Here is a 56,760-nt window from a genome sequence, read left to right on the forward strand (position 1 = left end):
CAATCTCTTCCAGCTTGTTTTACTTCTCCGATTCTCATGTCCAGACTGATAGATTGTGGTCATTCTGGCAACAGAAAGCATATCATCTTCAGTCATGATCAGCAATCTTAAGCTGTTCACTTTGGCTCCTGGTTCACTAAATACGCCTTAAGTATTGTAATTGGTAAGGAACAAAGCATGACAAATCATTCAGTCTGCTACTTCATTTATAAGTCACAGAAGCTCTGACTCCTCAATTCTCATTTCCATACTCACTTAATAATCTTAGTTCCCGGGTACGTAATTGTCTCTTTTGATCAACTCTGCAACTATGGATTTCTGGGGCAGTTCTACTGCTCTGGCTTCCCCTATTAAAATCTTTTATCTGTATTGAAAATGTCCCTAAACACCTTAAGCAGATCACCCTATAATCTTCTTATCTTTAGAGAATGCAACCCAAGTTGTTACTATAGCTACATTCCTTACTTCATCCAAGGCATTATTCTAGTGAATCATTACTGCACACCTTACAGGCGCAATAAAACCTACCCAAGATATATATATTATTGATGAGGATTTGGGTATGTGGAGCGTATTACAACCCAGATGGGAGGAGTGCACTATCTGTCTCTAGTCCCACTACTCCACAAGTCACAACATATACTTAAATGGTGTTTCCAGCTAGCTATATGGCCAAATATGTGCTTTATCTATTAATCTCAGAATGACCACTCAATGACCAGGTTTCTTAAATAAACAAAATTATTTGTTCATTACAAAAGTAGTCTAGTCAAGTAAAAAGGCAAAGCTTATTAACATATATTATCAAATATGAAACTATAATAATTACTCTCTCAATACCCTAACATACACACACAATAAAATAAAAATAAAAAGAGGAATTCTGCCAAAAGGTTAAAAGTCAAAGGTTCAAGGGAAAAGGATAGATGGTGGAATCTTTGAAACGGCGTTTGGGTTACATGGTTGGTGTCTCGGCACCGATCTGTGAAACAAGCAATGATTCTTGCACTGCTTCTCAGGTCCAGCATGTAGAGCAATTTAGGAGCAGCTTCTATTCACTTCCAGCTGTGGACTGGCTCTGGACTGTAAAGAGCTGTGGTGTTCTTTACACAGGAGTTAACCCTTTTCCTCCTCCAAAGCAAAACCAAAATCAACCATTAAACACAATTTTCCAGGCATAGTTTTTTTTCAAAGCATAAACCACCAAGTCACCCCTTTTGTGAATGGTCCACTAGGGTCAAGAAGTTTCAAGCTTCTTTAAAACTGCTTAATTACCTTTTCTTGTAAAATGCTGTCTTTTCTGGGAATAACAATCAGAGTCCTTGCGTTAACTCTTTAAGGCACAGTGTCTTTTAAAAACACAATTTCTTCCAGGATATTCTTAGTCCTTGAAGATGAACCATTTTCTGTGATTAAAGTGTTTATGACAAGCATAATTTCAAGGTCTGCAGATGGCGCAAAACACAAACGTACTAAACAATGAGGATAGTAACAAACTTCAGGAACACAGACAGGTTGATGAAATGGGAGGACACATGGTAGACGAAATTTAATGACAAGAAATGTGAACTGTTTCATTTTGGGGGACGATGAAAGAATGATACAGATTCAATAATAATTTTCAAAAAAGAGAATGGGATAAACACTTGGGAGGGAAAATTTGCTGTGGGAAAACAGAGGAATGGGACTAAGTGGATAGCTCTTTCAAAGAGTTGGCAACATGCAAGATGAGCTGAATACCTTCTTTTGGTGCTGTATCATTCTATGTTTCTAGGGTGACGTGCCCAAAACTGAAAACAATGTTCCAAATGAATTCTAACTAGTGTTCTATATAACTGCAATGTTACATGCTAATATTTATATTTAATTTTGTACTCCTGTTGCTTTTTGTTTGCATTTTGCACCCATGAGCTAAATCCTGTGTACCAGAACAATAAATCCCTTTATCATTTTATTTACCCTCCTCCCATGCTTCCTTAATTTGATTATACACTACTACCATCTAATATTGTAAAGTGTACTTTCTCACTTTTGTTAGTCTTTCATTGTTCCATTCACTCACTCTACGCTATTTGAAATCTTCTGTTGTCATCTTCTTGCTTAATTATACCTTCTAACTTAGTAAAACATGCAAACTTGATAGACTGAAGAGTTCTAGAAGTGTACGATTTCTAGAATGCTACTGCTTGTTGTGGAGTATCTAAAAGACACTCGACACAGTAGACTGTAAATAGATTCAGCAGCAGTTCTTTATTTAGTACAAGTTACATGGGAAACACTATTTCAGAATGCTCTAAAAGGTAATTCAAAGTTACAGTTTCTGTCGGTTACATATACCATATTTGGGATAATTCACCATTAACTCACAATGTTCTTATCTTATATGTCTAATTATTACATCCTTAATTACAAATGAGTTTACAACACAAACACTGAATGACCTGTTCATCACCTCTGCAGTTCGAGAATTTGTAAAACAATCATCGGCTGACCTGACCTTTAGCACAAACAATGTTCAGTTTACTCCGAAACAAACTTTGCTCATCTATTCTGATATTTTGCTGCTGTGCCAATTCATCTAATTCAGCCAATTCAGCATATGTCAGCTGGACCCCGAGGTTAAGCTATCAGCTTATTACAGTATAATTCAAAGACCATTCATCAACTTATTTTATCCTGACCCAAAAGTCACATTCCTGTGGCTTTATCATGGACTGACCTGTGGGCTAGTCATTAGCTTTCGAGCCTGGCCAAATATTCATTTATTCTAGTTTCTTTTTTTAAACTGTAGACACTTAAAACTTATATCCGCAACTTGGCCAAGCCTGGGTAATCCCATCATGCATCCTGATATGCCTCTTTACACTTATGCAGTTTATATTGAAGATGCTGAATAATGAACAAATTTGTCCTAAATGGCCAAAGTTTGTCAGTTTCAATTTTATTAATCTGCAAACTTTACAGAAGTAAAAAAAATTAAATAGTTAAAATTTATTTTCGCACTTAGTAATTTATTTAAAATACAAATAGAGGCCCCATGTAAAAATGTGCTGCTTCTCAGATTCGTATTCATTCCAATTTTATGCTAGTCCTATGCTTCACATAACTTGAAGTGACAAGAAACATAAGATGACATTCAACATGGGTAACTTTACATCTTAAAGAATTAAACTGGTAGATTAACACGCGCTAAACAGCTAAAAGGACTTTGAACATATTAATGGAGCTACAAGAAACCCTATACTTAAGGAAGGTCCTTCAATAAGTCCAAGGTCAATACATATGTAGGATTTGTTCTACTGAATTAGATACATTGTCGATAGAAGTAAAAGTAGTAATCGGTAAAGAATATCCCAGCGAAGTTCTGATTTGTTCTGCAATCTGCCAGGCCCTGTACAATAAAGAATACTCAATGATTAAATAGATAAAGGTACAGCACAGATCCATACAATCTTTGCTTTTACAATTGACACAGTATAGAATATACTAATATGACAGTAAATTTTAAGGTAGTTGCAATTTGACTTACTGGTGCTGCAACACGAAAATGGAATGTACACTCATGTAGATGTGCTACAGGCAAGAACCAGAAATGCTGATATCCCTACAAGAATATTTAAAAATTCAGTGACAAGGGGTGCACTGCACGTTAAAAGGTATGAAATACATTTTAAGTCAGTCAGTAAAAATAATGCTAAATGACTTAAATATTTTGTAAATGAACCAATTACTTCAGTCAGTACATTGTTACTTCTAGCAGGTCAATTGCATCGTTTATATGTGCATACGTAAGAAATAGGAGCAGGAGTAGACCATATGGCCCCTTGAGCCTGCTCCACCATTCAATACGTTCAAGGCTAATCTTCTGCCTCAACTCCACTTTCCTGTCTGCTCCCATATCCTTTGAACCTGAGAACACAAAGCTCAGTCAATCTCAGCCTTGAATATGCTCAATGATGGAGTATCCCCAACCCTCAGTGAATTGCAAGGATTCACAACCCTCTGAGCGAAGAAATTTCTCCTCAACTCAATCTGAAAATGGTCAATCTGTTGTCCTGAGGCTGTGCCCTGATGTTCAAGATTCCCCAACCAGGGGGAACAGCTTCCCAATGTCTAACCCTGTCAAGCCCCTTCAGACTCTTGTCTGTTTCAATGGGATGACATCTCATTCTTCTAAACTCCAGACTCAATTTACTCAGCCGATCAAAGGACAACATTCTCATCCCAGTGACCAATTAACCTTCACTGTACTGCCTCCAAGGCAATACATATATCCTTCCTTAAATATGAGGACCAAAATTGTACTCCAGGTGTGGTCTTGTCAATGCCCAATACAATTGTAGCAAGACTTCCTTATTCTTGTAGCCCAATCCCCTTGCAATAAAGGCCAACATTATATTTGCCTTCATAATTATGTACTTAGCCTGCATGCTAACTTTTTGTGTTTCATGTTCGAGGACACCCAGATCCTTCTGTACCGTTGCATTCTGTAGTGTCTCTCCATTTAAATAATATTAGGCATATTTAACTTAAATGGTGCTGTACTAGTATAACATGTTTTGCTGTTATGTTTCAATTAATTTCAGTGTCAATGATAGGTCATCAATTGTAGTCATCAATTGTTGAAAAGCAAACATTTCCTAAATGAAGATTATCCTGAAATTTCATTAACTTGTGCTGAATGACAAATTACCTGCGACATTTCTTGTGAAATATCCCTTTTCATAACAATGCTTGCAGATTTTATACATGTCCTGCCGAGGTTCACCACACATTTGTAAACAATCAAGGGTGATGTGGTGCTGCAAAGTATAAAGTGGCTAACATTTTAGCATCAAATAATATGTAATGCTGAGGAATTATTTCTTATACACATTCCTTAAATCCAGGTTATCAACGTTTTAGACATTTTTCTCTGATGAAGGAAAGGCAAGGACCACAAAACTGAAGTATAACAAAAGGCATGAAGTCTGGGAATGGCTATTCCCTTCCCTATTAATTAAATGCTGTAGTCTGAACAAATCAGCTTCACAAAGGGATCCAATCTAATATTCATATCCAATCTAATATTCATGAACCCAAGGTATTTTGCTTGCAACTTTTGAAAAATTACAATTTTCTGATCTTCTATCAATGCACAAAACAGTCCAGTTTTGATCTGCAGATCATGCAAAACAATATGCAACTGGAAAATAAGGATTGCACCATAAGCATGGTAATTCCTCATTCATTTTAACTGAAAAACTACCTTTTAAAAGGAACCTAGACTATGTTATTACTAATGGTGCTTAGGCAGTGCTCCAACTGATTGTCTAATATTTGATATTTCAAATTATTAATGACAGCTCACTTGCATAGAATTAAGCAGATTATGTGACACCTTGTAACAAATGCTAGTTATGGTTCCAAAGCCAAAAAAGTTATTAGTCAACATGATTAAACAGCTTTTAAGTATCCTTAAATAAAATACAGTCCCTTAGAAATTAAGAAAACTCTTGCTAAATAATTCAAACCTGCTGTTTGAAATGAATTAAGTTTAATCTGTGGGAAACTACAGGTGGTCAGGTTAACTAATATTAGTGCATACAAGTTTATTAGAATTTGGTTTATGGAAAAAATAAATTATAAAGCTTTACAATTGTACTTACTTCATCTCCAAAGTAATTCTCATATTCACAGGAGTATATTTGTTGACTGGAATTATGTAGCTATAGTTGCCATTCCTGAATGGTGAGTGGAGAGAAACAAGACACTTTAATTTGAAAGCAAAGTACCCTTATTAGTAATGCAAAGCACAAAGAAAGCTACTAAACTTTGTATTCTATAGATGAACAATGTATAAATGGACAAAATATTCACAGTAAAAACTCTTAACAGGAAGTTGTACTTTTAAAAACAGTTTAAGTGAACTTATCCCAAAAGTTAGGTACTATCAAACTGAGAGATGAGGTCCTTTAGTGGAATATGACTACACAGTCCAGTACAGATGCAAAGTGATTGTAGATGAGGAAAAGTCTCATAACAATGCCATTTTGTAACAATGGAAAATGGTATTTAACAGAGTATAACAGGAAAAATAGTTGTGGCCAGCATGCTTCAGCAAAATCGTGTCACATGTTTTTATTACTTTATGTTCACATATAAAGATAAATAAGATATATAGAAAGAAAGGAACATAGAACAGGATTAAGTCAGTCATTCAGCCTTCCCATTCTGCTATTCAGTTAGATCGTGGTTGTTCTGCATTCAACTCTATTTAGGTGTCTTAGATCCATATTCCTCAATAGCTTTACCTAAAACCTACTGATCCCAATCTTGAGGGTTTCAGTTGACCCAGCATCCACAGCCTTTTGAAGTTCCAGAGCCATTCTGTCTAAATCCTTGTTTATTCTGCAGACTATGAGAACTTGCAATCATGATCTCTGTCCTTATGCTAAAATCTCTAAAAGGCAGTATCTAACCATATGCATATCATACAACTCCAGGGCTCTTTGAAGTTTCATTTCTTACTTCTGAAGTAATGTTGCAGATCTCCAGGATATCAGTCCAAAACATGAGCAATATTAATTTGTCTTAGCCAACTTCATTCCACAAATTTCCACAGTCTCAGCAGCACAGAAGCCATTGATTGAATTTGATTATCTACTTCCATCACTTTCAGTTTGATTCTAAATCAAATCTTTATACAAGACTTTTCTTTGAATTTGATAAATAAATATTAACAGTTTTGTTGGGAGTCTATCACATACCATAAAAGGAAAAATGCTAATCTCTATTGTTTATGGATGTTTACTTGGTACAGATCTTTGATTTAGTAATTATAGTCAAAGTTCAAAAAATAAACACTTGGGTCTCAAGCCATTTCCCCCAAAAAGTATCCCTCACTCACCACTTTGCCAGGTTAGCAAGTGCCACTGGCAATCTATGCTATAGGCAGACTAAGAATCAACATACTAAGCATGTTAAATGGGCTAGAGTAACAATGGTCCTATCACTTGAACTGCCAACCATAGAAGTGCGTATAAGCAAAAATGCTGCAAATTAAAACAAGAGTAGAGATTGTTGGAAATATGTATAAGATCAAAAAGAGAAATGGTTTCAAAACTGAAAAATGAAATGAAAGCTAAGAAACATAGGAATAGAATCATTAAAAAAAGGATTTGAACAGGAAAAATACACACTCCAATCAGAGGAAGTTAATGAATTGAATGATCTATAACCTACAACCTCCTGAGGTTGCCCAAGCTGTCAGAAAGAAAGCCATGTGCAGGTTAAATTCCATTAAGCATTGCTTTGAGGTTTTCCAGTTTGTAACGATGAATTAGGAAAGACTTGCGGTGTAACAATAAAGAAAATTAAAATATTAGAATATTGGTTGCCTTTTGTCAAATTACATTTAAAATAATATTAACAAAATTGTTAAAGTAACTAACCCACAATGAACTCCTTTAGCACAGTAACGGTGATCAATAAGTTGTTGGCTTTCCATAATCCTTATTGATCTAACAGACGTATCAAACCCTAGTGATATCAAAAACAAACCAAAGTCAGTGAAATTCTATTGAAAAAAAATTAATATTCCAACCAACCTTTGAACTCTGACTTCAGTGCAAAAATGTGTTCCACACTACCCAACAATTTTTGATAGTGACACAAATTTCTTTACAGACCTGAAATTAAAATACACTTTGTGGGGTAAAACCCAGAGAAATAAAAGTATTTACATGCGTACAACTGCACAATCAAAGATTGACATTACAAAGCAGTTTCAATTAATCTCTTTGAAGAAAGATCATACTACCCTTCAAGCCTTTTGTACCCAAAGGCCTAGTATTCTATCATAAGCTTCACTCCACTCGAGGGAAAAGTAAATTCCTATTGCCATCATCTTTAGTTTCAAACCCAATATTTTATCGTAATTTGTCGTGTAATTACCTTCACTTGACAAGCTTGAATTTATTGTGTTAATACTAAGAGAGATGAGGTTAAAGTATCAGCTTAGTTGTAGCGTTCTTGCCCAAATCAGTTGGTTGTGGGTTGAAGGCATATTTCAGACATAATTTATGCTAACACTTGAATACTGAGTGAGTGCTGTAAAGTTGCAGATGCTGTCTAAACCCAGGTCATATCTGCCTATTATTATCTTATAAAATATCCAGTGGCATTTCCTTATTGTATATTAGGGCATCATCTGTCTTTAATTAACGCTTACCACTCTTTATCTTAAAATATTTTGAAAAGCCTTTGCGGTTTAAAAAAGTGGTTGACTTCCTTGCTTGCATTTATAAGTAGTGATGACATTGTACATAAATTCCTGGTCTATGATTCACTGTATACTAAATTTCAATTCTGAGTATTAGGGAAAATCCCAGCATTCAACCACTCTGAAATGCATCACTTTGTTTAGGAAAAATGTAACTATTTGATAGTCAATACTTACTATATTTTATCATGTTACACAATTTTTATCTATCTTTCAAACAAAAATCAATATTTATCAGCTTGCTGAAGACAGAGAACTAAACTAAAATTTTCACTTACAATCACCATTTTTAATTTGCTTCATATTTATTACTTGGCTTGTTGTCAGTTCTGAAAGAAGAATTCAAAATCTTGTTACCTCTATAATTTATCAGTGCAATTCACATTACAAACATTGTTGTGATCTAATGAAATCCAAGCATTAAAAATGTGTCTGGGATTGAATGTAATAAGTAGGATTTGTCTTGGGGGAGAAAAATACATGTTGTGGGCACATCTAGTTTGTGGCTTTTAAACTCTACACTGCCAATAGTCAAAAAAGACTTAAAAAATCTAATGGATAAGATCAGTCACTCAAATACAAGTAGGTAGCTGAACAACAAAAACAACTTGTATTTATATAACATCTTTAGCACGTTTAAAATGATCCAAGGGGTTTCACAGGAGTATTAACAAAATTTCATATTGAGCCACATAAGGAGAGATTAGGGAAGATGACCAAATGCTTGGCCAAAGGAGGTGGGTTTTTAAGAGCATCTTAAAAGAGGAAAGAGAGGGAGATGCAGAATGTTTTAGGGAAGACTAGAAGCTTAGGGCCTAGGCAGCCAAAGGCATGGCTCCAATGAGAGCATTATTAAAATCAGGAAGCTCAAGAGCCCAGAATTGGAGGAATGCAGATACGTAGGAGGGTTGTAGGGCTGGAGGAGATTACAGAAATAAGTTGGGGTGAGAAAATGAAGTTAAGTTGAAAATAAAAATGAGAATTTAAAAATCAAGGCATGTTTTAACCAGGAGCCAATGTAGGTCAGTGAGCCAAGAGGTGATGAGCATACAAGACTTGATGCAAGTTAGGACATGGGCAACAGAGTTTTGGATGACCTCATGCTCACAGAGTGGTAAGTGGGAGGCTGGTCAGAGTGCATTAGAAAAGTCAAGCCTACAGGTAAGAAAGCAATGGGTGTGTGTTTCAGCAGCAGATGAACTGAGGCAAGATCAGAGTCAGGCAATATTGTGGAGATGAAAACAAGCACTCTTACTAACCGCACAGATATGTAGTTGCTCACTCATCTCAGTGTCAAATGTGATGCCGAGGTTGTGAACAATCTGTTTTGGCCTCATAAAGTTACCAGGAAGAGAGATGAATTCAGTGGCTAAGCAATGGAATCTGTGGCAGGGACCAAGGATAGTAATTTTGTTCATCCCAATATTTAGTTAGAGAAAATTTCAGCTCATCCAGCATTGGATGTTGCACAAGTGATCTGATAATTTAGCGATGGTAGTGGTGGTGAAGGGGGTACTGGTGAGGTGATATTTGGTTCTGAAGGAATCATTTGAGCAGTTTATCCCCTCTAAGGTGTGAAAAGATTATCTTTTCCACGCAGCACACCGTGTTGTCTGTTAGTGAAAGTATTGCATTCGATAAATTACATGAAAATGCTGAGAACATGCTCACATATGCTTTCTTCCAGGAAGGTCAAAATAATCTTAACTTTGCACAGAAACAGCAGAATGGTTCATTTTTACCCAAAAAATCAGAAATAAAAACAGAAAAGATTGGAAATATTCAGCAGTTCTGGCAGCGTCTTTCAGAGAGAAACAGTTAACATTTTAGGTCTGTGATCTTTCATCAAAACTGTGAAATGTTAGAAATGTAATAGGTTTTGAGCAAGTGAAAGGGTGGGGATGGGGAGGGGGAAAGTGGGGAGGAAAGAGGGTGGGAAGAACAATGAAAGGGTAGGTCTGTGATAGGGCGGAGGGCAGGAGAGATTAAATGATGCAAAGCCAAAGGAGTAATAATGGGACAAGAAAAGAAACAAAAGATGTGTCTAGAGGTGGTGTGAATGGCATGATAACTTTCAGAAAGCAGCTAAGGGAATAAGAGATAAAAGATAAACAATCAACCCAGAAAAGAAAACAAAAAGGAGGCAGAGGTCATGATCTAAAATTATTGAACTCAAAATTTGAGTCCAGAAGGTTGTAAAGTGCCCACAATATGAAGTGCTGTTCCTTGAAGTTGCATTGAGGTTCATTGGAACATTGTAGCAGGCCAAGGGCAGAAAAGTCAGAGTGGGAGCAAAGGTAGAATTAAAAAGACAGATGACTGGAAGCTTGGACTCATACCTGCGGACTGAATGGAGGTACCTGCAAAGGATCACCCCGTCTGCATTTGGTCTCCCCAGCATAGAGGAGATCACATTGTGAGCAGCGAATTCATATCCTAAATGAAAGTAGTATAAATTGCTGTTTCACTTGGAAGGAGTGTTTAGGATGTTGAACAATGAGGAGGAATGAAGTAAAAGGACAGTTGGTGCATCACCTGTGCCCACATGGAAAAGTGCACTAGAAAAGAGAATGGGTGTTCAATGGTGACTGAGGAGTGAATCAGGGTGTCAGGGAGGGAAAGGTCCCTTCAAAATGCTAAAGGGGAGGGGAGTGGCAGCTGTGTTTGGTGGTGGCATTGTGCTGGAGGTGGCGGAAAAGGCAGAGGGTGATCCGATCAACACGGGGGATAGTGGCACAGAAGGCGTTGGCAAGGATTCAGCTGGAAAAGACAGCTGCTGGGGAGAGGGGCGTTGAAGTGGTGAGAAGTAGAAACTGAAAAAGAATAGCTTCCATATATCTCTTAAATATCTCTTATTTCATTTAAAACTTGGTAAGATAAAAAAAATTACATGGCCACATTGGCCCATTTTATTTTGCTCCCTTCTTTCAGTATTTTCAATGGGAGTGGGAAAATTGCTGAGAGGATCCAATCTGAACCAAATTTCACCTATTTTTCTACAAACAAAAATCTAACTATTAAAGTTGAAACAAAAGCTTCAGCACATAGATTAGAATATATTTGAAATTTTCTAAACATGTGACACAATAGACAGCTTTCTTTCTCCCCAAGCTGCTTTTGTTACCAAGTTCTCCAATATTAAAAATTCAATATGGAGAAGAATCTTTTTTGGTTAGTGGCAACAATAATAAATAATTTACAGGGTCTATTATTTATACTTTTTTCTTAATTTGTATTATAGAACTTTGTCTTTGCATAGTGCTTTGCCATTTCCATTTTTCCTTCATGTTCCTAAATTACTTCCTGTATAAAGCATTGCAATGCTTTGTTGCTGGAGGGGAAAACAGGGCAGATATATTACAAATTTCTCTCTGGTGCTTACTAAGAGAGCAGAAAAAAAATCCAGTAGATTGGTGTGCCAGTCAGGCATCTCATTAAATCATTGTAGTGATATGTTCTTCAAATCTATTTTCTAAAAGTAAATATTTTAAAACAACATTTCTTAAGCATAATAAACTGTGGTCTTCATAGTTCATACCATCTCTATCACTCACTGTATTATGGAAGTTTAATGCGTTCCAAGTGTTGGGTTCTTATCATCTCAAGATCCAGGGTATGATGCTAGCGAAGGTCCTTTACAATAATTCTTAAACAAATAGGAAGGGCTAAGTGATGTAAGTGGCTCTTGTCTGTTCACCCATCCATATATGAAAGAGTGAAGGAGCCTTTATTGTGTACCAAAAGATATTATATTACAGTGTGCGCTTTGAAATTAATCAAGATACAGGCCTTTAAACTTTCATTCAGTGAAAATACAAATACCTACCTGCTGTCAATTATCAATGTACTGAGGGAAAAAAATAGCATTATACATTTTAAAATATTTATGCTAATTTCTTTTTTAAGAGTATTAGTAAGTCATAAAATCTTACGTGGTTGTAAAAGATTTTGCATGATTCTCCTCTTTTTACGATGATTAGAGATGCCTTTTCTTTGTGATTGAAGTGCACAACAGTGCACAGTGACACAAGGCAGGATATTACAGAAGCTTATTTCAGGCCAGGGAATTTCGATGTTTGATGTAGTATAAACTGAACTTGCATTCTCTGCTACAGAATAAAATGGGCAAACCATGCAAGTTACAATACAGTTGATAAAAACTTTTTTCTATGTAACAAATCAAACGCATTCAGTGAAACAATTTACCTGACAACATTGTATGCAGAGTAAAGGCAGTATATTCTTTTGTTGTAAAAGACTCTGAAATATAGCTGCAACAGTAAACAAAACCACAGATTTAACATATTTGCCAGAAATCTTTAATTTATTTTCTTCAAAGCAAGTATATCACAACTAAAGAGCTAAAGAGTCTTTTATTCTGTCAGAAGTAGCAGTACGGTCAATCACATGAGCATGTTTTACTGTAAAAAGCAGAAATTTAAAGGTAGATGTAGGGAACATTTTGCAAAGAATTTACCTTTCATTGAGATTGTTAGCAAGACTTCCTTCTTCATTCAAAGTTAGTACGTAAAGTGCAGATATCAAAATCACACTGTCACAAAAAGCATGTGTTATTTGGAACATAGCAAACCAATGAGAAACAATCTCTGTATATCTTTCCTTACATGTAGTCAGTTTGGCTCAAGAGTAAATAAAGGTTTCAACTGACTTAACTAACTCATGTTCAAAACTGTTCTAATTAGGGTTCTGTTTTCTGCCGTCACTAAGTGATGCCAAAGCTGGTATATTGTCTAAATGTATTAACTTATGAAAACGTAACAAACCAACTATAATCAGAGAGCTGGCATTATCCTATACCGGAGATATTTTGCTGTTAAACTCAGGTAGGTGAAGTCCAAGCTTGTTAGCACCTTATACTGTAGAAACAAACTTAACTTTTTAATGATATAAATGGATTGGATCATACAATTAAAAATCATACTCATTTAGTGAGATTTACCCAGCCATTACAATAGTAGCATGTATGTGTTCTGTCCACCTGTCAAGAAACATAAAAAGGTTCCACGGATATCAACTCTGCTTTAATCGAATTGGCAATTAACATAACCAGACTTTTTTTCATGCCACAATATAAAGAATGACTGGATAACCAGTGTCAGTATGGAACAAATTTTTCAGATTCATCCAGTAAACCTATTTTTCATTGGATTCAAGAAAAGGGAAAATATTATTTTCATTCAGAATAGGGCAGTGAAATTTTAACACACTTCTAAATCTTAGTTTATCAAAATAGGTGCTGGAGGTGCACATTGCAAACAGGAAAAGACAACCGCAACCTCTGCAATGTTTAATAGATAAAACAAAAATTAATTCTTCTTTTAGGCATAACTGTAATCATGCCCTCATGTAGAGAAATTTAAATTGTCAAATTAAGGTTCCTTAATCTTTTAGTAATTCTATAAACTATTATCTTTTGTTTTTGCCATGGATGTTAAATTGAAATGATCTCTGATAGTGGAAGATAAAACTGTGGCATTTTTTAAAAACTGGCTATACATTTAACTAGACATCCATTAAGTCGATAATAGTTCTACAAGCTCTTAAAAGAATTTAGAACCAGGCAATAAAATGGCACTGCACAATTATCCTTCAATAATATGGATTCTATGGCTCTGTCTAAACTTCAAATACACTGCCCTAAAAATACCCAACTCTAACTCATTTCTTTCCAGATTCTTAAAAGCATGGGACTCTCAGCTCCCTTAGACTTTGCTTTCTTCTGTAATCTACAGAATTTTAAAATTTAAGATTAGCATCACCTAAACACTTGGTTTATTTTGATCCATCTTGTATTTTCAATATTCTGCACTATGGGTGAATATTAAACACAACACTGCACACTATAGTAGCCTCCATAACAAGAAGTTCAAAGCAATCCAGGAAGGGTGAAACAGAGGATAGGTTCCTCTGCACAGACACACCTTTTTTTATAGCTGCAATTGATGGGTTAAAGAGCAGCCATTGACAGAAGAGTTAGAATGAATTGCTCATCTTCCTATCCAGGGAACAGTAAATGGGAGATTAGAAGCCAAGTAGCAAGTTAAAAATCTATTATTTTTCCCCTGGCTGAGCCCACAAAGGAGTAGAGTTGAACAGCAGACTGGGGTACAACCATTGGCCTGAACCTGGGAGCTAAAAATACTTTGATGACAAATTGACAAAATGCTTTGTAAAGTGTACTTAGTTTAGTTGCTTACCAAAAGGCCATGAGACCCAATAAAGCCATGATGACAACATGGAAAACCTTGTGTAAAGAACAGTCACCTTTCTTCTGGTTAAGGTAGGCCTAGATTACAAATAACAAAAGAAAATGGTAAAAATATTTTCGCATCTGGCTTAACCAATTTGCTATCAGAAGCCTTCACAGAATTTTTAAAATGGCCGAGCTCACAAGTAACTTAAAAGATGCAAATCCAATGAAATGTTCCCAATATGATGATTAATATTCTGTTGAGCAATGACACCATTAAATATGATTCCATATAGGGTATACCATTTTCCTGTGATAGGGAAAGAACTAAAAGTCTTGTCAAAATTGAAATAAAATACTTCCACTGTATTTTACCCTTGACAGAATTTTTTTTATTCATTCATGGGATATGGGCATCACTGGCTAGGCCAGCATTTATTGCCCATCCCTAATTGCCTTTGAGGTGGTGGTGGTGGTGAGCAGCCTTCTTGAATTGCTGCAGTCCATAAGGTGTAGGTATGCCCACAGTGCTGTTAGGGAGGGAGTTCCAGGATTTTGACCCAGTGTCAGGAAGATATAATAATTCTCATAATGTTATTGGAATTTATTGTAGAGTAATAGCGGGATGATGTGTCTATATATGTATGTGTGTGAGACTTAATTGAATTAGTCTGGGTGCTTTGATGTAAGAAAAGAAGTTAGGTTTGAAATGTTAATTAGGTAAACATGGGGAAGTTTAGAAACATAGGTGTCAAGGGAACATTTGCATTTTTAAATAAACCAGGCTAGATTGTTTTCAAAGGAGGGGTGAAATGTGTCACCTAGTCAGGTGAAGTTTAGAAATGGTATGTTTATTTTCCCCAAAGATTACTGGTAAAACTTAAGTGCTGTGAGAGGCTTTTATTATCAGGAAGATAAAGTCCAAAGACATAGCAAAACAATGGGTATTTGGATTCAAAGGGGAAAATACAAATAAAGGTGTGGAGACTGTGTGTAAGAGTTGGCATTTTAAGGTCTTACAAATGTTAAAAGCCTTCAGCATCTATGCCTCAAGCTGCTGTCTTCAAAGGATTGAAGTTAAGAAAACTAACTTTGAATTCGACTTGTTCAGGTATCATGTTTCTTTGCCTGGGTTTTTTAAATCGATGTGTGCTACTGTTGCCTTAACGAAATGGGAGTTTGGTTGATTAGGGGATTTAGAAGTTATCATAGTTGTAATTTGTAGATCTATGTACATATTTAAAAATCATTTCTCTTATTTATAAATGTTTAATCTAGTTTTGTAAAACCTATAAGACTTGGTCTTATTACTACTGAATTCAAGACATGCATCTTGAAATTTATACAAACTACAAAACAAGTTGTGGCAGTTGTTTCAAGTTTCCCTTTGGAATTTGAATAACTCAGCATTTACCATCGTTTGTGTCATAACACCCAGCAACAGCGAGTGAATGGCGATATATTTCCAAGTCAGGATAGTGAGTGGCTTGGAGGGGAACTTCCAGGTGGCGCTGTTCTCATGTGTCTGCTGCCCTTGGCCTTCTAGATGGTGGTGGTCTTGGGTTTGGATGGTGCTGTATTAGGAGCCTTGGCGAGCTTCTGCAGTGCATCTTGTAGACGGTACACACTGCTGCCACTGTGCATCAGTGATGGAAGGAATCAATGATTGTGGATGGAGTGCTGCTCCAAGCGGGCTGTTTTGTCCTGGATGTTGGAGCTGCACTCATCCAGTCAAGTGGAGAGTATTCCATCACACGCCTAACTTGTGCCTTGGAGATGGTGGACAGGCTTTGGTGAGTCAGGAAGTGAGTTACTCACTACAGGGTTCCTAGCCTCTGACCTGCTCTTGTAGCCACACTATTTATATGGCTAGTCCAGTTCAGTTTCTGGTCAATAGTAATCCCCAGATGTTGATACTGGGGGATTCTGCAATGGTAATGCCATTGAATGTCAAGGGGCAATGGTTAGATTTTCTCTTGTTGGAGATGGTCACTACCTGGCACTCATGCAGCATGAACATTATTTTCTACTTGTCAGCCCAACCCTGGATATTTTCCAGGTCTTGCTGCATTTGGACATGGACTGCTTCCTTATCCGGGGGTTGGGGGGGTCGCAAATGGTGCTGAAAATTGTGCAATCATCAGCGAACATCCCCACTTCTGACCCCATGATGGAAGGTCATTGATGAAGCAGCTGAAATGGTTGTGCCTAGGACACTAGGCTGAGGAATTCCTGCAGTGATATCCTGGAACTGGGATGATTGACCTCCAACAACCACAACCATCTTCCTTTGAGCTGGGTAACACATGAAGGAGTGTGTTTCAACATATGTTTCTCGAAGTTAAGAAGATTTTTCTAAAGCAATGATGAAATGACTTACAATATTATCAGAACCTAATCTGTGCAATGGTACCTTGTACCTTATAATATACTTCAGTCTATGTCCTTTTAAGGACACTTTTTGAATCCATTGTAAGTCACCGTCAAGATTTCAACTTGGTTATCAGAATTTACCTTATTTTCCTATGTCCAATTGAGACAAATAAATCAAAGGTGGAATTTAATGTGGCCTGCTTAAGAGGCCTCAAGGTGAGGGCAGGGGTACATAGAATCAGGAGAAGCCGCCCAATGGTTTGATGTCAGGTCCACATTTTACCAGCAGCAGGAAACCTTCAAGGTGGCACTGTCACTGTGATGCAGTGGGAAGCCAACTGTGGACAAGTCTCTAGTTGATGGGGCAAGAATCAGTGGGTAGTCTCTGAGGAGCATGAATCTATGGGGTGGCTCTGAGGAGCAAGAGCCAATGGATCCTCTCTGAGGAACAGAAATTTCGAATTGTGGTAGTGGCCTCTCAGCAGGGTAAGCAGAGGCAGAGTGCCACAGGGTCCAGGGGGATTGACAAGGCCTGGGAACCAGGGAACTTTTCTGCAAGGCCAATGCATGATCAAGAGGAATAAGCAGCAGGCTGCAACTCATCCAACCAGTCCTACTGAACACTCGTGTGGAATGCTGGCACAGAGGGAGGAGGGCAGCTGCTGCAAGAGGGCCAGCCTCCGGCTTGGCAAATCAAAGAAGGACACTGACTGCAGCAGCAGTATCATCTCACACCAAGAAAGGGCCAACCATGGCCCAGAGAGTTCAGGACTCTCTTGAACTACTTCCCAGATGTTGAAACACCAGTGCCAACAAAGACTGTGGCTGTCAAGGAAGACAGTCATTGACCTGTGTATAATGCTGCAGAACGAGCTGTGAATCATGGGAATTGGTGGACACCCAATACTAGTGGCACTATAGATTACCATAGCATTGAACCCAGCTCCTTCCAGGGATTCACCAGGGACATGTACAGGGTCTCCAAGGTAGCAGCTCATTGCTGCATTAAGGTGGTCACCATGCATCATTCAAGAGGACCACCCGTCCCTCCCAGTCCTCTGATTGTCAGTGACCTCCATTAACTGCTTAAGCATATCTGTGATCAAGCTTATGACGCTGAATCTCCTCCATTTCCACTGATGTGAGTCTATCTGCGCTGGTAGAAGCTTTGGGGGAATAATGTGATGGTACACCCTCTGTGGAATCCTTGTTCTCCTCAGAGGTGGACAGTAAGGCCCCCAATCCCTGGGGCTTCCCATCCTTCCAGAGAATGGAATCCTGCATGAGAGAACACAAACATTGAGGGGTGAGACCTTCAATTTTCCTCCCCCCATCCATGCCTGCTGTGAATATTTTGTCCAGCGACGGACGCACGAGCCTCCTCACTCCCAACTCCAGTTTCTCCATCCGTGACCACCCTACTAGTTCGATGACCTCCTCTTCAGACACCTGGTGTGCAATTGCCAACCACTCTACCAGTGGTCTTGACCCCCCCTCATTGGTTTTGTGGGCCTATTTCTCCTGCAGGCAGGAGTACGACATAGTCTCCAAACAAAGATCAGCTGATAACATATGTTGCTGTCATTCCTCTGGCCCATGATGGGGGTTTCTGGATGTCTCCTCTATGCCTCTACATTCAGGGGGCTTGGAAGACACTGCCAATAATAGCCTGTCACACAGATGCATTAATGCATCATCATCAGACAGCCTCTCCAAGTGGCGATCCATCCTGCTTTGCCATTTGCAAGCCTCAACAAGCTGAATAGTAAGTAGGGCTCACCCTGGTGGAGTTGGGGAGGTCATTGAGCCATTTGTTGTAACACAATCATGAACGTTGCTGGACCCATGAATGCTGACCTCCACTATTATTTCCATCAAGGCTTCCTTGGTCAAGTGGGAGAATCTCTTGTTGCTATCTCTAGGGAACAGTACCTTCTGCCTTTCCCATACAGCCTGGAGGAGAATGTGCAGGGAGCCATTGCAAACCGTGGAACCATCAAGCGTCTTCCGTCAGGTATGTTGGCAGTAGTCTCCTGGCCAACTCCTTGGATTTCAGTTGAGCCTCAGTGAATGAGGGGTCTTCCACAAAAGCCAAAAAGGTCTTCACTATGGTAGCTCAGGTAAGCCTGAATATTAAGGGAGCACTGGGTGCAGATTTAGCAATCTTTCAAAGATGGTGTCAGTATCTGCCTCTGTTTGGTTGACCCCAAAATTAGCACCATGCTGCCCACCCTGCCACGACTGAATGACATGTTAATTAACTGGCCACTGCCGGATTGTTGGCTGCACCCCTTCCAATCGCCGATGGTGCCTACTTCTAGGTCCAGCACCAAGACCCGCATGCAGGTGAAATAAGATCAGATCCAAGTATGCAAATTATCTACAATTAAGAATTTGGCCCAGATTTTTGTGGAGTCGTAAAGAATCAACAGGACCCCAGTGCAGAAATCTCTCCCCATTTCTGACATTTAATTTTTGCTGAGTTCAAACAGCCACAAGTATGGACAAAGGCCTTAACTCGCAGTTTGAAAGCCACAAATTGATGGAGTAGATCTAAGCGCTCTTGAAGGGTGGATAAGGTCTATATAATTGCATTATTGGAAGCTTTTAAATTCCCTGCTCTTTAAACTTCAAACAAGCTGCGGCCTGTCAGTAAGAGTTAAAAACGCTCTCCTCGACTCTTTTGATTGAAAGGCATAGGTTAGAAAAAAGTAACATCTGGTTGTGCAGTTTCAACAGAACTCTTTTGTGGCGTTGTCCACAAGGGCTGTCATTGTGAATACTTGGCTGAGTTTCAAAAGCTAAATTATCTCAGCAAGGGGTTCAGAGTCCATAGTTTAATTGACAGCTTAAAGGGGCTATTAAAGAATAGCTGTCTCTGATGTGGCTACTGAATCAAAGTTTGTTTTTATAAGAGATTAGCCATTTAAGAGATTTAAAAGCTTTGAATGGATTTCGTGAATGGGAGTTATTTTCACTATCAAGCATGTAGGAGTGAAAGTTTATTTTTTCTCATTTCCAGACGGTTCCTGAGGTCTGTCCATTGTGGATACTGGCTAAGTGTCCATGGAGGTGGCATGGAGGGCATGGGGGGCTGGAGGGGAGGTGGAGGCAGCAAGGGCCAAGATACTTAACAACTTCCAAAACAACTGAGACAAAGTTCCAGAGAATCATGTGGATCTTCTAATCAGCCCACATGGCACTCACCCGCCTATGTGGTTACCTAGGCTCTGCTTCTGGGGTCAGTGGGCCCAACTCTACCTGGCATCCGCCCAGAGAAAAAATTTGCTTGTTTTGAAGAAGGTAGGGGAAATAAGGAAATTTTCCAACTCAAGCAACACAACTTGGTAGTCAAAATCCAGCCCTTTATCTACATATACAATTAATACTGCATGAGAAGAGAATGCTGGTTGATTCACAAGTGAGCCCTGATAGTTGGTTGGAAAATTGTTAACTATACAATTTTAAATATCATTTTGTCCTTTCTTTCAAGGGCCCACAAAAAATGGATGTCTTGGTCACACAAGTGCCAGGCAATGACCATCTCCAACAAGATAGAATCTAACCATCGCCCCTTGACATTCAATGGCATTACCTTCACTGAATCCCCCACTATCAATATCCTGGACTCCCAATATAAATACTATGGCTACAAGAGCAAGTCAGAGGCTAGGAATCCTCCAGCGAGTAATTCACTTCCCAACTCCCAAAGCCTGTCCACTATCTGCAAGGCACAAGTCAGGAGTGAGGTGGAATACTCTCCACTTGTCTGGATGAGTGCAGCTCCGACAACACTCAAGAAGCTTGACATCATCCAGGTCAAAGCAGCCCACTTGATTGGCACCCCATTCACAAATATTCATTTCCCCCCCACCACCAACACACAGTGGCAGCAGCATGTACCATCTACAAGATGCACTGCAGGAGCTCACCAAGCCTCCTTAGACAGCACCTTCCAAACCCACAACTACTAACATCTGGTAAGACAAGGGAAGCACACACATGGGAACACCACCAGCTGGAAGTTTCCCTCCAATCCACTCGCCATCCTGTCATGAAGCTATTAATGTATATATTATTGGAAAATATTTTTCTTTTAAAATAGAGGTTTAGTCTGTGGGTGTGCCTTAATTGGATTAAAGCCAGCTAGTCTGGGTGCTTTGATGTGTACTAGTTTTGAGATGTAAGAGGTAGAGTGCATTTGAAATTTTTGAATAGAGCATTCAAGAAGTGGGGTCAAATCTGGTACTTAAAACTAGCAGAGACCAAGCAATGTTTATATTACTAATAAAACTGGTACCATGAAAGGGGTTTTATTGTTAGAAGAGGTGGAGTCCAATGAGGCTGGTGATACAATGAGAATTTACATTTCGTGAGATGTGCTGGATATAACCAATAGCAGTTTATGTGTGTGCGGGGGCAGAGGCATGTTAGATCAAAGCAGCTTCAAGCCTCCAAAGGTCTCCCCAGGAACCTAAGTGAAAAGAACCTCATTCTGAATTCGTAAGGTGAAAATGCTCTGCCTGGTATCTGGTTAAGTGCTGTTGCCTTAATGGAGATTAGTTTGGGAATTTGTTAAAAGTTATGATAGTAGTAATTTGTAGCCATGTGTATATATTTAACTTGGGTAAATTAATAAAATGTTTCATTTAGTTTAACACAACACCTCTCAAAAACTGGTGGTCTGATTCCTGAATTTAGAGTTGCACCTCAAACATACCACTTAAAATATAGATTATGACAGTTGTTTAAAGTTTCCCTCTGGAATTTTTAAATAACTCAGCTTTACCAACTGCATTGTCAGAACGATCCTGACTTGGAAATACATTGCTGTTCCTTCATTGTCACTGGGTCAAAATCCTGGAACTCCCTCCCTAACAGCACTGTGAGTGAACCTACACCACATGGCCTGCAACGGTTCAAGAAGGCAGCTCACCACCACCTCAAGGGCAACTAGGGATGTGCAATAAATGTTGGCCTAGCCAGCAACACCCGCGTCCCATGAATGAATGAAGAAAATATATCTCATTGCTGTTTGTGGGAGCTAGCTGTATACAAATTAGATAAAAGCAAAAAACTGCCAATGCTGGAAATCCAAAACAAAAATAAAAATACCTGGAAAAACTCAGCAGGTCTGACAACATCTGCGGAGAGGAACACAGTTAACGTTTCGAGTCCGTATGACTCTTTTCTGTTCTCTCAGTTCTGTTGAAGAGTCATACAGACTCGAAACGTTATATGTGTACAAATTAGCTGCTGGATTTCTACATTACAACAGTATTACACTTCAAATGTTAAGGTCATGAAAAGGTAGTATATAAATGCAAGTCTTTTTGTTTTACTTCACTTAATTCGAAGCGGCTTCATTTAACTTATATAACTTTTTAGCATTAAATTACCACTTTGCTGTAATATTTACACTGTTTAATTAAAATTATTGAATAATTGACTTTTCAGTGCAAAATGAATTTGAATTATCAGTTCAATTAAGTTCTGAATATATCTTTAAAAAATAAAGGACTCTTTAAAAAAAAAACATTCTTTGGATGTAGATATCTTTGGAAGGCCATAATTTATTGCCTATCTGAAGTTGGCCTCAAGCAATGGTGGGAGTCTGGGCAGTCAAGGTGTTTCCACAATGCTGTTAGGTAGGGAGTTTTAGCATTTCGAGCAAAAATGCTGGAATTTCAATCAAAACTCTGCCATGCTGCTTATTTCTCCATAGAAAAAGGAATTGATGAAACAATACAACTCGCTTCTGCTCTCACATACCTTGCGTTTGGCCATAACTGGTTTCTTTGATGGTGGCATGTTGGTTGATCGACCAAATATGCTATAAAACAGTTAACAAATCTTAATTTAACTGGTCCTTTCACTAAATACACAATGACATTATGATGTTTTCTTTTTGTAGGTTAAGTCAAAGGAGTAACTATTAGCAATGATTGGAAAATTTTGCACAATGCATATTTCAACCTTTTACTCCCTGCCAGAATCACAAAGCCAGATAATTACCTGCGTAAATCCCATTCAGTGAGACAATTGGAAAAATCATATATAATGCATCAGGAACTAGGTTTTAAAGAATCATAGAATTTATAAGTCTCATATTTTACTAAATATTAGTTTATAGATGTTGAAAAAGATATTTTTTTATTCTGTGGCAGATTTAAGATTGTGTTTGAAAGGTTACACACATCTGCAATTCAGTGCATGAACTGAAGATGGAGTCTTGAAATTGCTCACACAGGGATCTAGAAATGAAATCTGCTACGGGGAGCAAGAAATAGCTAATAAAATATAAAAAAAGGACAAGACACAAACAGGATGTAAGAGTGAACAGAAATGAACTAGCATGGGGTCTGATCTTGAAAGGCTCCTTCATTCCCAGGGTAAATTATTTTAAGAAAATTGTTAAATTATAGTTGGACAGATTTAAAATGCAAGTCAGGTAAAGGGCCAAAAGAAAACTTCAGCATGTCCCAGAGTAAAAGGAAGCATTCTATTTCTCTTCTGGGGCTATAGTAGTATATGCTTATAATACTTAGGAGAGGAAGAGAAGGCTTTTTTCAAAAAAAAAAGAGCTGGGAGAAAGGATACAGTCAATATTGTGGAAACAGACTCATTTTTGCCAAGGTGATCAGGTGAATTATTAATGTGCTGCTTCACACAGCTTAAAAAAAGTCAATGATGTAATAAATGTAATAAAGAATATGTTTATAGCAAGTTAGTTACAAATACCAATTAATGATTATTTTAGTGAAGCAATATATCGTTTGGTAGTACAGAATTTGAATATTGCTGAAAAGAGACACATTTTTTGTCGAAGCTTTCTGTATTGCACTCATCAGGACAATTCGCAAGAAAATACCAATGTTGTTTCCCCTGACTATTGGTATTTTCTTGCAAATTGTCCTGATGAATGCAAGATGAAAAGCTTTGACAAAAAATGCCTATTTCAGCAATATGTATGTTACAATGATAACAGAAATAAATTGTTAAATAAAATACAACTTTTATTTTTAATTTTATTTTCCACTCTAATAACATGCTTTTCTTAATTACTTTTTTCCTGCGTGGACAATTAACACTTGTACAGCTCCACAAGCATTAGGACGCCTCTGGTATTTCCTAGGTGATTTTAATGTGGGAGATTATCTAGTGAGTAATGTTGGACTATTTTTAATCCACATCACATCAGTCTTCCACAACCACTTCCAGCACCAAACACTGACAGTAATTATGAATGGGAACTTCAAAGAACTGTTTCCCTCCTGAACCCAGGAATGCACATGGTTATTTTAGTAGCCTTATTTCTACTTCAGTTATGGCCTGCTAGCTCACCACAGAACTTAGGCAATTCTTGAGTGGTCAAGTGCCATATTCTGCAGTGAATGTACCCATTTAGTGCCATATAAGTGGAGTTTTTCCTTCTACAAAGTTCATTAAGAGGACATAAATTGTAAAGTATATACACCTGTTCCTATTTTTCTCAGTTATCGTGGATTTCATGCTCCCAATCCGCTTCAGTTTGGCAAGATTTTTGTTCCAGGTTTCTAATTCTTGAATTCTTTTTTCAAAATTGTCAGTCAACTTGCATAACTCTTTCACTGCTCCAACATTCTCCATGAAAATTTGTTCCTACAGAAAGGAAACATTCTTCTTCATCTGAGAAAAGTACAAACCCAGAATTCTGTACAACATTAAGAACAAAAAAAATCAATTTTCTTTAAAATTACTAACTACCAATTCAGCATCTTGCAAAAATGGAGAATGCCTTCACAACAGCCATTGGACTAAATATATTCTGAAGAGCAACTGCTTCAACTTAAGTAGTTTTGTATTGCATTTAATGTTTTCTTAACGAGCTACCTATTATGTGGATTTGGTGCAGCCAATGGCAAAGTCCAAGTGAATTTGTTGCATTTACTAAGACTGGAAACCAGGATGGCCCTGGAAGTCCTCAACATTGATTCTGGACCCATGAAGTCTCATAGCATCAGGTCAAACATGGACAAGGAAACCCCCTACTAATATAAAAGCAAAATACTGCGGATACTGGAAATCTGAAACAAAAATAGAAAATGCTGGAGAAGCTCAGCAGATCTGACAGCATCTGTGGAGAGAGAAACAGAGTTGATGTTTCAAGTCTGTATGACCTTTCTTCAGAGTTACAGAGAAGTACAAATGTGATGAAATTTATACTGCTTAAGGGGGATAGAGCAGGTGAAATGGATAGAAGGCCAGCGATAGGTGGGGGCAAAGGAGCAATTGACAAAGATGTCATGAACAAAAGGACAAAGGGAGTGTTAATGGTATGATAAGGGCTAAAAAAGGTGCTGATAGTGGCAAAGGTAAGAAAGCAGAATGTTATTAAAGCAGAACAAGGGTAAGCACTCTGCAAAGAACAACATGAATATGTAACAGGTGGTCCTTGTTGGGGTGGGTGTGGGGGTGGGGCAAATAAGGGATCAAAAATGGGATAAAAAGGGGGATAAATCAACAAATAAATGAATAAAAATAAAAATAAGTGGATAAAAATGAAAATGAATTTTGAAAAAATGGGTAAGTATAGAGTTCATGGTCTGAAGTTGTTGAACTCAATGTTAAGTCCTGAAGGCTGTAAAGTGCCTAATCAGATGATGAGGAGCTGTTCCTCCAGTTGGTGTTGGGCTTCACTGGAACATTGCAGCAGGCCAAGGATGGACATGTGGACATGAGAGCAAGATGGTGTGTTGAAATGGCAAGCAACAGGACGGTCTGAGTCATGCTTGTGGACAGACCGAAGGTGTTCCGTAAAGTGGTCACCCAGTATGTGTTTGGTCTCCCCAATGTAGAGGAGACCGCATTGGGAACAGTGAATGCAGTAGACCAAATTGAAGGAGGTGCAAGTGAAGCACTACTTCACCTGAAAGGAGAGTTTGGGCCGTTGGATGGTGAGGAGGGAGGAGGTAAAAGGGTAGGTGTTGCACTTTCTGCAATTGCATGGGAAGGTGCTGTGGGAAGGGGATGAGGTGTTGGGGGTGATGGAGGATTGGACCAGGGTGTACGGAATGCTGACAGGGGTGGTGAGGTGAAGACGTGTTTGGTGGTGGCATCATGCTGGAGTTGGCAAAAATGGCAGAAGATGATCCTTTGAATTTGTTGCATATAAGTGGAGTTTTTCCTTCTACAAAGTTCATTAAGAGAGGACATAAATTGTAAAGCATATACACCTATTCCTATTTTTTCTCAGTAATCGTGGTTTTCATGCTCCCAATCCGCTTCAGTTTGGCAAGATTTTTGTTCCAAGTTTCTAATTCTTGAATTCGGAGGCTGGTGGGGTAAAAATTGAGGACAAGGGGGATCCTATCATGGTTCTGGGAGGGAGAGGAAGGTGCAAGGGCAGAGGCCAAATGCAGGCTAGGTGACCGCTTTGTGGGAAACCTTCGGTCTATCTGCAAGAATGACCCAGACCTTCCTGTTGTTTGCCATTTCAACATAATATCCTACTCTCATGCTCACATGCCCATTCTTGTCCTGCTGCAATATTCCAATGAAGCCCAATACCAACTGGAAGAACAGCACCCTCATCTTCCAATAAGGCACTTTTACAGCCTTCAGGACTTAACATTAAGTTCAACAACTTCAGACCATAAACTCTCTCCTCTGTCCTCACCCCTTTTTTTCAAAATTAATTTTTATTTTTTATCCACTTATTTTTATTCATTTATTCATTGTTTTTCCTCTTTTTATCCCATTTTTGATTCCTTTTTTCCCTCACCACTGTCCCCTCCCTCTACCCCACCCGGACCATCTGTTACTTAGTCATGTTGTTCTTTGCAGAGTGCTTACCCTTGTTCTGCTTTAATAACATTCTGCCACTATCAGCACCTTTTCTAGCCCTTACCACTACCATTTACATTCCCTTTGTCCTTTTGTTCATCTTTGTCGATTGATCCTTTGCTCCCACCTATCGCTGGCCTTCTATCCACTTCACCTGTTTCACCCCCCTTAAACAGTATAAATTTCATCACATTTGTACTTCGCTGTAGCTCTGAAGGGTCATGTGACTTGAAACATCAACTCTGTTTCTCTCTCCAAAGATGCTGTCAGACCTGCTGAGCTTCTCTAGCATTTTCTGTTTTCGTTTCAAACCTCCTGCTAATTGCTACTTACCACCCCCTCTCAGTTGATGAATTAGTACCGCTCCATGTTGAACACCACTTTAGAAGAAGGGTGGGAGACTTCAACATCCATCACCAAGAATGGCTTGGTAGCACCACCACTGAGAGTTAGCAGAGTCCTAAATGGCATAGCTGCTAGATTGGGACTGCAACAGATGGTGGGGAGCCAACAAGAGGGAAAAACCTACTTGACCTTGTTCTTACCAAGTCTACCTGTTGCAGATGCAACTGTCCATGCCAGTTTTGGTAGGAGTAACCACCATCTTCACATTGAGGATACCCTCCATCGTGTTGTGTGGCACTATCACCATGCTAAACGGGATAGATTTCAAACATGTCCAGCAACTCAAAACTGGGCATCCATGAGACACTGTGAGCCATTAGAAGCAGCAGAATTGTATACAACAACAATCTGCAACCTCAAGGCTTGGCATATCCCCCACTTTACCATAACCATCAAGCCGAGGGATCAACCCTGGTTCAAGGAAGAGTGCAGGAGGACATGCCAAGTGCAGCACCAGGCATACCTAAACATGATGTGTGAACCTGTTGAAGCTACAACACAGGACTATTAGCATGCCAAAAAGCAGAGGCAACATGTGATAGACAGAGCCAAGCGATCCCATAACCACCAGATCAGATCTAAGCTCTGCAGTCCTTCCACATCCAGTCATGAATGGTGGTGGACAATTAAACAACTAAATGGAGGAGTAGGCTCCACAATTAGCCCCATCCTCAATGAAGGAGGGGCACATCAGTGCAAAAGACAAGGCTGAAGCATTCACAACTAGTTTCAGCCAGACACGCCAAGTAGATGATCCATCTCAACCTCCTCTGGAGGTCCCCAGGATCACAAATGCCAGTCCTCAGCCAATTCGATTCACTCCACATGATATCAAGAAATGTCTAATGGCCCTGGATACTACAAAGGCTATGGACCCTGACAACTTGCTGGCAATAGTACTCGTACTCCAGAACCAGTCGCGCCCCTTGCCAACCTGTTCCAGTACAGCTACAACACTGGCCTCTCTCCCAAAATGTGGAAATTTTGCCCGGGTTATGTCTTGTACACAAAAAATAGGGCAAATCCAATCCAGCCTATTACTGCCTCACCAGTCTACTCTCAATCATCACCTAGGCTCCTTCAACAGCACTTTCCAAACCCGTGACCTTTATCACCAAGAAGGATAAGGGCATCAGATGGAGGGAAACTTTCAGGTGGTGGTGTTCCATGCAAGACACACACCACCCTGACTTGGAACTATATCGCCATATCTTCACTGTCGTTGGGTCAAAATCCTGGAACTCCCCTCTGAACAGCACTGCGGATGTGTCTTACACCACATGGGCTGCAGCAGTTTAATGCAACAACTCACTACCTTCTTCTCACAGACAATTAGGGATGGGCAATACATGCTGAGCTAGCTAGTGATGCCCATATCCCGTGAAAAAGTTTTTTTTAAGTCTGACCGTTAGCACGCTGTGAATGGACTCTTGGTTAGCCTATTTAGAACATATTCCTAATTAAATAGGGAGCACAGAAATATAACCTTGATGTTAAATGAGGAGAATGTTAAACATGCGATTAATAGGCCTTGGATATCAACTTAAGAAAATTAAGTAGTTTGGACAGGCATTCTCATTTCTTGTTCTTCTGTAGTAACAGATGAGTCTTTTAGAGTATACAAAAGTAAAATGAAAGCCATATTTTAATTTTATAATGATGAAACCAAGATTGAAACTAAAAAGTAATTTTCACTTCAGAAACTAGCAAGATAATTACACGTTCTTCACAATGAGCACTTAAATGGAAAAAGTTATATAAAAACAGTTAAGATGTGAAAGGCACTTTATAAATCTATATTCCTTTGTTCTTCATTAGACATATGCAAATGCTGTAGCACGCAATCCTAGCTTTTATTTTGTTGGAAATCCCAAGAGTTAGATTGGCTTCTCACTTATGAAATGCAAATTAGGGTTCCAATCACTGCCTTGTATGATTTTTTTTTTTGAACAGCTTTGATAGGCAAGAGTATAATCAAACAATTTCAATAACTAACATGCCTTAAAGTAGCTTTTCAAAGAATTAAACTCAGAACCTCAACTTTGATTCAAATGCTAACATTCTAAATGTCAAAGAGTCTATAGATTGAAGCTGTGGAATTGCCGATGTTTTTGAATATTTCAGGTCATAAATCAGTCACAACTATTAGAAATTCTAAATTCTATTACTTTGTCAACCATGAGGAAATTCTCGATTTTATCGCCATTGGTATAGGTCACATCCCCAACCTCTCTTACAGCTGATGGCAGGATTTCCTTCACTTCCTGTGCTATTATACCTGTTTAAAACAAAGATCATTGGACATAATGCTTGCTGTGCTTAAATGCTTATTGCAATGTGTAAATCTTATCAATGTTTTAAGCCGTTCTAAAAGAACATTTGCATTATAAGGTTGCATGAATAAATTAAAATTTTATAACATTTGGTTTTTAAACTGATATTGATTCAATAATTTAATATTTTACAGTCTTACCTCAAAGATGGTCATACATAAAAGAAATCCAGTTTAATAATCGTTGGTACAGCAAACATCAGCATCATTTTATCACTTCTCATTGGCTTACTTTTAGCCATTGAAAGTTAACTGTGTTCTGCTACATGGTCAAATTTTGTACTAAGGGTATCACTCTTCTTTACATAACAAAATAAACAATCAAATTTCATTCAAACAAATTAAATGCCAATATCAAAAATCCAATAAAGTCACAAAATATAACCACAACCCTATCAGCATATCTTTCCTTATTTACTAATCTAGTTTCCCCTTAAATGTATGTATCATATTTTCCTCAACCACTCCATGTGGTAGACAGTTCCACATTCCCACCACTGAGTAAAGTATCTTCTGAATTTCTTATTAGATTTATTAGTGACCAATATTTATAGCCTCTAGTTTTGGACTTCCAGAAAAGTGGGGATATTTTTATTTTGCAAAAAGCAAAAAAAAAAAATGCATGCTGAATAATAGTGATAAAATTATTTGGGAGAAAACTATTTGCAAAGCCAACAAAAGGTTAAAATAAATGGGCAAAGCCCCATGCTGCAGATGAATGGTTATCATTTGGCACTGACTAAAATCTATACACAAACAACTTCACCTTTCCTGTCCCATCAATCTGTCATTAATAGTCCCTGGCTTCCATCTATGCCATGCTTTCCAATGATGGATTAAAAGGAACAGCATCAAGTGGGTAGATGTCATACAAGACATTAATTAAGAATAATCAATTTTACTGTTCCACCAAACAACAAACAAGCATAAATAAATTAAAAAGCCCAGAGATATCAACCAAGAATACAGCATATCAAATGATGAATGGTACCCAGTTACACTTTGTAGAATATGTAGAGACACTTCAGCAGAGATGAAGCATTTCCATTCCAGCTACATCTGAATATGAATGCATTTAGAAAAAAAATGTATCATTTTCATGATTCAAACATCAAATAAGAACTAAATTGGATCATTACTCAAAACTATGAAGCAAAATTGAGAAACCAACAGATCATTTAACGTTAAAATATCTCATACATAGGAACAGGGCTTGGTCATTCAGTCCCTCTAGTCTGTTCCACCATTCAGCGAGATTATGATCATCATTGTTCAGCACAACATATGTTTTCCTGTTGTGACATGCCAATTATGCAATTACTAGACAAATAGAGGCAGATTACACAAGATATTTTGGGTCTGGCCTACTCCCTAATTAAACGCTCATCACAGTAGAACCTGTGTTCATGTATACTGCAGAATGCACATAATGTTCAGCTTCTAAATGCTATCATACTAAATTAACATTTTCATAAAAACATAAAAATAAGATACTCCATTGAACATTTTCAGAAAGGTTAATAAAACTTTAACTACATTACCAGTTTCATGAGGATGATCTACTCCCATTTTTGATGCAAAGTCAGGCTTGTAATCATACTCTACTAGCCTCATTTGTGTTATCCGTTTTAGTTGCTCAGTAGTATCAACCTATAAGACAAAAATTTGCAATAGACTATATCCTTTTAAGTTGTAGAAATCTAGCTGCAATGCCTGTCCATGACAGCATTGGCAGTAGTCATTTCAAGATTTGCATCATGGAATTTTGAACACTATTAGATCTGCATTTTTTTCTTCTTCGAGGCCTTCTGCTCTTGTAAGCTACTGCAGGAACAGCCATGTCTCCCTCACCCCCACGGCAAGCTCTCTCAAGCATAGATGTGTATGCCACCAGAAACCTGCCAAAAGATGTAAATGCTCACTTCAAACACTTCACTAAGGTAGGTTGTGGGGGTGGGGAGGCGGGGACAGGAAGAAAGTGCGACTATTCCATAATCTTACTGACAATTGTGCTGGTGAGCAAAATCTCGGTTGCTTTGTACACAATAAATGCATTATAACTACTCACCTCATGGATATTCTGTTTAGCTCGTCTGTCCGATGGATGCATGACTGTTCCCATTACCTTTACATTGCCACACACAACCAATGCCTCATCTGGAGTATCTGTGTTGATCCCCACTTGGCCTTGACAGACAATTGTGTTAGGAGCATGCCCTCGTTGCCATGTTACTTCACGATCATTTTCAAACTGACTAGGATTTGAAGCCTGAAAGAAGTCAATGTAAGAATTGTTACTTCAAATTCCTGACTATAACCATGATGTCTTAGGAAAACAAAGTAACAATTTTATACAAATTTTGATAATCATTCATCACCTGAACTGTGTTTGCCTTTGCAGATGTTCAGGAGAACATAGCTGCCCTTTTATTGAAGTGAACAGTAATAATCTGAAGATAAGAGTTTATAATATGTGGAAGTGATTTCCTTCCATTGTATTAAGCAGTAAAACATAGAGGCTAATACCACACAGCATTGTATTGGACTCAACCATCAGTTGCTATCAGGTATGACATAATACCAACATAAATATCATTTAAAAGAACACACTTTCGGGTGTTTGAAGGCAATAATGTGTTTTAAATATATTTAAAACAGTTTTTTTTTTAGTACAACTGAATTTCAACATACTTACCCGCACAATTATTCTTTCAGATGTGTGAGCAGCTAATAAATAATTCTGGTTTTGGCTGGCAGCATACAGGCCAACTACAAGCATAAAGTATCTAAAAAAAGAGAGAGCCCTATTAGAGCAACCTCCAGTCAGTGTTGAACACCGACCATTGAGTGAACTTTTTTTTAAATTAATATTCAACAAGACAAAAATAGTGCTGAAAACAAAACACACTGGAAAAACGCAGCAGGTTTATCAGAATCCGAAAAAGAATGAGTTAACATTTTGTTTGGATTTTTTTTAAGGTTGTGATTAACATAAGGTTTCAACCTGTTTTGATACAACTATCTACATATTTTGTTATATATGGATCACATATACCTTTGATCAGGATTAGGTTTGCCCTTCTTCCTCATGTTATTTGCTGTTGTTTCACCAAAGTGCAATCTTCCTAAAGTGATTTTTGTAGTTTGGTCTCCTGGCAAATCAACCCTTTAGAAAAAAAACATTAAATTCAGCATAAACTATGAGAGATGCTGTGTAAAACATGAGGTAATTGATAGGCATTTTAACTAAAATGCTACTTTAACAATAACTTGCAGACTGACAGCATCAAATCTACCCAGATAAAAATCTCTTTACACTATAACTAACAACAGAGTCCTTCTCTCTGGTGAGATTAGCATGCATCTAGCTGGTAAGTACTGCAATTTCACTCATGTGGCTCAATGCCTAGTCTCTCAGTGAGACCCTGGTAGACAGCATCTTCTGGATTCCTGCATTTACCTATACGTGTACAGGTGCCGCGGCTGCTATCTGATTTGATAAAAAATTGAGTGCTGATATCCATTGCTTTTACTGTAAAATCCAGGCCATTGCAAAAGTTGGAAAGGTAAATTTGCTCAAAAGATACCTTACACCTCAAAAAAAAAGCCTCTATATCAATAATTTTACCTGACTGGATTAAAAGGCTTCTTGCTCCGGTCTGATTGAGATTGTTCAATGGTGATCACCTGATTCATGGCCTCAACCTGTGTGTAAAGGTAAGTATGAAAGAAAATATTATGCAGTTACTAACCACAGAAAAACATAATTGAAAACATAAAACAGTTAAGCATGTCAGGAGAAAAGTGTGGAGCGTGGCCCACTAAAATACCAATAAGGAAGTGGCATCTGAAGATAATGAATTTTCTCAAGTACTTTTTGTTATTTTCAAGAGTTCATAAAAGCAATGAGAAAAAATGCTAGAATTGTGGATACAATTTAAAATTGAATGTAGATTGAAAAATGTTAGTCACAAGAGAGGATACAGTGGGGATCTTGTGGAAGCTCAAGGTAGATTAGATTTCTAGTTCCGATTATTTCAGAAGCCTGGGATGAAAGTTAACAAGACAAAGCTCAAGCTCCAGGGTTTGGAGCTTGAGTAGCGGCTGGGGTCATTACAGTGCATCCACGAGGCTAAGAGGTTCGTGGATAGCACGGCTCAGGACGTGATCATCCCGCAGCTTAAGAAAGTGCAAGCAGAGAGGGAATGGGTGACCGCCAGACAGAAAGGGACCAGGCAGGTAATGAGGGAATTCCCCCAAGTGCATCTCACTTGCAAACTGGTTTTTGGCCTTGGAAAATGGTGAGTGATGGTTCCTCTGTGGGGGCCAATGAGAGCCAAGGCCATGCCTTTGTGGTGATCCAGCTGCTCAGGGGAGGGGGGGGGGGGCAGGAAGAAGTGTGGAAGAGCAATAATGGTAGGAGATTTGTTAGTGAGGGGCGTAGACAGGCGTTTCTGCAGCTGTAGACATGGCTCCGGGATGGTATGTTGCCTCCTGGGTGCCAGGGTCAAGGGTGTCACAGAATGGCTGCAGGGCATTCTGAAAGAGGAGGATGAGCAGCCAGAGTCCATGTTGGGACCAATGTCAGAGGAAGAAAGAGAAATGAGGTCCTGCAAGCAGACTTTAGGGAGTCAGGTAGGAAATTGAAAAGCAGGATTTCAAAGGCAGTAATCTTCGGATTACTCCTGGTGCCATGCAGTGATAAGTATAGGAACAGAAGGAAAGAGATGAATGTGTGGCTGGAGAGATGGTGCAAGAGGGAGGGCTTTAGATTCCTGGGGCATTGGGATGTTTCTGGGGGAGGTGGAACCTGTAAGATTTGCTAATGATGTTGGGGTGGATTTAAACTAAATTGGCAGGGGGATGGGATCCTGAAAAGTAGTTCAGAGGGGAGAGAAGCTGAGATGGAACTAGAAGTTAAAACGCTTGAGAGTCCGGAACGCAGAGGAAACATAGACTAGATAAGAAAGAAGTGAGTTTAGCAGGGCTTAAAGGAATATATTTTAATGCAAAGAGCTTGAGGGATATGACAGATGAGCTGAGGGCACAGATGGGCATGTGGGAGTATGATATCATAGCTATGACTGAGACTTGGCTAAAAGGGCAGGATTGGCAGCTTAACATTCCTGGCTATAGGATATTCAGGCGAGATAGAGAGGGGGATAGAAGAGGCAGGGTCGCAATATTGATCAAGGAATCAATTAAAGTAGCGAGGAGGGATGATATCCTGGAAGGATCATCAAATAGTTAGAAGTGAAAAACACAAATGGGGCAAACACGCTGATGGGTGTGTACTATAGACCCCCAAACAGTCAGGGAAAGACAGAGGATCAAATATGTAATCAAATTTCAAAGTCGTGTAAGAATAATAAGGCAGTAATACTAGGGGATCTTAACTACCCAAATATTAACTGGGATAGTTTTAGTGTGCAAGGTAGGGAGGGAGCAAAATTCTTAAGTTGCATTCAGGAGAACATTTTTAGCCAGCACATAGAAAGCCCAACAAGAGAGGGGACAGTTCTGGACCTAATATTTGGAAATGAGCCCGGGAAGGTGGTAGGCATATCAGTAGGGGAGAGTTTTGGAGATAGTGACCATAACTCAGTTAGATTTAGCATAGTTATGGAAAAGGATAAGGTTAGGCCAAGAACAAATGTTCTAAACTGGGGAAAGGCTAATTTTACTAAGATGAGATATGATTTGGCCCAAGTGGACTGGGAGCAGCTACTTGCAGATAGAACTGTGTCAGGGCAGTGGGAAACACTCAATGAGGAAATAGCCAGAGTACAGGGCAAATATGTTCCCATAAAGGCAAAGGAGGAGACCAATTCGGGAGAAACTTGCATGTCAAGGAACATGAAGGTTAGGGTTAAGAGAAAAAGAGAAGCTTATGGCAAATACTGAGGGCTCAATATGGCAGAGTCCCGAGAGGAGTATGAAAAGTGCAGGGTGGAACTTAAAGAAATTAGGAAAGCTAAGAGTGAGAAAACATGAGAAAACATTGATGTGTAGAATAAAGGAAAACTAAATATAAATTTTTAAATGTATAAAGAGCAAAAGAATAACTGGGGAAAGAATAGGGCCAATTAGGGACCATAGAGGTAATCTGTATGTGGACCCAGAAAACATGTGTACAGTCCTTAATGAATACTTTGCATTGATCTTCACAATGGAAAAGGACGACACAGGTATGGACCTCAGGGAATTGAGTGCATAGGTTTTCCAACCCTTTCACTCATAACGTCTTTCTACCACATATAGCAATACAATGCCAGGTACACACAAAACTCCTTTTCAGCCAGCATAACTGAGGCACAACTATAGGAAAATATTTCCCAGGTATTTTACAGCCCCATCACTTCCAGTCGGAAATCACAGACTTGGTGGACAAACCTCCAAAGTTCCTGCCCAACTCCACTTGAGTTGGCAAATTCTTGTTATTTCAGTTAATTGGTTTATTAAAAGAGCCCCAAACATAACTACAGAAACACTACCACCTCTTCGGTTTACAGGAAAGCAATGAATGTTTTCTAAAAGCCACTTAGGACCGAGATGAGGAGAAATTTTTTTACTCTGATGGTTGTGAATCTTTGGAATTCTCTACCCCAGAAGGCCGCGGAAGCTCAGTCATTGAGTGTGTTTAAAGCAGAGATTGACAAATTGTTAAATACCAATGACATAAAGGGATAATTTGTAAAACAAGGCATTGAAATGGATGATCAACGATGATTGTATTGAATGGCAGAGCAGGCTCGATGGACTGAATGGCCTACTCCTGTTCCTTTGATTCCTAAAGTGGCTGTTGATGGTGCAAAAATATTGCTTTCAATTTTCCACTGGCCAAGATCTTCCAGTCTACGGATCATTAGAAAATGGATGTATGACCCAAGATGCATTTCGGAACCCTGTGGCAGTCCCGACGCACTGACCCTGGGAATTCTTAACTTGGAACAGGCAATTCCCCTCCTCCCTGGGGCCCTCCACAAAAGTCTCCAACTCTGAATTAGTGTCGGAGTCTTCAGAATGTTCCGATTTACTTACCTGAATAATTACCCAGGAAATCATAGAGTTAAACAGCACAGAAACAGGCCCTTCAGCCCATCATGTCTGTGCCAGCCATCAAGCACCTATCTATTCTAATCCCAATTTCCAGTGCTTGGCCCATAGCCCTGTGTGCTATGGCATTTCAAGTGTTCATCTAAATACTTTTTAAATGTTGTGAGGGATCCTGCCTGTACCACCCCCTCAGACAGTGTGTTCCAGATTCCAACCACCCTCTGGGTGAAAAAAATTTTCCTCAAATCCCCTTACCTTAAATCTATTCTGCCTGGTTATTGACATCTTCACTAAGGGGAAAAGTTTCTTCCTACCTATCCTATCTATGCCCCTCATAATTTTGTATGCCCCTATCAGGTTCCCCCTCAGCCTTCTCTGCTCTAAGGAAATTAACCCTAGCCTATTCAGTCTCTCTTTACAGCTGAAATGTTCCAGCCCAGGCAACATCCTGGTGAATTTCCTCTGCATCCTCTCCAGTGCAATCACATCCTTCCTATAGTGTGGCGACCAGAACTGCAAACAGTACTCCAGCTGTGGCCTAACTAGCATTTTATACAGCTCCAACATAACCTCCCTGTTCATATATCCTATGCCTTGACTAATAAAGGCAAGTATCCCATATGCCTTCTTAACCACCTTATCTACCTGTGCTGCTGTCTTCAGGGATCTATGAACATGTACACCAAGATTCCTCTGATCCTCTGTACTTCTTAGGGTCCTACCATTCATTGTGTATTCTTTTGCTGTGTTAGTCTTTCAAAAGTGCATCACTTCGCACTTCTCAGAATTAAATTCCATTTGCCACTGCTCTGCCCATCTATATCATCCTGTAACCTAAGGCTTTCCTCCTCACTATCTACGACACCACCAATGTTCATGTCATCTGTGAACTTACTGATCATACCTCCTATAATCACATCTAAATCATTACTGTACACTACAAACAGCAAGGGTCCCAGCACTGATCCCTGCGGTACATCACTCGTCACAGGCTTCTAATTGCAAAAACAACCTTCGGCCATCACACTCTGCCTCCTGCCACTTTCCAATTTTGGATTCAATTTGCCAAATTGCCCTGGATCCCATGGGCTCTTACCTTCTTGACCATTGTCCCATGCAGGACCTTGTCAAAAGCCTTACTGAAGTCCATATAGGCTACATTACCTGCACTACCCTCATCTTCACTAGTCATCTCCTTGAAAAGTTCAATGAAATTTGTTAGACATGATCTCCCCTTGACAAAGCCATGGCCGACTATTCCTGATTAATCCCCGCCTCTCCAAATGGAGATTAATCCTGCCTCTCAGAATTTTTTCCAATAGTTTCCCTATCACTGACATTAGACTCACTGGCCTGTAATTAACTGGTTTATCCCTCTTACCCTTCTTGAATAATGGTAACACATTCACTGTCCTCCAGTCCTCTGGCACCTCTCCAATGGCCGGAAAGGATTTGAAAATTAGAGTCAGAGCCTCAGCAATCTCTTCCCTTGCCTCACATAGCAGCCTGGGATACATCTCATCTTGGCCTGGGGATTTATCCACTTTTAAGCCCACTAAAACCGCTAATACCTCCTCCCTTTCAAGGCTAATTTATTCAAGTATATCACAGTCCTCCTCCCTGACTTCTACACCTACATCATCCTTCCCCATAGTGAACACAGATAAAAAGTAATCATTTAAAACCTCACCTATATCCTCCGGCTCCACGCACAGATTGCCACTTTGGTCCCTCTTGTACCCTACCCTTTCCTTGGTTATCCTCTTGCCCTTAATATATTTATAAAATGCTGTGGGAATTTCCTTTATCTTGTCCACCAGTGTTTTCTCATGCACCCTCTTCGCTCTCCTAATTACTTTTTTAAGTACACTCCTATACTCCTCCAGGGCTCTGTTGTTTTCAGCCCTCTGTATCTGACATAAGCCTCTTTTTTTCCTTATCCAATCCTCTATATATCCCTTGAAATCTAGGGTTCCCTGGACTTGTTGGTCCTATCCTTCACCTTTACGGAAGCATGTTGGCACTGAACATGCTCTATTTCCTTTTTGAATGACTCTCATTGGTCAATGTAGACTTTCCTACAAGTAGCTGCTCCCAGTCCACTTTGGCCAGATCTTATCTTATCATATTGAATCAGCCTTCCCCCAATTCAGGATCTTTATTTCCAGTCCATTTTGTCCTTTTCCATAACTACCTTAAATCTTAGAGTTATGGTCGTTTTCCCCAAAATGCTCCCCCACTGACACGTCTACTACTTGCCCGGCTTCATTTCCTAAGATTAGAACCATCCCTTCTCTTGTAGGGCTCTCCGTGAGCTGGCTCAAAAATCTCTCCTGGATGCATTTTAATTCCACCCCCTCTAAGCCTTTCACACTAAGACTATCCCAGTTAATATTGAGGAATTTGAAATCCCCTACTATTATTACCCTATTATTTTTACACTTCTAAGATTTGCCTACATATCTGCTCCTCTATTCCTCCTGATTGTTTGGAGGCCTTTTGTACACTCCCAGCAAAGTGAATGCCCTCTTTTTGTTTTTAAGTTTTACCTATATGGCCTCATTTGAGGAACCCTCTAAGATACCGTCCCTCCTTACTGCAGTAATTGACTCCTTGATCAATAGTGCATTGCCGCCACCTCTTTTACACCCCACTCACTTGTCACGGCTGAAGGTTCTATACTCTGGAAGATTGAGCTGCCCTTCCCTCAGCTATGTCTCTGATAGCAACAATATCATATTCTCATCTGTTAATCAATGCCCTCAATTCATCTGCCTTACTTGTAAGACTCCTTGCATTAAAATAGGTGCAATCTAGCCATTCATTATTCCTTTGTGCCTTAACAGGTATATGTTTGCTCTGCCTTCCAGACTGACTTAGTATCTCTTCTGTATTTGGCTGTGCATCATCCCCTACTGTACCTCCATTCAGTATCCCACCACCTTGCCAAATTAGTTTAAACCACCCCCAACAGCACTAGCAAACCTCCCGACAAGGATGCTGATCCCGTTTGGTTCAAGTGCAACCCGTCTGATTTGTACAGGCCCCACCTTCACCAGAAACAGACCCAGTGATCCAAGGAGACTAAAGCCCTCCCTCCTGCACCATCTCTTCAGCCACGCATTCAACTTCTCTATCCTCGTCTTCCTACACTCACGAGCACATGGCACAAGGAGTAATCCAGAGATTACAATCTTTGAGTCCTGCTCTTTAATCTGCTATCTAGCTCCCTAAATTTTGTTGCAGGACCTAGTATTCTTTAGAGCTTCAAAGAATGAGAGTGATCTCATTGAAGCCTACAAAATAGTTAAAGGAATAGACAGAGTAGTAGATGCAGGTAAGATGTTTCCCCTGGTTGGGGAGGCCAGAACCAGAGGACACAATCCCAAAACAAGGGAGAAGCCGCCTAGGACCGAGATGAAGAGAAACCTCCCCACCCAGAGGGCCACAGCCCCTGGAACTCTCTACCCCAGAGGGCCGCGGAAGCCCAGACATTGAGCATGTCCAAGATAGAGACTGATAGATTTCTGATTACCAATAACGTAAAGGGTTATGGGGATAGTGTGGGTAAAAGGCTTTGAAGTGTTTGGCCAGCCATGATCACACTGAATGGCGAAGCAAGCTCAACAGGCTGAATTGCCCTCTCCTGTTCCAATATAGGGTTAACTTGTGACTGAGTACAATCCTGCCCACACAGTGATGTAAGAGAGCACATGATCTGCACCCAGGGTCAGTGTGGTGTTGGACAGAGCCATGAGCAGACTCAAGTATGGAGACAGCTCCTAACTTTTACCATTTACCATATTTTGTAAATAGTTCTAGTAGTTCATAAATACTTACAGTTAACCTACTTCTGACTCTGTAGACTTTATTAAAACCTACCAAGATGTAACCAACACCCCACAAGAGACTTCAATTTTGCTAGGGCTCCTTGATGCCACACTCAGTCAAATGCTGCCTTGATGTCAACGGTAGTCACTCTCACCTCCTCTATTGAGTTCAGCTCTTTTGTCCATGCTTGGACCAAAGCTGTAATGAGGTCAGGAGCTGAGTGACCCTAACGGAACCCAAAATAAGCACCAGCGAGCAGATTATTGCTGTGTAAGTGCCACTCAATAGCACAGTCAACAACACCATCCATCACTTTGCTGATGATCAAGTGTAGACTTATTGAGTAATTGGTCAAGACTGCCCTGGGGCTATTGGATGCAAGTGTAGAAAGAGCTTTACTCTGCATTTAACTTGTCTGGTACCTGGCTTGGTATTGTTTGATGGTACAATTAAGAGGTAGCTTTGTATCTAATCCGTGCTATATTAGAATTCTATTCCTGGGTAGCTAAAGAACTGACCCCCCCCCTTCCCAAACACTCACACTGACCAACCCCGCCCCCGCCACTCAACCTCGACTATTACCACTAAGCCCTACTGCCCCATGACATCCCAACCATACCACCTCTCCTGACGAAGCTAACTCCCGGCCACCCAACTACCCCCACTGACCACCGCTCAATCTCCCCTGACTAACACCCCGACCCAACGTGACTACCCCTCCCAGCTATGCTAACTCCCAACCACCATACAACCCCTCCCGACCTGAACCATCCCCCAAGACACGTACTTACTCACCCACTTTACCCATCCTATCCACCTACCACCTCGCCCACCCCATTTATTCACCTATTCATTAACATTTGCACTAGACCTTTAAACTTACCTTATGGCAGCTGGTGCTGTAAAAAGTGCTGGGGAGATTGTGGCATTGTGGTAATGTCACTGGACTAGTAAATCCAGTGACCCAGGCTAATGTTGTGGGAACACTTGTTCAAATCCCACCATGACAGCTGGTGGAATTTGAATTCAATTAATAAAATCTGGAATTGAAGCTAATCTTAGGAATGGTGACCATGAAACTATCAATTGTCATAAAAATTCATCAGGTTCACTAATGTCCTTTAGGGAAGGAACTCTACCATCCTTACCTGGTCTTGCCTACATGTGACTCCAGATCCACAGTAATGTGGTTGATTCTTAACTGCCCTCTGAAATGGCCGAGCAAGCCACTTGGTTCAAATGCAATTAGGGATGGGTGACAAATGTTGGCCTTGCTAGCGATGCCCACATCCCATGAAGGAATAAATTTAAAAACGGGCATGGATTGTCTTCCCCTTGATGTCCAATGCTGCTATGAAGCTTTTCGCGGGACTCTTTCCATTTCTGAAGAAGCCGGGCTCGGAAGACCCAGCCAGAAATGCAGCGCAGAGTCGGGGCACAGAATTGGAAAAAAATTGCAGGGCTATGTGGAAAGGACAGGGGGAGAAACTATTTGGTTAGCACTTTGGGCACAATAAGCAGGATTGGCCTTCTTCTGTGCTCCAAGATTCAATGATGCTAAGAGGACATTTAATATATTATGAAAGCATCACAGATACTTAAATTATAATTTGAAAATTCACTCATTTTCTGAAGAGGAAAAGTTTGCGAGGCTATGGGGAAAATGCAGAGCTAGTGGGACTAGATAAATTGGTCTTACAGAGGGCTGGCAGAGGCACAACAGGCCAAAATGCCTCCTTTTGTGCTGTAACCATTCAATGACTTAATGATTATCAAACAATCATTGATCCAGAAGCAATCATATAAAAAAGTTAATGGTTTCATTTTGCTGCTGTCGTTTGCGTTTTTTTGGTTTACTGGTGATATATCCAAGTCAGAATTTGAACGTAAATGGTGCACAAGAAATTTAGGTCATCAGAGCCCTTTAGTGACATGGCCTTACGGTCTACGAAAATGAAAATTGTTTACTTTGAAATGAAGGCTTGACTGATAGTGAGTACATCGTACTGCCAAGATTGCATTTATTTTAGTTTTCAGTTTTAAATCTGCTGGAATGTGTTTTCTTCACTCCAGTGCATTACTTACATGAGTACTTTCAATTAAAATGAAATCCAAGTTTATAACTAAAGTCTTAAAATAATTTGACACTGAAGGTTTGCTATAAATAAAAGGTTAAGATGTAAAATTAAACAAAATACAATTTCTATTATCTTTCCATTGTACACTTGTGCTGTGATTGCTGATAGGCTTTACTTTTCAGAGACTTGCATTTAAATTATTTAAATATTAAAATGAATTGCAGAAGCAAATCTAATTTTGAAACTTGCCTTTACTCCAAAAATTTTCAAGAAGAACATTTCAACTGGTTTAAGGCCTAGAGGTGTTTTAACATATTTTGGACATCCAATCAAACCAACATGAACTGTGACCTGAAAATGGTTCTTCTTTTGGCAAACAAATGAATCATCTGCCGTTGAAAAATTAAATCCTTTGTCTGCATCTACTTGATAACCTGGAGCAGGTCTAATTAAAACAGAAACACAAAAGAAAAATCGAAGTGCATAAATTAATTAACTTAATCATGACCCATATTGCAATAATCAAAAATGAAATTGAACACATGGAATATTTTCAAAGCATTGTGTATCAGGAATTATTAGAATTTTAGCAACTCCTAGAGTTGTGATCCATTTTTCAAATCTAACATATAACAAGTGATATGGATAAAATCTGATTTTGCTTGGTTCATAGTCCAATTATAGTTAACATTATATTAAAGACATAGATCGACATATGAGAGTCTTACCATTAGTCGTAAAAGCTTTAGCGTCTTGACTAAAGTAATTAAAAATTGTGCACAGGCATTTCTAACAGTAAGCAGGAAGAACCTGTCGCGGAGGTTAAATGTCTATTATACTTATAACTTTCACTGTGATTTTCTAAAGGTCAGAGTAATGGCCCAGATATTGGAGTCAGCAGCAAGGATTGGCACTCGCCTTTCGCCTCAAGAAAAGTTGCTCACAAAGTTATAGAGAGCTCCAGAGTTCAGAATTCCTCTTTTCCAAGTTTGAATTTGATGCCTTTTACAGGGGATCTGTTGGGACTGTGAACAGCACAGGCAGTAGGGAGACTGATAAACCAGATTGAAGAATTCTCACAGTTGGCAAAGCAGAAAGTAAAAGTAGGAAATATAAATTATATTTAAATCATTGTACAGAAACAAAATAAAGTCATACACAAAAGCAGAACACTGCAGATGCTGGAAGTCTGAAGTAAAAACAAAAAAATGCTGGAAATACTCAGGTGGTCAGGAATCATCTGTGGACAGAAAAAGAGTTAATGTTCCAGGTCGATGACCTTTTATCAGGACAGGACAAGTGTGATTAATGAAGTAATTTAAATAAGGAAACAAACATTTCAATCAATTTTTTTGTTAAATCTGCAGCATTTAAATTTTATTCTGAGAGAATAAAACTCTGCACTCAAAAATATAATTTTTCAGGGCCAGAGAGATTGCTCTGTTGTAATTATGACTTGGTAAACATTAAAAACTCAAATAGTCATTTGGTAGTACAGAACTTGAGTACTGCTAAAATAAGAGAGATGCTGTCAAAGCTTTTCATCTTGCACTCATCAGGACAGATTCACAAGAATACCAATTGTAAACAGAACAACAATTTATGCTGCATGAGAAAAGACTGCTGATTGGTTGGCAAGTGGACTCTTCTTGATAGAAGCATTGTCATGGGGTATGCACCAGGAATAATTAACTGCCAAGATTTTGTTTAAATTCAAACCAAGTAGGTCAACTCTGAACGGTTAAGGCAATACCTTGAACAAGACTTCAATTTTCCATTTTTTTTTTACAGTGAGAATAATTTAGGCTCACACCAAATCAGTAACTCTGTGATGATTTCATATGCGAAGCCTGTAACTGCACATCCTGTGACAGAGTTGGTCATCTCTGGCAGCAACCTCTAGATTTGCATGTTTAACTGGGTATGTATGATGCCAGAAATTGTCAGTTTTACACAGTAATAATGGTGGCATTGAGAGCTTCACACTATTACTGAAACAAAGCCTGGGGCAAGATATTTTGCCATTTGTGGTCCTTAAAGTGTTTGTGGAAAAAAAATGTTTAAACTTGTAAGCCAAAAATAAATATATAATGGGTACTTACAATTCATTGTAACTAGTGTTATACAAAGTTGCCCAATGATTGGGTTGAAACGGTTGCCATTTCAAACTTGGATAGTTCCAGTCCATACAAACTTCATTTTGACTGTCAGTATCATAACTATTGATATCGATATCGTGTTCTCTAGAATCTATCATCGAGAAAATAAATGTGAATATGCGAGCTCATATTCCTTCTGCGGATATTTCCTTCTGAGCCAATATTTCACTTGATAAGGCCAGACTAATGGTCCACAGAAGGTATATCAGTCTGAGACAGATGATGTTGGTACAAAATCTTCAAACTTAAAATGTAACCAAATGCATCCAATTTCCTTGGCTTATATAGAGAGATGCAATAAAATGAATATGATTAGTCAGTGGGTGTACCACAGATCACCAGTTTGCACTTCAAAAAGTTATACTAGAAAATACAATCAAAGTTGGGCTAAACAAATACTAAATGATGTATGCAATGGTCCCATTAAAAGGAAGTTAGTGCAGTACACAATTATAACAATTATAATTATAATTTATGAAATGCACCACTCTCAGAGTTCACACTAGATACATCTAATGATGATAGCACACTGGATTGTGACCAAATTTGATTGTGTCTCAATTTGAGATCTCTCACTTACTGTTTTTTTACTCTGTGGCCTTGCCATCTCTCTCTTTCATCTTACTTGTCTGCCATTTCTGTGTCTCATTTCCTTTTCTCTTACCAGCTGCAGAACCTTTGGCCTTCCGCTTCGGTGCAAAACACCAACACTGTTCTTTCTAATACTTCTCTCCCAATTTTTTGATCATGCTTTACACCCCTAACTTCTCTCCATGGACTATAGTGAGTTATAGGTATAACATACAATTGCAAATTAATAACATTAATCTATCAAGTTATTATTGTTCTATTACATTTCATTTTAACAATTATGCAATGCTGATTTTTGCTTTAAGTAGTAGAATAAATTTGAAAATATTAACTAATTCAGCACAAACTGAAGAACATGCCCGGAACCTTCCAAGCTTTACAGGCTAATCACTGATGAAGACCAGTTGAGTCATTGAGGAGGACTACGATCAGGTTTTCTGCAGTTCAAATACAGCTGCATAGATGCCAAATAAAAAAAAAAGTGCTGTAAAAACTCAGTACGTTTGACAGCATCTGTGGAGAGAGAAACAGAGTTAACGTTTCAAGTCCAATATGACCCTTCTTCGGAACATGGATGTTAGTCTTGGCTCAGAGGTCGTGCTCTCACCTCAGACTTAGAAGCCCACGGGTTCAAGCTCAGCTCCAGGACTTGAACATGTAATCTAAGCTCACACTTCAATGCCATACTGAGGCTGATTCTGCATTGTTGGAGCTCCCATCAGAAGAGGCGAGCATTAAGTTCTGCTCATGACACATTGCAGCTGAAGAGACTACCAACACAAAGGATAGTTAAATTGGCTAACACACATGGATTAGGCTGCATGATTACCCCAGAGGGAGAAAAGGACATCCACATTTTCTAACCCTGATGAGGAGACAATGCTAGCCATTATGGAAAGGACCATTGTTGAAATAGTTGCCAATTCCAGGCTTGAATTCATCGAAGGTGACATCATCCTCAAACTTAAGCCTCTTTCTCACATCCTTCCCACTTCCCCTTCATCACATAATCTCTTGCAAGTTACAAGCTACAAATAGTGTAAACATGCAGGTCTTACTTTCTCTTCTCCTGTCACCAGCACCTCACCCTGATTCTTTTTTCCTTTCATATACCCTAGAACCGCAATTCAGGCAATAGAGGAAAATCAAGACGACAGTGAACACTATATCAAGTCATTTGATTTCACACACATAGCCACCAGATGAAATATTGACATTGTATTTACCTCAGGGGATTGTGTAAAGATAGGATCTATAAATGGTGAGACATTGGGCACACCTGTGCTGCAGCCAGGGTAGGGAGCAAAAAAGTACAAATGCCAGCTCACCGGATAAGCTGCAGAGGGCTCTGATGAGGATTTGGATGAACCAGACTACAGAAAAGGCTGATAGATATAAACATCAAATTTTTTGATGCATTAGGACGTGTGCCTGGAATGCTATCTTCAATCTCTAGGGGCATGGTGGGATCCTGCAACCAACTTAGCAGAGGGCTTTGTGCAGAGCTTGGAGCCCATACTTTCCAGCATTAACACACTTGTGGAACCAGCCATAAGGCTGCGGCTGAAAGCCAATGTCTCAATTTCTGTTGTAGCACAAGCTGCAGCCACCCAATGTCTGCTACTGCAGGGGAAGCTCATACTGCTGTCACCATGGCTGTGGATAACAATGTTCAAGGGGGATCCCAATTTGTCAAAGCAGTCCAGCAATCTGTAAAATAGCTGAGCAGCTGTCCTGGAGGAGCGGCAATGGCCCCATGGAGCACAAGCCTGCTGTACCATCTCTGGATGACAGCAAGTAAGCCATTCCTTGCCACTCCCCAGTTCTCTTGTTGCTGTGCCTGTCAGTTAACCAGACCAAATGACTGTTGCCCTTGCCAAGTTGGTGCAGAGAAGCCAGGCCTTCTAGGCCCAAAATTGCTCAAGGTCGTTCTCCAAGGCCTTCGGCTGTCTTCCACTGAAAGTCAGCAGTCTTCTATCAGCCACATATGAATACAGATAAAAAGCACACAGAAGACCAAGAATTAAGAGTGATTCATTTAATTTTGTTTGCACTACGGCATGATTTAATTTAAAAGTTTTGATTGGAATTTGCATTTTGTGTAGGCTCTTATTTTTGTGATGGGCCTAAGAGGACGATGTTATAAGGAAGGTAAGGAGCACAGGACTATTGGTGAATGGCGAATTGGTATCACGTTTGGATTAGCTCTTCATGCACAGCCTGAGTAAAAAGGAGCTGCCTGGGTTGCAGCCTCCTTCATCCACCATCTTCTCTTCCTCCTCATCATTCTCATGCTCCTGATCCTCAGCTTCTAGTCTGATTGGTAGTGGCAAGGACTGTTCCCTCATGTTAACAAGGCCATGCAACATACCGCCATAAAGCTTGAGCTGCTCTGTTGGGGCTCCTCCAGGGGGGTCTAGGGAGCCGAAATATTATCTGCCAAGGTCTGTTCTATCAGGTTTCTTGCGTACAGCATCACTTTTAATGTATGTGTGCTGCTTAGGGGTGTGTGTGGGTTGCAAACCGGAGTCATCAGCCATAAGAACATAAGAAATAGGAGTGGACCACATGGCCCTTTGAGCTTGCTCAGACATTCAATATGACCATGGCTGAGCTTCTGCTTCAATTCAATTTCCTGCCCACTCTCCAAATCCCTTGATTTCCTGAGAACGCAAAAATCTATCTATACCAGCTTTGAATACAGTCAACAATGGAGCATCCACAACCATCTGGGGTAGAGAATTCCAAACATTTTCAACCCAATGAGTAAACAAATTTCTCACCTCAGTCCTATATGATCAACCCCCCTATCCGGAGGCTGTGTCCCATATTCTAGATTCTCCAGCCAGGAGAAACAACCTCTGTCTATCCTGTGGAGTTCCTTCAGAATCTTGTATCTATCAGTGCAATCACCTCTCATTCTTTTAAACTCCCAGGCCCAATTTAATGAGAATCTCATCATAGAACACTCCTCCCCTCCCAGGAACCAATTTAATGAATCTTCACTTTGCCCCCTCCAATGCAAATATATTCTCCCTTAGCTATGGAGAGTAAAATTGAGCACCAAACTCCACGCGTGGTCTCACCAAAGCCCTATACAATCATAGCAAGATTTCCATATTCTTGTACTCCAATTCCCTTACAGTAAAGGTCATCATGTCATTTGCCTTCTAAATTCCTTGCAGAACCTGCATGCTAGCTTTCTGTGTTCCTTGTATAAGCATACCCAAGGATATCTGACAATCAACATTTAAAAGTTGCATGGCTTTTAATAAGTACTTGCTTTTCTATTCTTACTACCAAAGTAATCTTTGACCTAGTCCATTTACAATATAGGCAACAGCAGCAATAGAGAACATATCGATGGAACTGATTAGTTACATGTATTGGTCATTTCACTGTCAGAGACAAATTACTTCTTTAAAAACTACAGGTAGCTTTATATATAATTTATCCTGAAGTTTTTAAAGAATATATTAAAGTAACTCTCCATGCTTGTCAGCAATGGACAAATTCAATTTAAAAAATTCAAAATGCATGCCAAATATACCTACTGCTGCCTACTTGACTTTGAATATCTTTCCACACATGATCAGCGGTATTCTTGCATAGGTCCGAACACTTCCTCTTCCTTGAATTTGGCATCAAAATTCTAGAACACAAGAATTTGTCAAATACTTGTAGAATACAAAGCAAAAACAGAAATATCTGGAAAAACTCAGCAGGTCTGGCAGCATCGGCGGAGAAGTTGACGTTTCGAGTCCTCATGACCCTTCAACAGAACTAAGTAGAAAGAGGTAAGGGGTGAAATATAAGCTGGTTTAAGGGGGGTGCGGGGAAGAAGGGGGGTTGTTGTTGGGACAAGCAAGCAGTGATAGGAGGAGATAACCAAAAGATGTCACAGACAAAAGAACAAAGAGGTGTTGAAGGTGGTGATATTATCTCAAATAATGTGTTAATTAAGAATGGAGAGCAGGACAAGCAAGGTAGCTCTAGTGGGGGTGGGGTGAAATAAACCATGGGTGGAATACATTTAAAAATAATGGAAATAGGTGTGGAAAAAAATCTATATAAATTATTGGAAAAAACAAAAGGGAGGGGGAAGAAATGGAAAGGGGGTGGGGATGGAGGAGGGAGTTCAAGATCTAAAGTTGTTGAACTCAATATTCAGTCCGGAAGGCTGTAAGTGCTTAATCGGATGATGAGGTGCTGTTCCTCCAGTTTGCGTTGAGCTTCACTGGAACAATGCAGCAAGCCAAGGACAGACATGTGGGCATGAGAGCAGGGTGGTGTGTTAAAATGGCAAGCGACAGGGAGGTCTGGGTCATGCTTGCGGACAGACCGAAGGTATTCTGCAAAGTGGTCACCCAGTCTGCGTTTGGTCTCTCCAATGTAGAGGAAACCGCATTGGGAGCAACGAATGCAGTAGACTAAGTTGGGGGAAATGCAAGTGAAATGCTGCTTCACTTGAAAGGAGTGTTTGGGCCCTTGGACGGTGAGGAGAGAGGAAGTGAAGGGGCAGGTGTTACGTATTTTCCATTTGCATGGGGAGGTGCTGTAGGTGAGGGTTGAGGAATAGGGGGTGATGGAGGAGTGGACCAGGGTGTCACGGAGGGAACGATCCCTAAGGAATGCCGCCAGGGGTTGGCGGAAATGGTAGAGGATGATCCTTTGAATGCGGAGGCTGGTGGGGTGATAAGTGAGGACAAGGGGGACCCTATCATGTTTCTGAGAGGGAGGGAAGGCATGAGGGCAGATGCGCGGGAGATGGGCCGGACACGGTTGAGGGCCCTGTCAACTACCATGGGTGGAAAACCTCGGTTAAGGAAGAAGGAGGACATGTCAGAGGAACTGTTTTTGAAGGTAGCATCATCAGAACAGATACAACGGAGGCAAAGGAACTGAGAGAATGGAATGGAGTCCTTACAGGAAGCGGGGTGTGAAGAGCTGTAGTCGAGGTAGCTGTGGGAGTCGGTAGGTTTGTAATGGATATTGGTGGACAATCTATCACCAAAAATTGAGACAGAGAGGTCAAGGAAGGGAAGGGAAGGGAAGTGTCAGAGATGGACCATGTGAAAATGACGGAGGGGTGGAGATTGGAAGCAAAATTAATAAATTCTTCCAGGTCCCTACGAGAGCATGAAGCAGCACCGAAGTAATCATTGATGTACTGGAGAAAGAGTTGTGGGAGGGGGCCGGAGTAGGACTGGAACAAGGAATGTTCTACATACCCCATAAAGAGACAGGCATAGCTGGGATCCATGCAGATACCCATAGCCACACCTTTTATTTGGAGGAAGTGAGAGGAGTTAAAGGAGAAATTGTTCAGTGTGAGAACAAGTTCAGCCAGATGGAGGAGAGTAGTGGTGGATGGGGATTGTTCAGGCCTCTGTTCAAGGAAGAAGCTGAGAGCCTTCAGGCCATCCCGGTGGGGGATGGTGGTGTAGAGGGATTGGACGTCCATGGTGAAGAGGAAGCGGTTGGGGCCAGGGAACTGGAAACTGTTGATGTGATGTAAGGTGTCAGAGGAATCACGGATGTAGGTGGGAAGGGACTGGACAAGGGGAGAGAGAATGGAGTCAAGATAGCAAGAAATGAGTTCCGTGGGGCAGGAACAGGCTGACACGATCGGTCTGCCGGGACAGTCCTGTTTGTGGATTTTGGGAAGGAGGTAGAAACGGGCCGTCCGAGGTTGGGAGACTATCAGGTTGGAAGTTGTGGAAGGAAGATCTCCAGAGGAGATGAGGTCAGTAACAGTCCTGGAAACAATGGCTTGATGTTCAGTGGTGGGGTCATGGTCCAGGGTGAGGTAGGAGGAAGTGCCTGCAAGTTGACGCTCAGCCTCCGCGAGGTAGAGGTCAGTGAGCCAGACAACAACAGCACCACCCTTGTCAGCGGGTTTGATGATAATGTTAGGGTTGGACCTGAGAGAACGGAGTGCAGTAAGTTCAGAGAGAGACAGGTTAGAGGGTGAGTGGAGCAGAGAAATTGAGATGACTAATGTCACACCGACAGTTCTCAATGAAAAGATCAAGACAAGGTAAGAATCCAGAGGGAGGGGTCCAGGTGGAGGGAGAATATTGGATGTGGGTAAAAGGATCCGTTGAACGGGGAGAGGACTCCTGCCCAAAGAAGTGAGCACGGAGACGACGGTGGCAGAAGAAGAGTTCAGCATCGTGCCGAGCCCGAAATTCATTGAGAATACTTGTAGAATACAATAATTGTAGCTTTTGGGGATTAAGTGCTCAGTGCAAATCATGTTGCAATTATTTACTACTTCTAGACTGGAAAATTAATTTATTTGCTTGGTTTTAAATCAAAGGTATTTTAATTATCTAAAACGCAACAAGTGAATGTTGAGAACTATAAATAATTAAATTTCGTTTAATCTCTTCAGATAATGGAATATAAACAAATACAATATATACTTTTAATGTTTAAATAGAAGTTACTCACTCAGGGTGGCAATTGGTATTCTCTTCAACAGGAAGAATTGGCACACCCACATAGCTCGGCAGTACTGAACAGTTGCTTGCAGGCGTATTTACATCAGATTTCACAAAATTTTCCCGAAGTCCAATTTGTATGTTCTGTTTTGGCATGTTAGAATGAGTAGGCAGCACCAGCTCACTAAATCTACATGAAGCTTTTGGATGGCTGATTGAAGGCGGCTGTCCCATTTGGGAATTAATTCCAGCTTCCAGTGTACTACTATACTGCACATCTAAATAAAGTGTAAAATTATTCCAGCATCATCCTATTGCAAAGCATTTCTGCCATTTTTCATATAAACTGGAGTGTGTGATGACGCAAGCAAAAACTAAAATTACATCTTAAATTGTATGGCCACATGCAAGGTCAGCAATAGGAGGAGGTCATTTGACCCATGGAGTCTATGCTGGTTCTATTCCTTCACAGATCAAAACTATTCCCACTTCTCTGTTCTCTATCCAGAGCTCTGCATCTCTTTGTCAAATACTTATTCAATCTTCCCTTCAAAGATGCACTAATCCTTGTTACAGTCAGTATGTACAGGAAAATATTCCGAAGTCCAATTCTCTACATAAGAAAACTTCTTCTTAACCTCTGTTGGCACTCAGTGACCATGTTAAACTGGTGACACCTCCTCCCCCACCAAAGTGATAGATTTTGACAGTTAATTCTGTCAAACCCTTTGTAATTCTAAAAAGCTCTATTTAAGCAGGTCTTAGTTTCCCTGTTCCAGTGAAAAAAGAAAAGCAGACCTAGTAAGAGGCCTATACTAATAATCCGGAAATTGTAGGTTCAAATCTCACCATAGCAGTTATAAAATTGGAATTCAGAGTTTAAAATCTGAAAATAAAAACTAGTATCAGAAAATTGATCATTAAGCTGTCAGATTATTATAAAATTGGTCCACTAACATCCTTCAGGAGGGAAACCTGTCATCCTTACCCAGTCTGGCTCACACCAACATAGTTGGTCCTTGAGTGCCCTCTGAAGTGATTTAGCAAGCCATTCAGTTGTATCACCAACTCAGGATGACCAATAAATTCTGGTCTTACCAGCGAAACCCACATCCGAAGAATGACTATTTAAGAATCTCTACTTATAACTAACACAAAAGCAAAATAGTGTTGGACATCTGAAATAAACTTGACAAAAGGTCATCTTCCTGAAACGTCAACTCTTTTTCTCTCCCCTACATGTTACCAGACCTGCTGAGTATTCCCAGCATTTTCTGCTTTTATTTCTCTCTATAATTTCCCAGCCTTGATGATTTTACATTGTACCCGTTGTAATGGTGCTGGTTACAGAACTTGCCTGTTAAAGATGTCTTCATGGTCTTCTGTATGTTAACAGCAAGTCTTTATTAGCTACTTGTAACTATATGCATATAGAATAAAGGGTACAGGCAAGGAGCTATCTCCATATCTAGATCTTAACCCGTCTCTGACCAGCACCACACTCATCCTGGCTCTGGGTCATGTGCCTTCTTACATCACTGTGTGGGCGGTACTGCACTCAGTCCCACATTAACCATTATATACACCAGACTCTTGTACTACACCACCACCCCCCAAGTCTTTATATCATGGATATAGACTTAGTTTACTTCAAGTTTTACATTGTTATAAGCCTTATGCATTTAATTTATTGTTACAACCTTAATGCTACTCCAAAATTATTGCTATTATAACATTATCAGCAACATTCTCAATACCCAACTCCCTCCTTCAAGTCCTTGAAGTTAGAGGTTCAGGCAGTCTGGAAGCCTTACAATCCTTCCACATCTTGTTCGCCGTTCTGTCGGAAGAGTGGCAGGCTCTGTTGGTTCTGGTTCATGTTGTTGGCTTAGAGATTGGATTGACATTTGGGTATTCTTTCATTCTTTTCCTCCATTACTTAATGTCTGCCCATGCCTGATTGGTTTGACTGTTGCCTTGATCCATGGTTGCTGTTACTCTTGATCATTTCTTACAGGGTGGACCAACATGGTATTCATCTCCTTGGCACTGCCTTTCCTCCTTCTTTCTCAATGTGGACTGTCTCAAAGACAATTCCTGTGGTGAGTGGTATGCTCACCACTGCTTTTTCTTGTTGATGATGAGAAACTGGTACCAGGTTCCAGCATCCCTCGTGGTTGTGGCATGCTGGCTGGGAGTTGCAATGTGTGCACAGTGGTTGCTATGTCAACCAGCTGTACCATCGTCGTAGTTGGAGGTACAGGCTTTGCAGACTGATCATTCTCTGGTACCACTCCCACCAGAGGTGCAATAATAATATCGTGGACAACAGGTTGGTCTGACCATTGGGAGTTTTCCGGAATCTAGAATGATAATGGACAAACCTGTTCCGCAAAGAGAGAAGAGAGATCGAAGGTGAAAGCCAAGTCTGAATACTCTTTAGTGTTTGAGTACTCAGGATTGTGCTGTTCTGGCTAGCTAATGGCAGTGGAAGTCTTGACATCTTCCGCTGTCTGGAGGAGATTCAAAGTGACGCGGCATCCCTGCTCAGGAGAGAGGAAGACTAATTAGGGATGACATACATCAGCTCAAAGATCTTTTTGCCGCCATACCTCGGTGACACCAGGATCATGCCGATGATTGGGAGTCGGACTCCCCCTGCCCTGTAAAGTGGAGTGTCTGTTGTTCAAAACCAGAGGTCTTTGAGCCATGTCATGAGAATATAATAATTTTCTTAATATTATTGTAATTTATTGTAAAGGTAGGTTAATAGTGGGGCTTGGATTAGTTTCTATGTATAGAGATGTGCATGTGGGTTTTAATTGAATTGCAACAGCTAGACTGGGTGCTTTGATGTATCAGAAGGGAAACTAGGTTTGAAATGCTAAATATGCAAACATAGTTGAAGTTTTAGAATGGGAGGTGTAAAGAACATTTGCATTTTGAGATAAATTCGAGTAGTGAATTTCAAAGATTTGGTAAGGTGTTACACCTAGTCAACAGAGGCTAAGCCAAACAGTGTGTTTATTTTTCCCAAAGTTTACTGATAATATGAGTACTATGAAAGATGTATTATGGAAAAGTAAAGTTGCAAAGACATATTGGAACAATGGGATTGACATTAAAAAAGGAGAAACCTGTATAAAGGTGATGAGGTTATGTGTAAGAAGGTAGCATTGTAAGATCCAACAATTGTGAAAAGTCTCCAGCCTCTAGGTATCAAGATGCTGTCGCCAGGAACCAAAGCTAAGAGAATTCCCTTTGAATATCACTGTCCAGAGTATTGTGTGTTTTGCCTTGGTCTGTTGAAATCTATGTTGCTTTACTGTTGCCTTAACGGAGGTGTAACTGGGAGCTAGATTAATTAGGGAATTTAGGAGTCATAATAGTCATAATTTATAGATCTATATACGTGCTCAAAATCATTTCTTCTATTAATTTAATGTTTAATTTAGTTTTGTAAAAGAAACTCAGACTCAGTGGCCTTATTACTACTGAATTCAAGGCATGCATCTTGAAATAAAAATATAAATTGCAAAACAGTTATGGCAGTTGATTCAAGTTTCCCTCTGGGGTTTGAGCAGCTCAATTTTTACCATAACCGTGCGCCATAACAGCCACGGCTCATTGTCTGACAGGACTATCATGCTGGAACCTGAATCTAATTTAAAATGTTAGATAACTATTTACCAGGATGTCAGCATTCCAAAATGAATAACTACAATCTTTGACCTCACCCAAGAAGCATGGTGGTCTCTCTTCTGGGTTTTTGGTCTCAACCTCATGGATTACCGTTGGGCTGCGCAGTGCTGCTGGGGTATAGGCTTGCTCAGCTTGCCAAAATGTCTCCGTCGTTGCAGTGGAAGCATTAGGCTGTACTTGCAGGACACCGATCTTTCCTGTGAGGGCATTTCACACCACAGTGCTGGCAAGGTCACCGGTTCAAGAGTTGCTTTTCCAGACTTGAATTAACCCTGCATCTTTGTGACCCAATGTACTCAAGTAACGTGAAAAGTCGCTTTTTAAGGGTGCCAAATGTCCTCTTGGATTTGACCCTGGGGTTAGTCAAACCAATCTGATATTTGATTCATGGTGATTTAATATTTCTCCTGCAGTCACAGCTTCAAATGCTTTTTGAGACAGACGGTGCAGCAACTGTATTTTTTTCCTCTCTGCTTTTCTGCAGTTACAGCTTTAAATGTTATTGCAGCTTTAAGATTGAATGTGCAGGAACTGTTTTTTTTCCAAAATGGCTCCACAGCTGCTTTTTTTTCACTCTCCAATCTTCCCGCGCTTTGTCAGGCTCCATAAAATAGCAATGGCACACTTCTGACTGAAAATTTATTTATAATTTTGAAGAATGGCTTCATGAGTTGGCTGTTTGCCAACTTGATTTATTCAGTGAAGTAGCGGTCTGAAGAGCGAGGTGTTTAAATTAACCGCTGACCTGCTGTTTAAGGATTTGGACAGTCACGGGAATTCCGAGAGTTGAGTAAGTTAATTATTAACTTTTTCTTATTTTCAACTCAGAGGCCACGTATTGAGGCTTAGAGTCGGGAATCGGGATTAGCAACGGGTTTCATTTAAACAACACTTCTGACTGAATTAATAAAAGGGGCTTGTCAAGACTGGCGACAGCTGCAAGTTAAGAAGATTTAGCTCACCCTTGCAGGCTATGGACTCTGTGTACTGAAGCTGGACTTCTAAGGGAGATTCTATTGAGTCTTCTGCTGCAAAAAGATATTGGCCTTTAGCTTCCAGGCTCTTCTGTCTGGAGCTTTTCCTGGCAAATTTTCTCTGCATCTGTAGCTTCAGTTGGGAGCTTCTTTCAGCTCAGAAGCCATTGAAGATTTTCTTTTTCTTAGTTTTGCACCATTCTTTTGAGGCTAAAGGTTTTTTGGTCCCAGCTGCCACCACATTGTAATGGGGCTGGTTACAGAAGTTAAAGAAGTCTTTGTAGGCTTCTGTATGTTAATAGCAAGTCTTTTTGAACTACTTGTAAGTGTATACATATATATATAGTAAAGGGTATAGGCAAGGAGCTATCGCCTTGACTAGATCTTAACATATCTCTGGCCAAAACCACTCTGACCCTAGCTCTGGGTCATGTGCCTTCTTACATCAGTGTTTAGACGATACTGTACTCAGTCCCACATTAACCCTATATATACACCAGATTTTATACCACAG

The 56,760-nt window shown here is 39.8% G+C and overlaps 1 protein-coding gene across 1 annotated transcript; it reads right to left on the reverse strand.

Annotated features, from left to right (window-relative positions):
• Positions 1-3,201: 3,201 nt before the first annotated feature.
• LOC121293073 (myelin regulatory factor-like protein) lies at positions 3,202-46,905 on the reverse strand. The gene is made up of 19 exons (XM_041215668.1): positions 46,644-46,905; positions 44,477-44,624; positions 42,624-42,819; positions 33,038-33,114; positions 32,465-32,575; positions 32,105-32,195; positions 31,478-31,678; positions 30,951-31,059; positions 29,246-29,355; positions 24,325-24,488; positions 22,620-22,680; positions 14,482-14,570; positions 12,470-12,534; positions 8,542-8,592; positions 7,434-7,521; positions 5,649-5,723; positions 4,694-4,802; positions 3,530-3,604; positions 3,202-3,391 (listed from the first exon to the last, which is right to left on the reverse strand). The coding sequence occupies exons 1-19, from the start codon at positions 46,903-46,905 to the stop codon at positions 3,305-3,307; spliced, it is 2,169 nt and encodes a 722-aa protein (XP_041071602.1). The 3' UTR covers positions 3,202-3,304.
• Positions 46,906-56,760: the final 9,855 nt, after the last annotated feature.

This window comes from Carcharodon carcharias, chromosome 21 (assembly GCF_017639515.1).
Source record: "Carcharodon carcharias isolate sCarCar2 chromosome 21, sCarCar2.pri, whole genome shotgun sequence".
NCBI classification, from domain to species: Eukaryota; Metazoa; Chordata; class Chondrichthyes; order Lamniformes; family Lamnidae; genus Carcharodon; species Carcharodon carcharias.

Bases quoted from the DNA above. Each gene is read 5' to 3' on its own strand.
- LOC121293073 (XM_041215668.1), bottom strand. From the start codon at position 46,905: ATGGTACAGCAGGCTTGTGCTCCATGGGGCCATTGCCGCTCCTCCAGG. The intron at 31,679-32,104 runs GTAAGTATGTTG...GACTTCTTTCAG, and splicing joins CTGAAAGAATAATTGTGCGG to GCTTCAAATCCTAGTCAGTT. The intron at 5,724-7,433 runs GTTAGTTACTTT...CTCACCATTCAG, and splicing joins GCTAAAGGAGTTCATTGTGG to GAATGGCAACTATAGCTACA.